Source organism: Phoenix dactylifera, chromosome 3 (assembly GCF_009389715.1).
Source record: "Phoenix dactylifera cultivar Barhee BC4 chromosome 3, palm_55x_up_171113_PBpolish2nd_filt_p, whole genome shotgun sequence".
Lineage (NCBI taxonomy): Eukaryota > Viridiplantae > Streptophyta > Magnoliopsida > Arecales > Arecaceae > Phoenix > Phoenix dactylifera.
The window spans coordinates 11,763,352-11,835,440 of record NC_052394.1 but is presented as its reverse complement, the minus strand read 5'-3'; the positions used below and the strand labels follow the sequence as shown (position 1 = coordinate 11,835,440).

The 72,089-nt window shown below is 40.4% G+C and overlaps 2 protein-coding genes across 2 annotated transcripts; one reads left to right on the top strand and one right to left on the bottom strand.

Annotated features, from left to right (window-relative positions):
• Positions 1 to 14,635: 14,635 nt before the first annotated feature.
• On the top strand, positions 14,636 to 30,887 carry LOC103696577 (transcription factor ILR3-like). Its single transcript, XM_008778250.4, has 5 exons — positions 14,636 to 14,891; positions 25,949 to 26,011; positions 26,122 to 26,199; positions 26,296 to 26,458; positions 30,318 to 30,887. Exons 1-5 carry the CDS (start codon positions 14,752 to 14,754, stop codon positions 30,585 to 30,587), a joined length of 714 nt encoding a protein of 237 aa, XP_008776472.1. The 5' UTR covers positions 14,636 to 14,751; the 3' UTR covers positions 30,588 to 30,887.
• A 1,177-nt stretch (positions 30,888 to 32,064) lies between these two features.
• LOC103696576 (uclacyanin-2-like) lies at positions 32,065 to 34,063 on the bottom strand. The gene is made up of 2 exons (XM_008778249.3): positions 33,787 to 34,063; positions 32,065 to 32,705 (listed from the first exon to the last, which is right to left on the bottom strand). The coding sequence occupies exons 1-2, from the start codon at positions 33,947 to 33,949 to the stop codon at positions 32,296 to 32,298; spliced, it is 573 nt and encodes a 190-aa protein (XP_008776471.1). The 5' UTR covers positions 33,950 to 34,063; the 3' UTR covers positions 32,065 to 32,295.
• Positions 34,064 to 72,089: the final 38,026 nt, after the last annotated feature.

Below are 72,089 nucleotides of genomic sequence, written 5' to 3'. Positions count from 1 at the left end.
GGTTGGGGTGCTGGCTGTGGCTGGACTCGTCATGGCCCTCGGCCTCCTCCGCCGCAGCTGGGATCAAAAAGAGGTTCGTCCATGCCATTCCAACGTCGCCGGCTGCCACCCCATTTTCCCAGACCCCATTCCGGCCAACACCGCCGCCGCCCCCATCCCCACTACCCCCACCAATCCTGGCACCCCAACCACTGCAGCCACCAACCCTCCTGCCGCCGCCGCCACTTCGACTGCGATTCCGCCGTTCCTCAGCCCGCCCAGCCCCACCTCTGCCACCCTTGGCCCGGTCCATGCATAGAGGCCCAACCATCTCTAGCTATATTCCTTAAATCTCTAACCCACGTCACAAACTCATAGCTTAGTTCATCTTTTACTTTATCCATCTTTGCTATTTGTTTCTTCTTTAGTTTGTGTTGGTCTCAACGATTTTTTTTTTTTTTCCAATTTGGGAGCAGATGACATTATCTTTTGTCCCTTCTAATGTGAGAAATATACTTGATTTTGATGGCTAGACTCTTTTTGTGATAATCAGCTGTATAAGAGCGATTGTTGTTGGCTAGCTGGAAGAATTTCTTAGCTAATTGTTGTTTGTACATTAATTGTGTCTGAGATATTGTGCTTCTTTAGGAGCATTTTAGGAATGTTAATGAAGAGCAGCAGTTAAAGTTGTGTTATTTGGACCTGGTGTGATTTGGAAATAATTGGATACACTTTTCCTCCCAGAATTTTGTTCCAGAAATCATACAACTTGGCACATAATCTACTATATAACATGATTATTATGCGTAAGTTATGAATTTGGCTACGTATTGACATGTCATAGATGAATTTTGACAATTTCGCTGATTAACCTGGAGCTGAAGGCGAGTTATATCTGGCATGAACCCTATGAAAGTTTTTGACCCCTCAAAAGTAAGGTTGGTTTGGAATAAGAGTGAAGTTGGAATCAAGTCACCCCTGTTAAGTCAGAGAAAACATTACCCTGGTTCAAATCAGTCCAGTATAGTGGGCCTTCCTAGAAACCTAATTTGTGTCTATGTGATGATATATAGCCTGATTCTAAATATCTTCAAGCTAATGTACATGAAATCATTTGATACGTTCATATGCCCCGCCCAGGCTTATGGATTCAGCCAATGAATGAAAATATTTAAGATTAAAGAACTTGTACCACCAAAAGAAGTATCGGATTATTTTTCTCATGATGCAAACTATGCCAATATTGTGCATGTGATTGGTGTTAAGGCATGCTCGAAGGAATAATGTGGAGCCATCTCAAACTATGAGCAGTTATAGTCCAATCTCTAGGAGCACTACATTTAAATAACAAGTCCATCTAGACCATTTTTCCAATTGTTTCAATCTTAAGCCCGGTACTTCGAACAAGAAATCACCCATGGCATAAAATTAACCAATAACTACATTGATTAGGTGGAGGATTGGATAGTAGATAATACTTGTGAAATTGGTAAGAATCGTGACCTGAATCTAGAGACTCTCAAAGAGTTGCTGACATGTGTCCTTTGTTACGATTGATGCCTAAATCTTGGCTGCAATAGAGGAGACCTGAAGAGCATCAGTCGACTTATACATAAGGAGAAAGAAGAGCAAAGGAGGTCGTCGGAGATGATCTAGCCAAAAGGCCTCCGATGCCTAAGTTAGACAGGGCATTGAGAATAGAAGAAGAAAGAAAAGAGAGTATAGTATAGAATAACCTTTGTCTTGCATCCCTAGTACGCTGGCCCCCTTTTATAAATGTAAAGTCCTTATCCCACTAGGGTTGGACTCTTTAGAGCCTGAGTCGGAGTAAGGAACTATCTCTAAGTTTTCTTTATATAGATCATCTTTAGAATAATAGTACTACCAAAATTGACCTCCTACTAGGCCACGTGTTAGCTCATGATAGGTAGGTTGATTTTAGGTCACATTATATGCCCCTACTTCCGAGTTTGAGCTATTTTTTCTGATTCGGATGAAGAAAGTAGTCAGATTAGTCAATTATAGGTAGGTTTGGGCTTATATTGTCTCGTCCATTTTTTAAAATCACGGATCAGAAGTGCGATTAGGCATACAAACCTCAGATAGTCTGGGCCATGAACTCTTTCTATTTTAGGATCTATTAGGGTCGGCTTTTTGTGTTGAGAGTTGTTAAGGTCAACTTTTCAACCTAAGAGCCGTTAAGGTTAGCTCTTTGATATAGGAGCCGTTAAGGTCGGCTCTTCAACTTGGGAGCTATTCAGGTCGACTCTTCGACCTGTGCAAGGTTAGCTCTTTGACCTATGATGCCAAGACGCGTAGGTTGTAGCTCCGCTGGCCAAGAGTACTTGAAGGTTTGGCTCCCATGACACTAGGACTTGTAAGTCGTAGTTTCATTGGTTAGGATTACTTGGAGGTTTAACTTCCAAGACGCCAAGATTTGCAGGTCATAGCTCTGTTGTCTAGGAGTACCCATAGGTTTAGCTCCCATGATGCCAGAATCTATAGGTCATATCTTCTCATGCCAGAAGTACTCGTAAATTGAGCTCCCATAATGCCTCAGACCCATAGGTCATATCTTCACAAGCTAGAAGTACTCGTAAGTTTAGCTCCCGTGATGCTTGAGATGTGTAGGTTATATTTTAGCAGACATAAAGTACCTGTAGGTTTAGCTCCCATGCGCTAGAGACCTATTGTTTGTATCTTCACAACCTAAAAGTACCCATAGGTTTAGTTTCCATGATGCGAGGTTCTATAGGTCATAGCTCTGCCAGTCGGAAGTACCCGTAGGTTTATCTCCCTAAGCACCAAGATCTATAGGTGGTAGCTCCGTTGGTCCGGAGTACCCATAGGTTTAGCTCCCAAGATGCCAAGATTTGTAGTTCGTAGCTTCGCTGGCCGAAAGTACCCAGAGGGTTGGATCCCAAGATGTCAAGATCTATAGGTTGTAACTCTACTAACCAGGAGCACCCATAGGTTTATCTCCCATGATTCCAGGATTCGTAGATCATAGATTCACAAGCCGTAAGTACCCATAAGTTTAGCTTCCAAGATACCGATGACCTTAGGTTGTATCTTTGCTGGCCGAAAGTACTCATAGGTTTATCTCCCATGATGCCTGAGACCCGTAGGTCGTATCTTCACAGATTAAAAGTACCTATAGGTTTAGCTTCTATGATGCCTAGGACCTATAGATCGTATCTTTGCAAGCTAAAAGTAGCTATAGGTTTAGCTCCCATGATGCTTGAGACCCGTAAGTCGTATCGTTGCAGCCCGAAAGTATCCAAAGGTTTTGTATCTTCATTGGCCAAGATAGATCTAAGGCTTGAATTCTGAAGAGTATGTGAGCTGCGAAAGCTAGATCTTATGCATTTTGAAACTATTCACAAGTGGTTGGATCATAAATATTTAATTCACACATGGCGCATATGCACATACCTATTTGAAGCCTACGAGAAGCTTTGCAACTCGATCATTATCTTGTCGTACCTGCTTAGGTTCCAATATCAGGTCACCAAGCTCAATAGATTTTGCCATTTTGCATGCTAGTGGAGCTGGTTGATATGTTGGATTCATCCAAAATAGTAAAAATTTGCAAAGAGGCATCAATTTTATCCATAATTGAAAGTATGTGATGATGATCCAAATAAATAAATGTAAGAAACCAGTTGTAGAAATAGAATTAGGGCAAAAAGAGACCAAAGACAGAAAGAGCACACCTAAAAATAAGAGAACTCATCTGAAACGGTTCAGAACCAACTCAAAAACTGGGTCAATAGGACGGTCGAAAGAATCTAACCGGTTCAGACCAGTTTGGTCAGTGCAGCTGAGCTACATCGATCTCCATATGTTGACATGGCATCAATGATGACATGTCTGATGACACGTCAAATGATGCGACAATTGATGCTAGTGGATGCTAATGTGGCAGACGATGTGGTTGCTAACCTGGCAACTGAAATGGCAGTTGTCTTGAAAGGATGAAGACATGGTAGCTAATGTGGGTGATGATGTGTCCTTTTTAGAAGATGTGATAGTGGTTGATGTGACGGGGCTCTAGGATCTTCTTGAGTTAATTGGATCTGGGTCAGATCCTTTTCTAGGATCCACTTGGGATAAGTCCAATGCGATTTCCTTCTTCTACCTCGCTAGGGCTCCGGTCTAAGCCCTAATTGTGATGATGACCCTTTGTGGAGAGAGGTAGACAACGACATAGAACCCCTCGGTGGAGAGGACATGGGTAGCTCAGTGCTCCTTAGGGTTCCTGTGATCCGTGCCAACAAGTAGGCTTAGGATAGAGAGGATGGAGTTGAAGGCAACGAGGTTGGGGTAGACATCAAGGTCGTCGACGAGCATCTTAAGATGCTCAATCTTGTCAGGTCATCGTCTGACAAAAAATATGCATTGCCGACTCTTTGTATTGTTTATACTGATTCTTATAAGCGTCGCTAATTTTATTATCAACACTTTATAAAGCGTTGCAAAAGCATCAGCAATATGAGTGTGGAAAAAAAATCTGCCGATGCTTTAGAAAACGTTGCTAACTGCCGACACTTATAAGCGTTAGCTTTTAACGACGCTTTTTAGCGTCACTAATGCATCGCTAAAAGCCAATGTTAATAAGAATTGACAGTTAGTGACGCTTAAAGGCACAGTCTTTTTAACTGTTAATATTTTTTATAACAATACTTTAAAGCGTCGTTATAATTATTTCTTTTAAAAAAATATTTAAAAAGATTTTAAATCTCTATATACATACTGCACATATCCATCAACGAAAGATTTTTTTAACGGTTTCTGGTTTTTCATCAACTTATCTACATGCACATATTGCACATATTCATGAACAGATGAAGTTTTTGTAAATGAGTCAGATAAATTTCTCTCTACCACTCCTAATTATATTGCAAACACTTTGACAACATATGGAACATCTAGCAGTTCTAGTACATGTTAATGGAGACCCTACCGTGTCTCAGACTCATGACTTTGGAACCCTACTAAAGAGAAAAAAATAGCAAAGCAAATGAAATAAATTACCAATTGTCATAGAACAAAATATTGCAAAAAGTTTAAAAGTTAATCCGACTCCATTTAATTACATCCACAATTACCTGCAGGTTAATTCTCCAAGTTGGAGAATATATATGAGGTAATAAAAATCTTCTCTTATTCCGAGAAAACCTTTCACTAGGAGTATTAGAATAAGAGAGAGATCCAAAGAGCCTCCAGAAATGCTAGTTGAAGAGATCTGGATAGCCATGGATGACGAGATTGTGGGCATCATAGCGAGAGAGTGGGATCTCGAAGGCCATGTCGGTGAAGAGGACGTCGTTGTCCATCCACCAAATTCACTCCACTCCGGGTGCGAGAGCATCAGGTGGTGCATCAGCAGGAGCTTGGCCCAGTACCTAATGAGCTCCCAATCCAAGTGGGCCATGTTGTAGACAATCTCGATCTTGTGGAGGCAGCAATACTCGATCTAATTCTTGGTGGATTTGAGGAGGCAGTGGTCGCCGATGGTGTTGTCGCAAAGGTTGGGCAGCGATCCGGTGATGAGTAAGATCTGGAGCTTGCCTTCGGCGACTTGGGATGGGAACCCAGGGTTCTCACTCAGCCACCGGCGTTGCTGCTCGTTCCAGTCAAAGATCTTGGGTGAAGGCCTCTACGACGATGGAGGCTCCAGCAAAAGTCGCCAATGTTGGATCGCCATCAGATGAAAGAAAGGGGGTTGGGATAATGGAAAGAGGGTTAGGTGGGGGGGGGGGGGGGGGGCTCTGACGATGCTTTCTAAAGCGTCATCTTAGGGGGACGATTAGGCCTCCGACGGCTCTTTCTAAAGCATCGCCTTAGTGCACTAAGGCTTTCGACGACGCTTTTGAAAAGCGTCGTGTTAGCTGAGGCTTCTGACGACGCTTATAACTGTTGTCATAGCTCTTTTCCCACTTCCGATATTTTTAAGTGTCGTAATATACCAACACTACTCACTAGCGTCGGCAAAATTTGGCGTCGTGACTAAATTAGCGACACCTTTTTATAGCATCGGCGGATCACTACCTGAAAACTCTCTTTTTTCTATAGTGGGAGATCGACCTAGGGTAGGTGAGCTTCTCCGACTCATCGATGGCAGTGACGACCTGGTAGCAAGTGGCGGAGGGTATCAAATTTGAAGGCCATGGCCGTGGCTATAGTTGGGCTCTCCTGCCCTAGGCCGACATGTCTCTTGAGGAGGCCGAAGCAATGGAAAAACAATGGAGACATTTTCTTATCCCTCAAGATCTCCATGATGATTCTACCATTGAATAGTCGAGCAATAATAAGTGTGCACCGAAACAATACTACCCAAAATATTTTGCTTGTCAGTTCGGTCTTGCTCAGGCAATCATCTTTGTATTTCTTAAATACAACCTTCTATGATCAGCTTTCAATTTCTGATCAAGACCTAATAACCCTAATCGATTATGTCTATCAACAATCATGTTCTACATACTCCTTCATCCCCTTCATGCCTAGCAATCATTAGAGGTGCTCCTTCACAGTTTTTCACCGTTTGATAATAGAAGAGAAACCTATAGATTCAAATAAGAAAGAAGGTGATGTACTCCTAGTTGGAGATAGATTCATCTTGATAGCAAAAGGACTTCATATACGATATATAGTTGGCTGTTTTGCTGAAATTAAGGGCAAAGCCGCCTTTAGGGATATCAACAAGGGTTTTTATTTAAACAACTCATCGGTAGGTCTAACGTTCAAAATGAACCTAATTCTAAAAGGCTAAAACTCGACATGCCAAATTTGAGGTGGAAAGAATTGGTCAAGGAAAACCAAAAGTACAAAGCAGCCAAGACTAAAGGATAGTTGGTAATTAGAGGAGACTTCAAAAAGGAAAGCATATGCATGAGGCCATTAGCTTTCTAGTTTGGCGCCTTTTGTTGCAAGACTTGGTCAAACCAAAGATCCTAAAGGTAGGTCCAAGTTGGCCACGAGCGATGGTAAGCTGGGTTCTAGACTGAAGTATTGAAGTCTAGCCTCTCATATAGAAAGAATTCCTCAAAAGAGTAAGAAAAGAGAGAGGAAAGGGCACTAGGGATCTTGGAATAGAGGACGGGGCCGAGAATAACAAAACTTGAGAGATCATGGATGAGTACTTGTGGGTTCACTCATTTGAGGATACCAAAGAGAGCAAGGTCATCCACTATTGTTGGGTAATAGCTCAGAAGGGATTCATTTTGATTTCAAGATCTTTAGAGAATGGGTTGCATCTGTTTCTATTAGAGACAAATTAAAAAAAGGTGGAAATTCTGATAGGTAGATCTATTTGAAATACCTTCTGGGCATTGGTGTTTTGCATGAAATATGGACATGCTTGGTATATCCTATCATCCTTTCTGACCGAGACCAATCAATTGTTTTGGGGGGGGGGGGGGGGGGAATTGTTTGAGCCACATTTTAGCTAATGATGACATCCAAAAGATAAACATATATTCAGACACACAATAAGGCTAGAATAGGATAATGATGAGAGGGGTCTTGAACCAAGAACCCTTGTACTGATGAATTGAGATGGTAAATTAGAGGCCGAAGCCTTGGTACCCTCGACTCCATTTAGAGGAGCAAATAGAGTAAGCTCGGGAATGGTTCTCCATGAGATCTATAATATCTTATAGGCTAAATAAGAAAAGCATCAGTCGGGACTAGTTAACTATCAAGGATAGATAGAATAAGGTTTGATTGTGCCGATTTAAGGCTGAAATGGCACGGAAATCTATGGGATTCCTTTGTCAGCCTCACAAAAGAATCATGATATAGTACAAGATCTAGCGGTTATCAGAATGTGGAGAGTGAAGGATGGTTAGCACCAGATACTGTTAACTATCAAAGAAGTGAAAAATCGGATATGGACAGGTGTCGACATAAAGAGAAATAGTTACCAAACCAGTCATAATATCATGTATAAATAATGAGATGTAATCTAAAAAAGTGGAGACTTTTGGCCAATCAATCATTTATTGTTATCTTTATCTCTTTACATATAATTTTTTTTTCCATTTATTGTTAATTTTCTTTCTTTAGTTACATATAATGATATTTATCTTTATTCTAGTTTATTTATAGCTATTAATGTGGAATTGTAGCCCCGATTATAATCTACCTCCTCCTCTTTTGAGCGGGCAACATCATAATAGTGAAAGTCCTTGAAGATCAAGGCACTAAGATCCACATTACCGACCCTTCACACTATCTCCTTTCTAGTTATCGATACTTGTGGCATGATTGTCCACTCTCACAAACTTGTCAGGGACGTGCGCTGTTCATCCTTACTAGTGGAGAATCTAGCAGCCAACTAAGGTGTTCGGAGTAGGCATCCTTCATAGCGTAAATGAAAGCTCTTCTCATTCTAGCATTAGCTAACATTTAGATGGTTAATTTCATTTGCGCAAGATATGGTCGGTATGAGTTTCTAAGGTTGGGGGGGGGGGGGTGTCATTGTCTGCACTAGTCCACTTCTTAATCCAAGTACATTAAGGGAGAACCTTCTGGTTTGAGACTCTTTGCCTCATAAGTCTTGCAAGCTTTGCGTATAGCCTCCCAAGCAGCTTTTAAGTTTAGCATGTGGCTAGGGCAGGAAATAGGCCAGCCCACACCTCTACCCAAGCTTAGCCAGAATTTGTTGGGCTTTGGGCCGGGTTAGGTGCAAAAACTTTTGAAAAATCCTGGCTTGAGATTGACTCGAGCCCAAGCCAGGGCCTGACTTGAACCCAATAGGGTCGGCCTAGATAACCCATTTGGGTCAAAAATTGGCTGGCCCGAACCTAATTGAAGCTTAGTTTTTCAGTTTCCGCTATAGAAGACCTACCAGGGAACCACACCCATCCCTACATCGATGTCGACCCCCACTTCGTCTAGGCCTCTAGTCCCTCCATCTCTCACGATTACATCCTCTTCTGAGGCAATTCCGCCACCAATTACCTTGATCCCAGAACCAATATCACCAATGCCAATCTACTCAACTAGATGCTGGAATCCGTGGCGGCAGCCATGGCGAAGCTAGGGTTCGGCAGAGTTTGGCTAGCCATCGCCGAGATCGGGTGGCCCAATGCTGGTGAGTATAGATCACAATGACAAACAATTGGAATATTGCCTAACGGCTCTTGGAGTGACCGGTGGTGGGGATGGCAACATGGTTGGGACCAGTGATGCCGGTGTTCATTTTTGCACTCTACAACAAGAACTAGAAGCTCGAGTTGGGGATGGAGCGACACTAGAGGCTACTATACCTGAATACGATGAACGTTTATAAGGTAGATCTCATTGGTTGGAGGCTAGAGAAGGTGTAAGGCAGCTGCTAGTGCTAGAGAATAACGAGCTGTACAAGGGGAAGGTCTGGTTTGTGTTTGGAGTAGGGGGGAAGAGGGTGAATGCGACAGAAGTGGACCAATGATCGACTACCAGAGGCAGTAGACTGGTGGTGGAGGCATGGAGCCGTGGAGGCAAATATTCAAAGGTCGGAAGATGTTAGAACTCTAGTGATCGAAGATTTTTAAGGGATTGAGATTACTCGAGACTTCGAAGAGCCCAACAAACACAAATTTTTAGGCTATCAGGCCAATCTAATTTTCCACTAGGCCCTGCATCAATGGGTTTGGTATGGTTAGACGACATCACATGTAGACTTTTCAAGCTAGATTTTGGCCAGCTTTGGGCCTAAATCCAAGCTTGAGCCCGCCATATAACCAAGTACCCGAGCCCGACCTGAAAATTATATAGGCTCTGATTTTGAGCTCAAATTTGATTCAAACTCAGTCTGGCCTAGGCCGTAGCCTGACTCGAAGTCGGCCTGGCCTGATGGACTGTAGGCTAGCTCGGGCTCACTTCTAACCCTACATGTGGCACACTAGTTCTAGCCAAGATTTAAAATTCCAAAATTGAAGTTGGAGGTGTTGAAAGAAAAGAAAAGAAGAATATAAACAAGGGAATTGAACGTTATATAGACAAGATATTCTAACTGAGGTGTTGTCTTAAAGATAGTAATTTCTCCACATTATAGGCACAAGTGGGCTATTAGAAATCCTATCTCTATGATACAATGCCCAAATAATAAGCTGACTTGTGCTTTGCATTACTTTATTGGCTTTAGAAAACCTAAGCAGGAAATTGTGAGAGAAGAAAAGAAAGGCATAATATATAAGAACGTTCAGGAGTTTTAGAAGTACCTAAGGGAGAGTGTATGTTGAAGAGAAACAACTATTCAGCAAATAGTAATCTTAATAATATATAGCCAATTAAAAAATAAAAAATTAGAAAGAAGGAAAGGTTTAACAATTGTTAGAAGAGCCAATAATTATAATGTTAAAAGACACCAGTTTTGGGACCAATGTCTGGTTCCAATGTTTTTTTTTTTTTAAAAAAAAATATGAACTTCTGACTGCAAATAAAAAAAAATGAACTTCTGACTGCAAATAATCAAGAGTCCAAAAAACACCAACTGTAAATTAAAAACACTCTAACAATTCTTAACTTATTTTTACCTAAAATAAATATAAAAATAATCAAATATTATTTTTGGCTATATATATAGTAGTGGACTAATCCTTAAATCTATAGTTGAAAATATTCTGATGACACAAATTCACACTACGTAGAGTTTCCGGTCTCGAAAGGAGGCTGCATGTTGAAATGAGACCATGTGTTGATTCTGGTTTAGCAAGTATGTAAATTCTTACACCGATGGCTTGTAAGGCCTTGACTCATTTCAGAATTGTCTAACTCCTCTATCACTTCACACCTGGTGAGATATGAGTTTGTCAAGGAAGAAAATCCATTAAAAAACCACTTTGTTGTAGAAATTAAAATCCACTCTTTGAAGTAAGGTACTATTTTGAAATAGTTAACCTGCTATTGGGCCATCTTTACTATTCCAAAGCTTGGTGTATTGGAAACGTAACTTATTATTTAGCATTTCTCTTGGATGAACTTTGACTAATTTCCTTTGAACTTCATTTATGATATCTGCTATTTTATAGAATAGTAAATTCTAGTGACTAGTGATTGCCAGTTCTTAAGTATGCTTTTAATTAAGGCTATCCCCTTTCAACCCGTAGAAGTCCTATATTCCTTGATGTATCATAAATCTTCTCCCTCGTAATACCTTTGCAAGGGGTCAGCAAGCATTTAATCAGTATCTAGATATTCCAATACTATCTTACCCTTTTTTCCAGGCCATGTAGCATGAACATATTTCATAGCAATATGCCAAGGCTTTTTAGTGTGCTTCTTCTTTTTTGTGATATGAATAACAACCATATTATCACAATATAAAATAAAGAATTTATAGCAGAATCAACAAAAGGAATAAAACACAGATCTCTTTATCCATCTTCATTCTTTGCTAGCTTGAGACATGACAACATATTCAGATTCCATAGTAGACAAAGCAACATAATTTTTTTTCTAAAACACCAGGTGATGACAATACCACGACTAGTAAATAATCAACCACCAGCAGATTTAGAATTATTTCTATAAGATGCCAAATTAGTATCACTATAATAGCCTAAAATAGTAGAATTATAATTAAAAATTATGTGGGGATTGATAACCTACTCTGGTAGGTTATCAATCTATCCATTTTTTTTTAGACAAAAAAATATCCTTACTTTTTATAACTTTTAAGAATATTTTATTTTTTTATAATCCTATATTGACTCACCCTCTCAACTCCCAATTAATACTCTCTTTCTCACAGAATTTTTATCCCTAAAGAGAGAGTGTGTGTACTCTCTCTCTTTCTATTTTGACGCACTCTCTTTCCCTCTAGCTATAAAAATTCTGTGTGTGAGAGAGTATTAATTGGGAGTTGAGAGAGTGAGTTAACATGGGATTATAAAAAGATATAAAATACCCTTTAGAGTTATAAAAAGTAAGAGTATTTTTTTGTCTAAAAAAAAAGGGTAGATTGATAACCCTAACAGAGAGTAGGTTATTAAATCCCTCTATATATATATATATTTATATATGTATGTATATATGCATGTATATATGCATTGATTATGCTGGTATTATTATTGTTGCTGAGAATGTGTTGGAGACGCAGCGGCCTCCCGGCCGGAGGCGCGAGAGGCCCCGCGACCGGAGGCATTGGAAGCTCCACGACCACCTCGCCGTGCTATTACGATCGCTCTGAGATTCGGGCCCTTCCTCTAGCGCCAACTGTTGCTGGTGGTCCAAACCGAGAACGATTGGCACAGCGGTGTGAACGGGGTTCCGTTTGAGTTGCCTTGGTTGGTGTTGATTGCGCTCCACCTTCCACCGGGAAACCTGCAAGCAAGCCTCGCACCACCACTGGGGTAGTGGGGGCCCTCCGACGATCAAGTCAGAGGAGATTGGAGGAGAAGGAGAGATAATAGTAGCAAGTAAGAGAATGCTCTAGAAGTTCTCGCTTACCCCCCCCCTCCTCCTCCCAGCCGCATATATACCAGGCTGGGGGGTCTTTCAGGGGGGTTCGTCATCGTGGGGCACGATGGAGCTGCCACTGACACGGCCGTTACAGGGCGTCGTGGGGCAGCGCTGGGTACGGCCATGACAGGGCGTAGTGGAGCTCCGCCTTGTACGACTGTTACAGGGGATCGTGGAGCAGCGCCAGATACAACCGTTGCAGGGAGTAGTGGAGCAGGAGGCTGCGGCGTGCCTCTGGGGAATAGCCTGTCGTTGTCGAGAGATGTCCGACTCGGGGTCGGGCTGCGGAGACGAAGATGTCCGACTCGGGGTCGGATTGCTGGATCAAGGGGCAGCCGACTCGGGGTCGGGCTGCGGAGCCGAAGATGTCCGACTCGGGGTCGGATTGCTGGATCAAGGGGCTGCCGACTCGGGGTCGGGCTGCGGAGCCGAAGATGTCCGACTCGGGGTCGGATTGCTGGATCAAGGGGCTGCCGACTCGGGGTCGGGCTGCGGAGCCGAAGATGTCCGACTCGGGGTCGGATTGCTAGATCAAGGAGCTGCCGTAGTCTTCCTGGGCGCGCGTGCCGGTCACGTGGGCCATGGTGGCTAAGTTCCCCCGTAACAATTATGTTTGACCACCATTAGAATTTATTGCTTAATATGCATCAAACATCAATGACATTAATATTAATGTACTAGATCATTATTAAAATTTATTGTTCAATATATAGTAAAAATTTTGTTATTAAAATTGTCTATATATTATAGTTTATTAAATTATTATATTGTATTTTAGGAATAGTTGAAAAAAGAGAAAAAACCATATCTTGTACATTTTGTAGGATATCAATGGTGGGAGTTTTTCTATGAAAGCTCCTATGTAGAGTTCTCCATCTACGTATAAATATCGATATTAATGACGAAAATCTTTACTTGACCATCATTAAAGTTTATTTATTAATGTGCAATAAAATTTTTGTTATTAGAGCCTCTTATTTATTATGATTTATTACATTGTTATATTGTATTTTAAAAATAATTAAAAAAAAGAGAAAAAAAGTATTTCATGCATCGCATGCAACCGATATTTAAATGCCTATATTGATGAGTTTTTCAATGGAAGTTTTAGAGTGTTCCACTTATTTTGTGGATTTCAATTTTGACGGTAGACCATCATTAAAATTTGCTGCCTAATATGTAATACAAATTTAGCTATTCAATTTTGTTTATTTATTAAAATGTATTATATTACTATATTTTATGTTAAAAATAGTTAAAAAATAAAAAAAAACGTTATTCCGTCCATTGTGAGACTTATCCTAGTATTAATATCATTTTGGTATCAAAAAAAAAAAAATCTTATAGCCATTAAAAAAATTAGATTGGGGAGATACCTCGAGGGGAGTGAAGGGCAGTTCTGCACGTCGACAGTAGGGCTGTCAACGAGCCGAGCCGAGCCCGAGCCTGGGAGAGCTCGACTCGGCTCGTTTCACAGAAGCTCAGGCTCGGGCTCGGGCTCGGGCTCGGTAACGAGCTCTATTTTGAGCTCGAGCTCGGGCTTGCTTGGCAAAGCAAAGGCTTGGGCTTGAGCTCGTAAAGCTCGTTTCAATTACGAGCTCTAGAACGAGCCCGAGCTCGGGCTCGTAATCGGGCTCGAGCTCAGGCTCGGGCTCGAGCTCAGGCTATTTTTCTCTATGTGATTAGATTTTTATGAATTATGGTGCTGAAATAAAATTTTTCAGTGAAAGACTAGAGCTCGTTTGGGCTCGTGAGCTGCTCGGGCTCGAGTGTAAACGAGCCTCATATTGGGCTCGGGCTTGGGCTCATTTGACTACCGAGCCGAGCCCGAGCCGAGCTTTTACCGAGCCGAGCCCGAGCCGAGCCCGAGCAGCTCGGCTCATTAACAGCCCTAGTCGACAGAGATTAGAGACTCTGCTGGAATCAAAATAGGAATATTTTTATTTTGGGGCCTAACAAACTTGATCACCTCTCCTGCACGAATCTAAACATCCGCCACGTGTGGAAGGAATGCTGGCTGCTGCCTGGTACGAATCTAAACATCCGCCACGTGTGGAAGGAATAGTGGCTGCTTCCTCGTGGGCCTAAACAGCACCCTATCCGAACCAACGAATAACGGGCCCCTGTTAGTTCCTATCCCGCCATGTCAGACGTTTACCTATCTCAAAGTTCGAGCCCCGATTTCCCCAACACCCCCCCCCCCCCCCCCCTTCTCTCAAATTTCCTTCCTTTTGGGTTTTTCCACCCTTCTTTCAAAACCTATTGGTTCACCCCGCCGATTCCCGGCCGTGAATCTAGGTTTCCGGCAAAGGATTCGAGATGGGTTCTCCCGAACACCCTAACTGGTTCCTGGACTGCCCTCTGATCGACGACATGCCGGTCCCCGAAACCGATTTCGCGGCGCCGACCGGCGGGCTCAACTGGAATCCTCAGGGGTTCAATCCTTATCCCGATGTTAGGTATTTCGGATTTTTTTTTTCCGGGATTTTGTGGATCGAACCGATTTATGCTGTTAGGGTTCATTTTTTCTCCTTGTAATTTTATATAGGATGTTTTCGTTTAAGTTTGTTTGACTGATTTCATGTGCGTTATGGGTGTTACAGATGCTCGTGATTAAAGTTCTTGTCGAATTTTATGAGATGATTTGTGAATTTGAGGAACTTATGGCTTGAAGTGATGGTTTGGGAACAAAATTTTCTCTCTTTGATTGTATCGTTCAGTAAATTGATTGTTCTAAACAATTTGCTACACTCTTGCTGATATACTTAGTTGATTGCTATTTGGTTTAATGGTTATGCGATCTGACTGTTTTTTGCGATTATATTCTCACTTTGCGAATTTGAGTGTGTGCATGCTATTCTGTCTTCGTATGAGTTCACTTTTGCTCTTCGCCCAGCAGATTGATCATCTGTTATAAGGTCAATAAACCATATAATAATTCGAGTTACCTTGCTTATTTCTTGGGTCTGTTTCTTCTAACACTTTTATAGTTCTTTGTCTGGCAGCGATAAGTGATGTTAATAATCTAAAGTTATTCTGCGGTTCTTTCTCTGAGTTACATGTCTAGGTTAACCTTGATATAGTTTCTATTATTTCTGGAGTGTTCAATATTGTTGGTTGGTTCAAGTTATAACAGGTACGTTTTTGAGAGCCTAAGCATCTGATGTAGTCCTAGTTGATGGAGGCTACATGTGAATGATTTAGTAGCATATTCCTTGGATCAGATTGGGGCTGATCCAATCAGTAGGATATAAAATGCAGAAGTTGTTTGCAAACCACAAAAGAAACAAATGCAAATGGTGTAGAGAAGAAACTGTAAGGAATTGAAAAAGAATAAAGAGGAGAATGATGAGGATAAAAGGAGGCCTGCAGCCTTGAATTTTCTTCAACTTATTCTATTTTTTATTTTTCTTTAACCTGAATTATCCACACAAAGGGCTTTCTCCTTTATTAAATAGCTTGGACATCTGGATGGCAAATTTTTGGCCCTACGGCTGGGAATCTTTAATAAGGTGATACAATTCAGCCTTATTCAACAACGGAGATCAGCTTATCAAAGCTCATTCTTAATTAGTTGGTTACTCAATTAAAATTTACTAAGTCATTTCTTTTGAGACTTTATAAGCAGTCAGTTATTTGAATATCTGGCAAAGATAAAGACTAGGAAAAATTATAAATGGGATTAATTAGGGCATGCTGTTGCTGTGCATTGACATCTAGGTGGATTATGTTTATATGAGTCATTGCCAAGATCAGGTATCATATTTGCAGCCTTGTATTAGACAGGTATTTGGTTTGAAGTCTATGTTGTGGAATTGAAAACTCATTCCTTGTGTGGAACATTCACCAGTATGTTCTCTCTATCTGTATTTTGTATGTACTCATGCTTCAGGAAGGCATTTGAGGGAGAGAATTTGTGGTGGAATGTGATTATCTAAGGATATGATGTGGGCGAAACTATCCATCTACTAATTGAAGAGGAGAGTAGGAGGATGGTGAACTTTTCAGATTATCAGTTTAGAATTGTTTCTAGAGATTAAATCTGACATTTTGATTAAGTCAGGTTTTGCATGATGCTTGAATTTTTGATTGGTTCTCCCTACTGCCCCAGTCCTCAACATTATTGATGTTGATTTTAAGTCCGAGGCCTTGGTCCCTGATTGAATAAAGCAGATAGATGAGAATTTGGTGTTTTGCTCCAAAGTCTACAAAGACATGTTTTTTTTTTTTTTGCTAAGATGGGTGGATCATACCTGACGAATACGGATACACCCAATAAAGTCAAAAAATAGGATACCTTAGAGTGTCAGGGCAACTCTCCATCTTCAGCCCACAGGATGCTGCCAGAGTGACAGGCTACATAAGCAGATAGATGAGATTTTGGTGTTTTGCTCCAAAGTCTACAAAGACATGTTCTTTTTTTTTTTTTTGCTAAGATGGGTGAATCATACCTGACGAGTACGGATACACCCAATAAAGTCAAAAAATAGGATACCTCGGAGTGCCAGGGCAACTCTCCATCTTCAGCCCACAGGGTACTGCCGGAGTGACAGACTACATAAGCAACCACCTAATCCACAGCCTCATTAGCTTCGCAGTATACATGGTTGGTCTGGAAAGCCCCTCCATCCCTCACCATAGCCCAAATGTCCCGGAGCAATGGGTGGTCACAACCGTTACCCCTTGGATCCTCCCGGATCCAACTGATAACGGTGGCTGAGTTACCCTCTATGATAATGAACCTGCCCTGTAACACACACCGGGCATGGCGAAGGCCCATCCAAACAGCCCTCAGCTCCGCACTCGGAACCGAAGTGTCAAATAACTGACTGCCTCCAGTAGCCACAACTCTGATAGACGAGTTCCGAATAATAAAATCCACACCTCCCCTCGTGCCACCGTCCAGGTCTGATCCATCAAAGTTGACTTTGAGGAAACTCGGAAGTGGGGGCTCTCAGGTGAAAAACACCGTACGGGATGCTGTCGAAGCAGAGTGGAAACCCCAAATATCCCGAGCTGTCAAAGTCTCTCCAACAGGGATGGTGTAACATAGCTCTGCCGCCTGCACACGGGCACTCCACACCACAAGTCTCGGCGACATACGCCGTTCGCCAAAGATTTGAGCATTCCTGGCCAACTAGATCTGATAGGACGTACCATCGCTCGAATTGCCTTCTTACGAAGCACCGGGGACTCCGAGCCCCGACGCATGGCCTGTAAGAACCGGTTCCTACGTCTCCACACCTCCTGCGGGACCCCTGCCAGACGTCAAGTCACTCTAGCTCATGTGCACTGAAACAAGGCATGGTCAACCGTCTCATCCACACCACAAACCCCACAATCCAATAGGATCCTTAGTCCTTGTCCTCCAAGAACAGCTCTCGTGGGGAGATGGTTCCAGACCACCTTTTAGAGGAACAACGCACTCTTGGGTGGAGTCCCAATCGCCAGATCCAGGCACAGTCTGGCCCAGGCTCATACTTCTGCCTAAGAATGCGGAAAAGATTGCCCATCCTAATGCTGGTTCTAGTAGAGGTACTCCACACCCGCACATTTGGTTCGCCACTTCCTGGTAAAGAGAGGGATCGGACCCGCTCCGCCAGATGCTTCCCGAAGAGTTGGGCCAGTTGAGTCTCATCCCAACTGGCCCCTCGGGGGCCATAAGATCACAGACATGTAGGCCCTCCCCAGCCTCGACACTAACCGTAGTCGGCCAAATCCGTAGAGGGAGGGCATCGACCTATAGGTCTTCGACCATATCGATGCTACGCCCGTCGCCTATCAGTCATCGGGTGTGAACCGACGCCGTAGGCAAGTGCCTCGCTATCTCACGCCACAAAAAGGAACATCTCCATCCTCCTCGAGCCCAGTCCTCCAGGCCCACCCCCCATAACGGGTAGCCATGATCCAGCTCCAGAACCCCTGCGGCTCCATAATGAAATGGATAGCATGTCGGGCGAGGAGTAGCTCCCGTCTCTCCAGGGAAGACAGAATCCCTAGACTGCCCTTACTGAAAGGAAGGCAGATACTCTTCCATGGCACCAAGTGCACCCCTCGACCCTCTCCATGCGAGCCCCATAAAAAACTCCGAAGAAGTTGCTCGATCTTCAGTTGTACTGACCTCGGCACTACCGTGTTTACCATAAGATAGATGGGCATGGAGCCTAGTACGCAGGGCCGGCCCGAGCCTTAGACGATCGAGGCGGTCGCCTAAGGCCTCGGGCCAATGGAAGGCCTACGGGAGGCGAGAGCAAAGAGATTGAGAGAGGGAGAGAGAGGAAAGTTTCTGTGTCTGACCGTGACCAAAAGGAAGCAAAGGCCCCATATAAAACGGGAACAGGAGCTGGCTACGAGTCTTCCCCCTTGATGGAAGGGAGGTGGAGAGTTTTCTGGCCTGCAGAGGGGCAATTTGGGAAGTTGGGGACAATAGTTTTGTTTTGGGTGGAGAGAGAGAGAGAGAGAGAGGAGGGATTTGGTTGGCTTGATACACGCCTGAAGCCACTCTTATCTTTCATTCCTTCTCTTTTTTGGTTTTGGTCTTGGTTTTCCTTCCCTCACATTACTCCTGATCCAGCTGGGCCCTCCGGAAGAAAGATAGGGGGATTGAGATGGACTTCTTGGAGGGTGGAGATTCTTTTAGTTTTCTCCTCTCGGTTTCTTCTCCCCTCTTGGGTGGTAGAGAGAGAAAAGGAGGGAGGGGGTTGAATGGCTGCTGTGCTGTGATGTTGCAGTTGCTGCTTGGGTACTCACTTGAAGGGGAGATGGTGGGATGGGACTTTTATTAATTAGATGGAGTGAATTTTCCATAATGACCCTACTTTCTTTTATAGAGAGGTTCCTTTATGGACAAATTCTTTTCTTTACCTTGACCATGAAGTGCCATGGGATGACCTTTTCCTATTCGGCTCTTGCTTGACATGGTAAACAGTATTGCCAAGCATTATCTCAGTTATTTAATTAGTTTCATGACCCTTCATTTAGAGTAATTACTTTTATGTGCTTCCATTCAAGAATTTTATTAAATTGAAAAGGCTTCTTGCAAGGTTCGCCGGACCGACCGTACCGGCGTACCGGTGAGCACCGGCACCGGTACGGTTCTGGTTCGGTACCGACTTGGAACCGGTACCGAACCAGAGCCACGCGCGCGGACATAAAAAAAACAAAACGACGCGTCAAATGCCACAGAGTGGCATTTAATGCCCCCATGCGGGCTGGCAGCCTGCGTGGGCACGGTGCCCCATGCGGGGAACCGCGCTCGGGTGCGATTCCCTGCTGGGGTCTCGCGCGCGGGCACGGGTCTTGCGAGGGGAATTGCGCGGGCGCGCGTTCTCCTATCGCGCGTCCGCGCGCGATTTCCAAAAAAAAGGCGTCCGCACGCGTCTGCGGATGCGCACGGACCCGTCAAATGCCACAGAGTGGCATTAATGCCCCCACGCCCTAGCCCGCGTGGGCACGGTGCCCCGTGCGGGGAACCGCGCTCAGGCGCGATTCCCTGCCGGGGAATCGCGCGTGGGCGCGGTTCCTGCCCACGCGGAACGTCTGCGCTCGCACGTCTGCGCGCGTTTCCCCAAAAAAAAACAAAAAAAAATGCGTCCGCGCGGACGCGTTAAAAGCCGCCCACGCGGGCTCCAGCCGCATGGGCGCTCTTCTCCGCGCGGAGAAAGAGTGTTTTGGACCGGTGCCCGGTTCGCACCGGTACAAGCCGGTCCAATTACGGAACCAATCGATTCCGACCCAGTTTAGGTCGGAACCGTTTTTATACGCTGTACCGTACCGGTGCCCGTCGGCACCGGTTCGGTACAAGCTGAACGGATCGGTACAGGTCGGTTCAGTAGACCATGGTTTCTTGTCTATCTTTGTTAGATTCATGTATCTTTGGTGAAATAGTGTACTTGATAGCTATCTATTTTCATATCATTTTTTTAAGTATTTTATATTTATTAAAAAAATTTATGATTAAAAAAAAGAGGCCTCGTTCATTGGATTTGCGTTAGGCCTCCAAATGTATTGGGCCGCCCCTGCCAGTACGGATAGGAGATTGCGGGTATCTGAGTGTACTGGGTTGGTGCAACGGGTCCAGAACAGGCTAGTGGGTTGGCGGGCAGCGTCTCTATCTATAATGGGTAGAGTAATGCTGATCAGATATGTACAAAGACATGTTTAGGTATCAATAATTTTGGGAGCTTTTGTCCATACTGGAGCTTCTTGAGAACTGTTATTTCCTTTGTAATGCAGAGTTTAGGTGCTGGAGTGGGAAATTGGAAAATACCCTCTGGAATCCTGCAAATATCTCATTGAAGCTGAAAGCTTAGTAGGACCTTAAAGATTGTAATATTGATCTTTAGGGTCCAATTAAAGAACTTAACTCTTGGTTAATTCTCTTGAGTTGGGCTTTTGGTTGTAGCTGTTAAAAGATTCAATGCAGCTGGAAATTCGGCATGTCAAGTGCAATATGCCTGTGGTTTCATCTGTTGGATGATGCTTCAAGATCACTATTCAGGAGAATTTAGGTGGGTGCGGTTTGGGGAGGGGGGTGGGTGCGGTTTGGGGAGGGGGGTGGGTGGAGGATGGAATTGATTGGATGGTGGGTGCTCTGCAAGTCAAGTTCCCACCAACCATACATACAAGGGCTTGCAACTTGACTTGCGACAATGCTGTGACTTGATTACAGCAAATGAGTGCAAGTTGCAACTCCAGATGCTGCAAGTTGGGAACTTGCTGGTAGAGAAGCACTGCAAAAGGCAAGCTTTTAAGTTCCACGTAGAATGCTGATTTGTAGGATAGTCTTTCTTAGGCTACCCATCAAACCTAAAATTCTTGTGGCTATCATGCTTCGGGAGTTCGGTGTTGACAATATTGATGTGGAGTGTGCACTGATAGACAAAACATACCTTGTATCGTTTGGTGCATAAATTAATGAACTTGTGGCTGAGAAGTGCAATAAATTGCACGTGTATTCAACTTTTGGTGCCATATCTATGTTATTTTCCATGGATAGAAGTGTTAGTTGTACTGTTGGTGCCACATCTATGTTACTAGGAGTGTGACTTGAAGTTGGTTTCGGTTAGGATCAAACAAGCCCCTCAAACAAAATATCCTATACTGATGCGACCTAACCCACCAGCTAACTTATATAACTCTCAACTCGATTCCAAATATTTTAACCCAAGTGAAGTTTTGTCAGGTCTTGTTAGTTAGGTTGAGTTATGTTGGTTCAAGAAAGAGTTGGGTTAGGTTGGGAAAATAATCCATGTTCTGTAGAATATAGGCTGTTTAGGTCAGTTCGGGTTAAAAGCTCTACAAATGCATGTTACATTAGTTAGGGAAATGGATCAGGTTGGCTGGGAGCCTTGCCATAGAAATTTAGGTTCGGTTTAAGGTGGGTCAAGTTCAATGGTGGATGCAATGCTCAACTTGATATAAATGTTTTGAATGTCAAATTAGCACATAACTAAGCCAAAGATTGATACAACTAATTAACAATACCACATATTTTACCAAATTAATGAAAGTTAGAAAAATTGATCTGATAACATTCGTAAGGAAAAATGACATGCAACATCCATAACAATAGCATTCTTCCACATCATGATAATAAAATAATGCCTATATTTTCTATTTTATATGATTTAGTTTGGATATAACAAACTTTAGAATTGTTTAGACATTATCTTTTTTAATACTAGCGCTAGTAGCTAATAAAATCTAAAATTTAGAGTCAAAATTAAACGATCATGGCACCTTTAAATCTAACTAAATCTTAGTAAGAAACTGACAAGTTTTCTTGAAAATTTACCTTTAGGCCAAGCTCTGACCAAAATCAGTTTTGGGGCTATGACTTAGAACTAGATTTGACCAGTCACTTCATTGGTTTGGATCATTTTGGCTCTCCTTTCATGTCTTGTTTCGATCCATTACTAAATTTTCATGCAATAACCTTTAAACTAATTTCTGTTGCATCAAATTGGATTCATTTACATCCTATGGGCTCAGGTTCAATTTGATCGGATCTCAATTAAGACTATGTCAAATCCATGCATCTCAATGTAGATTTTGGTCCAAGTCAGGTCAAATATGGGTCATTGCCTTTTTTTGGTTCTGTTTGTATGTTTTCAACTTTTAGTTTTAATTTTTAGATATAAAAATAATTGGCTTTCCCTTTTTAGCTAGCATTTGGAACTTTCATAATTATCATTACTATATTTATTAACTATCTCCATTTTTACTGTTTCTCATATTATATATGACATTGACTTATACTTGTACATTATTTATTTGCTTATGAAATTTTGTTTTTAATTACTAAGAGGATTAGTACTTTTGGTGCTAATATATATTTTCCTTATACTTTTATATGGTAAGACTTTTTTATATTCCCTGCATTGTGGGGGTATTTTCCTTGTAATATTTATGTGGAAGCAATATGAATGTGACACTATGTTAATTGGATGCTTCTTCTTGTTGTGTTCAAATATTTTTCTCAATAAAATTTAAAAGTATATTCTGTTGTCTTAGAAAGTAGGCTTTAACCACTATTTACATACCCCAAAACATGAATCCCTTGCCAGAGTATTGAATGTGACACCATGTTAATTGGATGCTTCTTGATCTTAAGGATTTGCCGTCCATAGATATAAGGGAAAAAGAAGTTGAGGGATGCTTGCACATACATTCATGTATGCATGCACACACACATAGAAAGAGAGAGGAGTTAGTGCACATATAAATATGTAAAAAGAAGCTCTAATACTCAACCAAGCACTGATCCACATTGCTAAAATGGATTTAGAATTAATTACGCAAGCACTTATCTGTTTCATTTTAACTTGGGAAGGAGGATCAATTTGTTATAATGAAATACATGTACCTGGAGAATTCAATTTAACTTTGGAAAGAGGAGTGCCAAGCTATTACACTGAAATGGAATGGATGTAGAAGTGAGCAACCAAATAGCAAAACAAAACAATGACAATGGAAGGGAAAGAAACTGAATCCAAGGTTCTCTTTTCCTTTCTTTGAAAGATCAAGTTGAAGTGAGGCCAATCCTCCTCACTTTCCCTTGTCTCCTATCTGACTTGCTTGTTAGGCTGCTTTGGGCGTGTCTTCAATTTAAATATGTTTATGTCATTAGACAAAATCATTATCAGAATAAATCTAGGAGGGGTTTGCAAGCTGAAATTTGTGTGGCTGCCAGGTTATGTTTATCCAACACATCATGAGATTATGTTACATGGGTTTGGGTATGGGTATTGGGCATTGCTGTGTTTAGAAATCGGAACCATCCTATTCCCAAAATTTAAGAGACTTGGCTTGGCCCAAAATGATCTAAAAGTTGCATAGGGGTATGTGGACATATTGAACTTTTGTCTAGTGCTAATCTAGCTGTTTATCTTGTCTAATCAATCATATAAAACTTTCAACTGGGATCTCTTTGATCTCAATATAATAATATACGAGCATGTAACCCGCATGATGCATGGATATATTTTTTTTTTCTTTTTTGGGATTGTTCTTGAAAAGTAATATAGCAGTGTAATAAATTATATTTTGAACATTATGTAGGTTTGTTGAAATTATCATGGGGCGTTATTATGATATTGTAATAGCTATTACTTGAGCCATGGAGAAAATTACATATGCGTAGCTAGTGCATATATTATACTAGATTTCAAGGCTATAGACATGTTGATTGGCTTGAGTTTGAGTTAAAGATGAATTATGAACATGTAACTATTATATATGATTTTAAAAATATTTTTATAACAAATTTAAAATATATATACTTTGTGTTTTTCTTTTGTTATATATAATTGTTATATTATATTAAATGAAATATGTATATTAGATATATTTATTTCAATTGTTATATAAATTCTTTTGTAATTGTTATAATGTTTATATATCAAATTAAAAACCATTATTCTATAGCTTGCAATTGTTTCAATATCAGCTTTCTTGTCCCGTGGATTTAATTAATCATATGTTTCACCTTATTAATGATAATATTGGAATATGGGGAGGAATTAATACATGGCTTTGATTTATACATTAATTTAATCAATACATGTCTTTCATCTTATTAATTATAATATACAAGTGTTTTATTATATTAAATAAAATATGAATGTTAGATATATTTATTTCAATTTTTATATAATTTTTTTTATAATTATTCTAATGTTTATATATCAAATTAAAAACTATTATTCTATAGCCTGCAATTGTTTCAATATCAACTTGCTTTTCCCATTGATTTAATTAATCATGGCTTTCACCTTATTACTGATAGTAGGGAATGTGGGGAGGAATTAATACCTGGCTTTAGTTAATACATTGATTTAACCAGTACATGGCTTTTACCTTATTAATGATAATATGGAGTGTGAGCAGGATTTAACACCCATCATTAATATTAGTGTCCATGTGGCTAGTGGAGAGCTCAGTACGTGACAGCCTACATTTTATTATATATATTAGATAATGACTACACTCAGGTCAACCAGATCTGAAACAAGATCCGGTTGGGTGAAATAGGAAGACATGGTTTTGAGAATGAAGATCCAAGTCATTGAATGTAATCTACTATCTTTGAACTACGTATAAACCAAAATTCATGTACTTTTGGGACCCCTTGTCTATTGCATCAACTTGTTGCAAATGGACATTTTAAATAACATGATACAGCATCCATTTGTGATCACTTGATGCATAAGCAAGGGGTTGCTAACTCTCTAAAATATATAATTTTTGGTTTGTAGGTAGACTAAAGATAGTAACTCACATTCAATGGCTTAGATCTTCATTCAAAACGCTATCATTTGATTACACCTGATCGGATTTGGCTTCAAATTTGGTCAGCCTAAATGTAGTCTACTCATCATATAATTGTTTATTTCCTCGTTAGCCCTCCTTTTGCAGAGAACTGCATAAATTCCAGTGGACCAATTGTTACTCCTTTTGGGAATAGAAGGGAAGGCCTACATAGTGGACTTACTTTGGTGCAAACACTTGGGGAAACACTGCTCAAGTTTGGAACCTAGAGCTTCCTCCATTTGGAGGAGTGCTTGACCACTAGGCTTATACTTAGTTCACAACTAACTCTGCATTTTAAAATCCATGTTTTGAACAAAAACTGTTAGTTTAGTGTCAGTTTCAGTAAAAATTTGTACTAGCTGTTGATTTTGCTAGTCTTTTCCATGTGTGGTGCACATGGTAGGTGTAATACATGGGGATTCACAGAGCTCTCTCTCTCTCTCTCTCTCTCTCTCTCTCTGTGAGATAGTGCTGGCGTATGAGAGAGTTTTGCTATTTAATAAGGTGCAATTCTTATACAGAGGCTCCGCTATTGTGGAGCTGGGTGTTGCATGGGTAATAGAAATGTTGCTATCAATTGTCAAATTGGAATCATAACTTCTTTAATGTGCTTTTATGTATATTTAGTGTTTCTGTTATTTTTCATTCCTTTTTTTCATCTTTTCATCTTCAGTATTCTTAACATAAATCTTTCTTCTTCCAGTGTGGAAATCAATGGCTCTATTGCAAATTCTGATGGCCACAAGGAACCAGGCTCTCAAAAACGGTTTGACTTGTTCAATTTGAGATTGAAAATTGGAAATTATGATGTTTGTCATTAATCCCTTCACCTTATTTTTTATTATTTTTTAATTATAAAACATCTTTGAGTTACAGTATGAGGTCAGAATCCTGTAGTGGACCTTCCTCCAAAGCTTGTCGAGAGAAAATGAGAAGAGATAGATTGAATGAAAGGCATATCCATCTTCTTATCCATTTATTCTCATGCTTATTCACATTGTTTTCTTATGACTGACAAAATGATGATTTCACCTTTTGATTGACTTCAAGGTTTCTGGATCTGAGCTCCATCCTGGATCCTGGAAAACCACCAAAAATGGACAAAGCAACTATCCTGAATGATGCTGTGCACATGGTGACTCAACTGCGTACCGAAGCACAAAAGCTTAAAGAGTCAAATGAAAGTCTCCAAGACAAAATAAACGAGTTGAAGGTTAGCACTTAGCAGTAATTCTCTTGTCATGATACTCTTTTCTCCACCATATATCTACCATATATCTTTTTGGAAACTAAATGTTATTTTCTGTCCACTCTAATTTAGTGGTATAATTTATTTCTCATCAATTTTCCTAATTCTGTAATTATTAACCTTTTTTTTTTGTCATGATGTCTTCCATTTTGTGTTAATTCATGGATCCAAATGCCTTGTATTGCTTGAAGGTCAAATCACATAGATGAATTTTTAGAATAAGAGTAATAGCTGAGTGCTGCTTTGTCTTTTGGGTGACTTTGAAAGATATCATGGTCTGAAAACTACCCAACAATTGACACAAACTTAATATATCAAGATATTAGGGTAATGCTATAATGGTGAGTGCTTCTGAGAGCAGGGAATTGCATAGAGGGTACATTAGCACTTTGGAGGGATTATCTGTGGTTGCATGAACTTAAATTGGACACCAATATGGTTGGTAAATACCTGTAAGGTTGGTCTCCCTTTCTAGCAACTACGCTTCCAGTTGTCATGGTGAACATGTCTCTTGACCATGTTAGCCTTGGTTAGGAATTTATCACATCAATTTTTCAAAATCTTTTCTGAGTTGGTGGTCCAGAGCTGGAGTTTGTGCCTAGTGTCCTATATTTAGTTTTTCTGTCATCTTTTTTGACCACATCTTCTATATTATCAATTTGTGGGGTGGAAGATGGAAGAACTAGCAGGAATTTTGAGATGGAGGACTGGATGATGGAAGTGAGGGTCATTCCTCCACCAGTTACAAAGAACAATATCTGTAAGATTGCCCCGTACCCACCCGTGTAATCTGCCAGATTCAAACTCTTCCTCAACACTCAGTTGCCCCCGAAGGGCATAGACCTTTTTATTTTCAGTTTTATTAATGTTAATTTCAATCATAAATATTTTAGCACACATGTTACTATTCAATTATTTTAAATGTGTCTGTTACTAGCACTTGTGTCTTTAGTCATAAACGGACACTATATGCTAAGCCCTAATTTAATTGGATTTGGTCCATAAACATTCACCTAACTCTTTTGTTGCAGCTGGTTTGTGGGAAGCATCTCACCGGTACTTTCCTCACTGCCAGGGGTCTTCATGTGAATTGGGAATGTTGTGGATGCATTGGAATAGTGGAGGACCATGACCATGTGTTCATTCATTCACTTCTCTCACAGTTTTGGGGGACTTTCAGCCTCCTTGGGCCTTCCACCCAGCCCTCTTGTTTAAAATGGATGCTGCCTCTGCCAGCACAACTCAGTAACTTTTGATGATTGTGGCCCCTGTGATTGTGGCCCTTGTGATTGTGCAGATGCTAAAGCTTTTTTTGACTGATGCACGACGGGCCAAATTTTGTTGAGTAGTTTGATATATCTCCCTTTAAAACTCCGTTCCTCTTGCCAAGCTTCATAGTGCTTGGGAGGGCATGGTTGTTCTTCTTGGAGGTAATCAGATTTCTTGTGAGATTCTATAGCAGTGACTTCATGAATTATGTTTCTGGGTCTGTCTGGTCTGCATCCTTGCCTGCTAGACATTCATACATGTTCCTTTGAGGCCCACCACATATGTCATGGGACAAACTAATGCAGTTGTTGTCTCACTGGCGAGGGGACGAGTCATAGAATGCTGTCTTTTCTGTGATTTTTCACTTATTCCCATGATCTTGCTTCCGTGATGGCATAAGTTCGAATTTTTGTTAGGATTATGTAGTAGTACTGTTTTGTTACGAAAGAAAAAAGATAATTTACACTCACAGTTTATTTATATTCTATTTTATAAACATCACATACTATACAGTTTATAAGAATTCTATGCTATCTCCTCATGTAATGCATTGTGTTAGATATTTGAGTTTGATTTGATGTAATTTTATTAAATATGCCTTAGAAGGAGAGGACCTAAGGTATTCTAGGAAAGGATATGACAAATTTCAAAATAATGTCAGAGGTGACCCTAAATAGGAATATTCAAAGCAAGCACATGATGAGGAGTCATGTGGGAAATTCATATAGGATAGTGCATGACTTGACGCATTTGGAACTGGACTTGATAGCCTGAGGAAGACGTTTCATTTTGCAAGTTATTTCTCCCTCGATGCTTTCATGAGTTGGTCCTCGCCTTTCAAAGCCGGGAGGAGGGCCTTGCTCGACTGGAAGGATATGATTGGTTTCAAACCGGAGGAAAGAATGATGTTCAGTGGCTCTCCACAGTCGACACGGCCATAGCTAGAACAGGCCCCTGTTCGCCCTCGTAGGGCTCAAGGAAAAAGAGTTAAGGTTCATTTCCCCCTTCCAAGAATCAGTCAGCTGCATCATGTCAATAATGGTTCAGGTGAGGCAGGAAAGAAAGAGAAGCTCATAACTATTGGGAACTTAACGTGTCTTGTCAAAACAAAATTGTGTGTGGTAAAAAATAAGTAATCTATTCCCTTTTTAAAAAAAGATCTTGGAGATTGTGTAATGCTTACTGTCAATCTATTCGTTTATACAGTAGTGATATTCTTTATTTCTCTTTTCATCTTCAAAATTTTATCTATTGATCTATCCATAAATCTGACTGCAAATAACTGGGACAAGGCCAGAATGCTATGGTTGTGCTTATTTCTTTATGCTAAGTATTTAAATCTAGTTACAAGACTGGGAGTTACAAATATCTGAATCTAACTGGAAAAGGTTTAAAATATGATGCCTGGGTCCATCTCTAAGATTTTAATGTTAAAGTGGATCAAGTTATTGGAGTTCATCAGCAACCTAGAGAAAGCCATAATGATAGACATTTGGACATGGGAAAAGTATGACGAAAAGATGCCAATTCTTTTAGGGTACTTTTCGAGTTTTGTAATGTTTAACATGGACTTATTTGCCTTTTAAGATTTGTTTTGAATTTCTTGAACAAATCAAAGCTTCAACTAACACTGATCAGTAACTTAAAAGGGAAAGGCACATTTTCCACAAATATTTTTATTTTGTGAGGAGCATGTAATTTCTGGCTGATTCAAGGGAGGACTGTTCATGGTCAGGACCACCATTAGGTTTTATTCCATACATTGATGTTCTGTACTTTCTTTTATTAGTGCCAATTTTCAAGTATTAGTTGATCTTTTTGAGTTTTCAGCTGAGACTTACATATCTTGAAGTCACAAGAAGAGTTAGTTGGGGTCTTGACCCGGCTAACTCAAGTTGACATTAAAAAAAGGCCTCTTAATAATGCTTGTGCCATTGAGTATAGTAGGGACTCCCAGGATTGGTTTCAAGAATGGTGATACAGGAATGGAGGTGGCTTGACAATTTGGAGGGTTCCACACGTACAATTCTGTATAGTTAATTCTGAGGCAAGGAGTATACTGCAGGGAGCATTTTTTTTAAAAAAATATTTTTGTTCTTTGTTCCCTTTTTATTTATTATCCCACTTGATATATGTAGGAAGTCAAACTGTGAACTGGACATCACCTAGCTGGTTATGGAATTTCATATGATTTGCTTTGATTTTTATGGATATGAAATTGAGCATTACAAATGCTGATTGCTGAGGAGATAGGAGATATTTTCTGTAAAAAATAGTGTGAATACATTGGTTTCACTTTGGTGGCTGGGTTAGTAGTTTGGGTTTTCTTGTTAGTTCTTTTAGGGAAGTGACCGTAGCCTGGCAGAATAGCACTAGATATCAGTCTAAATTTTGCTCTCTGTAACTTGGCTCTTACTGATATTGGTACATTTAACTTCGATTTCTACTGATAAATTCTTTTATCTATCATTAATCTATATTAAGTTTGAGAACTATGACTTGTTTAGCATGTTTATTATCACTATATACTAAACTGCAGTTTATTGTTCTGCAGGCTGAGAAGAGTGAGCTTCGTGATGAGAAGCAGAGGCTCAAGGCCGAGAAAGAGAGTCTGGAGCAACAATTAAAACTTTTGAACCCACAACCAAGCTATGTACCGCCCCCACCTGTAATGCCGGCTGCTTTCTCTGCTCAAGGGCAACCTACAGGACAGAAGCTGATGATGCCTGTCATCAGTTTCCCTGGATTTCCTATGTGGCAATTCATGCCACCTGCTGATGTTGATACATCAAAGGATGCTGAAACATGCCCACCTGTTGCTTAAGCAGCTGGGCCATCAAGCCGAATTCTGCCCAGTTTTAGCTTATGCCAGGAATTCTGATTTTCTTATTAGATTCAGGCAGCACCTTTAATTCTTTGTTTCAGCTGAAATTTGGTTGCCAAGACCATTACTGGATGTTAATACAGATATTTTATCGGGGACCACCTCTTTAACTGTCACTTTAAAATAATCCATCCACCTCTTTCTGTAAATGCCATAATCGTGGGGATAATTCATCCCCATTTTCTAACATAGAAAATGTGAAGATACTCTAAACTGATTTTGTGGTTCTTTTTTTTTTTTTAATTGATTATTTTGTAAGTTGTGATATATCATGGGTTGCTGATGCTTTAGGGATTTACTAACTCAAGGTGAGAATTTCATTATGCAGCAAACTATCTTAATCTATTATCTTGTGCTATTTATCGGAAAAATGTGTTATTACATCAGAATTCTGTGAGTGAAGTTTGTATACTCTGGTCATGTGCTTCAAGGATTGATTTGTTCCAAGTAATCATTGTTTATTGTGTTTGTTTGCAGGTATAACTAATTCTAGTTCACAATTGTAGCATGTTTCCAGCTGTCTAAACAGCAAACGATGTCGTTCGACCCACTAAGATCCAAAGTGAAGCCAATAAAATCATCAAATTCTTTTCTTTTTTTTTTTTGATTTTCCTTGTTACATCTAATCTGGATTCTGACCTATTATCAGATATTTGGTTTTGAATATCTGATAACGGATAGCTGTCAATTAAAATAGATTAATTTAAGACTTAATAGATGCCCTTCAATTTCAAAATCATCATGAGTGGGAACCTATAGTATGTTTCTTTCATCATTTTTGAGGAAAGATCTTCCATTATTGGCACCCACATGCTTCTCCCTTACCGGTCCTCATATCTTAGGGTTTGCTGACCTAATCTCTAAATTTATATTTTCCATGCTAGCTATCAAAAATAATTTTCTTTATGAACTTCTAATATTTACTGGAATGTTACTCAAAGCTTGTTTCTAATTTATAGAACGTGCCACCCACATCCCAATAACCCACTGTTTTTTTTTTCCATGAAGACCAACCTAGTGATCATAATTTCGGCATTGACGAAGACTAACACTACCATTTAGCAACAAGTGCACATAAAGTTTGTTGTTCAGCTTCTCAAGGCGATTAATTTAGGAAGATTTGCTCATATTCATATATAAATTGAGGTCAACTCTTCCAGAAGGTCTACGATTAACCATGTGAAGAGATCCATTAATATCTGCAACCGATCTAGCCTCATTTCTCGGTAAGACGACCTCGGAAGTTGATTTTAATACGTGCCACTCTTCATCGACTCAAGACTTCGTTCATTTTTAAATACTCGTTGCACATGATATAGTTCATGCATCAGTTTGGGGGAAAAGAAGAAAATGATTAGTCCAAACGTACTCCTTCTGGTTGTATTATGGCTTCCAGCATAATAAATTAAAAACCACATGGAAATAAGAACCAACAACTTCATCTTATTTGACACAATGTCCATCAAAATCTACAATCCGATAAGAGCTGGTGGATTGCGAAGAATAAATGAACTTCAAGTACATGAATCAAAAGCCAGAGGTGGTAGGGAAGAACTAAACAATGCCAAGAGAACCACAGCCAAAGAACAGGTGCAAATGATAAGTGACATCTAAATCTCTGGCACTAAAAAGCTCTCACTCATGCTGCTCAGAAGGCCAAAATCATCAGCAAGCCAAACCCGAAAATCATCGCAAACTTGGCCTGCACTGTGTTAAGACTATTAGTTGCCGATTGTTCTGGGGGTGGTGCACTCGCCCCGGGTGGCGTAGGCGGCGCAGGTGATCCTGAAGGGCCCGCAGAACCGGGGGGAGAAAGTGTTGGTGGGGTGCCGGGAGACGTCGTCGGAGGTGAACTGGCGGCGGCCACGCTGATCTCGACCTTCATGCCTGAAGCGCAGTGTCCCGGCGTCCCACAGATGAAGTACCTATTCCCCGTGGAATTCAGTGGGATGACGGTGTTCCCGCCGGTGTGAGTGTCTATTGCATTGCTCGTTGAGCATGAGTCGTAGTTGGCCTTTGTCACCTCCACAACATCGTGGGTCGACGTATATTTGAAGGCTGAAAAGAACAAGAGCTTACAAAATTAGTTACAATAATGTGATATCTCATATGCTGGGGAACTTCATGCTTCGACTCGAAGGAAAAATTGTAAAACTAGAAGTTAATTTGGACTAGACGCATGATTTAAGGTATACTTTCTTGAATATAATCATTTCCCCCTATGTAGGTGGTTTTATGGAAATACTGTCTCCAGGATGCAAAGCCCTTAATTCCTATATTTTTGGGTGCCCATACTTATGTTTTAGAATACACCCCAAGTATAACATACCAATACGTACATTCTTGTGAATTTGTAAGAGTGAAAACATGGTTGTAAGAAAGAAGAGATAGCTTGTAAGAATAAAGAGAAGGATTATCGAAATATGTCGAAGTGCACCGTATTATATAGAAGTGAAAAAATATTACTCTTAATCAAAAAACTTAGCCAGTCAAAATTTCAAACTTTCTCCTGCAAAGGGGAAACAAGTGTTTCTTTTTTTTTTTTTTTGCTAAACAAACAAGTGTTTCTTTGTTAAGGAAAAAAAAAAAAGGTCAAAAATTTCAAAGAAAGAATTAAAAATCACCACTTAAGGATAAGAAAAACCAGAGTTATTATGAAAACAGTAAAACTCTTAACATCATATCCCTTCGTGAAGTTCTAGCTTTATAGGTGTGTTGAAGTCCTGAAAAGTGCTAGCTGGAGCTGAAAAATTCCTTGAAGGTAGAAGTATGTTTAAAATTATATACTTACCGTGGTCATATTTTTCCTCTTAGGAGCCTATATGAAGTTGCTCAAAAATGATTTTAGACTTCTTTTTTCTGAATTTTACAAGTCATTAACTTTAGAGAACTTCCACACATATTCTTTTCTTCCTATTTTGTCAGGAACTTTACAATAATATGGCTTTCACAAACAGATGATGGCTTATTTTTGTGAGAATTATGCTGAACCGGACATTACATGTCAAAAAAAAAAAGAAGAAGAAATAAATTAAGGACAAACGCGGTCTATCTCTATTTCAATTTTCTAGCTAGGCTCATAGATAGTCTATATTTTCCTTGACATAAAAGAGGAATTATGAAAAAAGAAGGGACTTACTTAGGGTGTCACCAGGGACAAATTTGATTGAAGAAGCCCATGTTGCATAGTTGCTTGTTTGATCCCACTGACCAGTTGGTCCGACGTCATAGTTCTTGCCCATTGCTAGCTCTAAGAAGGCAGCTATTGCTGCAACAACAACTAAAGCTTTCAATGGTGCCATCTTTGGCTCGAAAGAGAAGGAAGGGGCAGCAAAGGAGATGTGAAGAAGGGAGAATGGTTAGTTTGATGAATGAGATCGATGCTTGTGGGTATTATATAGAGTTTTGTAAGAGGAGAGAGACTTTTAGATTTGAATGATGGTATTTTCCTCGTTTGAATGGATGCGCGTGAGATATTAAAAACAGAATTAGGACACAAGAGTAGGAACGTGTCATGATAGATAGAGCCAAAATAGTTGTTAGGCATTTGAAATCCAATTCCTTGATAAAACACCGCGTTAGATGGGGGTGTTGACTAAATTGTTTGCATAGAACATCATGAGTGGTCCTGAACAATGATGTTTTTCTAATGCTGAAAAGGTCTAAGTACATGTCTTGTTCGGCACAGTTACTTATGGTAGGCCAAAATGATTAGAGGTTCATCAAGTTTGCTAATGGCTTCTGGATAATGATTATATCAGCAAATTAGTATTTTCACTGTTGTGCAGTCCATAGAGTTTTTTCAGCCATGCCCTACTTAGATATTACTGGACATATTAATAGAACTTTTCAGGTATCGGCAACCACGACGGCATTATTAAGAAGAGAAAAAGAAATTAATATGTATCAAGATTAACCTGTGACTACTTTAAATTAACCAAATTAGTGGCTCTACTTTCCTCTAAAAATTGCACAATGTTACTTGTTTAGAAATCTAGTGTGACATGCAAAACCACAATAAACCAACGCTTTCATGTTCCACATTGTTTTTTAAAGATTAAAAAGGCATGCATTCCATGAGGAGGCTAGCTACATCCAAGTGTTTAGATTGTATATGGTGTTAGGTGACATACTGCACATGAATTGAAAATAAATATTTTAATTTCACCAACTTACATAACTAATATCTACTAGTTGCTTTCTTGAACTGGTCCAAGGTTGTATTTTAGATCCATTTTCTCTAGCTAGTTGAGGTCTTTTTAATTTTACTCTCTGATGAATGAAGCAAAAATCCTTGATAATGAAATGAAAGATAAAATAGCACTTGGACAAAATGAGATCTAAAAAAAGCATAAATCTATGGACATTTTTTTTGAAGTCGTGAATCCAATAAATCGATGTCAGAAAACACTAGTCTTCTATTTTGTAAACCTCTATGCTTTGGGAGTATATACGACATATTATTCCATCGCTGCTTTTTATCTTTTAAATTTTTGTGTAGATTTCATTTGTTAGATATTAAAGACAGTTGGAACAATGGAAACTACCATTATTAGCCTATGATAACTGGAACAGCCACCTTTGGATCATGTTCTATCCAACACCAGCTTCCAACAGTGTTCCTTGGGCCACCCGAGAGCGTTCCAAATGCCGCACTGTCTGTGATGCAGGATACCCACCTTTGTTCCTTCTTTTTGCTGGAAAAAATGGCGACAAAGTCAGAACTGCTTTACTAAAGAGATGAAATGGTCAGGAAGGCCGGCCGAGCCCCTAGCTGAAAGCAAAGAATTGGGAAAGAAGAATCTGCAGAGACGTCGTCAGCCAGGAGTATAGAATTTAAGGCCAAAAATAAAGCACAAATAGACTTAAAGACCCGACCCTCTATCTCACCACCTAACATCCATGAGTGGCTCCGATTCTGAAAACAAAGCAATATTTTAACTTGTCATTGTAGACCGTAGAGATCTCCAGTTAGACCAGACTAATTGTTTTTAGCCTCTCTGGCACAACTAGACTTGGAAACTTGGCTGAAATCTTAGTTTCGTTGGTGATTTTCCTAGCTCTGAGATACATGTTTTCCGTAAAAAATGGATAGATATTATATTAAATTTTCAATTTGAATGTTTAGGTAAAGATTTCTTGATCTAAAACACGGTTTTGTTCATTCTCATTGTGTGTGATGAGGAGATAGTTGTTTGTATATATGTTGACTAGCTGTATGCCCACCAGGGTTCCTAACCTAATCTTTCAGGTGATAGTAATTGAAAGAGTTTCTTTGGTAGATCATTTTACCCTTGTAGAAAATACAAATTATGTTAATACAGGTAAAGGGGTACTGGTGCAAAACTGCTAAAATTTCCTAATTAAACAGTCAATTTTCTACTCTCTTTTTGGGTAAAATTAGTTTTTTGCTTTTATGATCTGCAAGCACGCAGAGAAGAGAAGGTTAATTATCCAATTAAGGTTTTTTCTTCGTTATTTATAATTTATTTTTTTTCCTAAAGAGTGTTACAGGACTACATATATTATTGGCTTAAAAATGTTTTAGTTATAACTGTTGGTGTCCCTGTGAAAACCAACAATATGCATGTGAAATTAACAATCTCCATTTGAGATTTCGCTAGTTCAGCCAACTTCACACACCTGGTCAAAGCTCAATGATCATTGGTGATTGTCACCCCTCATGAATGATGATCAAAGATATAAAATATATATAACAATATGTAGTTGTTAGGGTCCATCTGCTAATAAATAAGTTGACCGAGTTTGCATGTTAGGTGAAGTTATCTAATAACCTTATTATACTCTTCCATTCATTTCGTTGCCCGCGCCTTCATAGTATGGCCAACATTTTCATAGAATGAAAACAACTAAAAGAAGTTTGGAATATGAGGTTGCTGGGTAATTCATCTATTTGAAATAATCATATTGTTATTTAGGTGACTTGTTGCACATATTTTCCCGAACAGTTTGGAGGGTATGATGAAAATATATGAAACCGGTTGGAATAATTCTGGATTTGCCATAAGTTTTCTTCAGGCATCTATTTATTTTTTAAGCATTAATATGGTAGCATATAAATAGTACTAAATATTAACTAGACAAATTGTCAGGCTTGACTTGGCTCCAATTTATCCGAGTCGGCCAATTTGACCTAGTGTGAACTCGCTAGCAGGGGAAGATTTGTTTGCCCAATAGAACACTTAGCTAACAAAGCGGTTCTAATAACGATAGATTGTGACCTCCAGAAAGATCCAAGGTCAGCCACCTTCGCAAAATGGCCGAGAAGGACAGGCGGTAAAGCTCAAAAGCATCATCCTTTCTCCCTTTATTCTCTCCATTTTTTCCCTTGATTTTTCCTCACTACCACCATCCTCATTCAAATCCCTTATTCTTCTTATGTTCCTGAGGGTGAAGCGTAGCTATATCGTCGCTGATTTCATTAAGCGACTAGTGATCAGACCCTCCCTCGTTTCTAGATTTGGATCCCCTTTTAAGGAAGGTAACCCACCGACACTCTCCCTTTTCTTATCCCTCTAGCCTCCTTTCTTTGTTGTCTATATATGCTTGAGGGTGTTGGCATGCTCGTTAGATCCCACTACGTGGTTGGTGGTGGATCCTGATCCCAGTGATGGGCGGCCCTGTTTCGAGATGACCATCCTTGTGTCATGTTGGATTCAAGCTGACCCATCTCTTTCACTTCTTGTGTTGCAATCTGGCTTTCTTATGGTCATCATTGACTTCCAACACTTGGCACCCTCCTCTCTTCTTTCTTACCTATGGAAACCAAGATGTTGGTGTGCTTGCTGGATCCTATTGCGTCGGCAAAAGTTGATCTTGAGCATGGCTTAGCTATCCCATTTTGAGATAAGCTAGGTCCTATTCTGTGGCAGAGTTCCGCTTTGCAGCAGATTTGGATGACCAATGGTTGAAACAATGGCTAGATTTTGATGCTTAGTTGATGGCTAACTCGAGCCATTTTCCCCCGTGGCCATGTCCTTGATTAAAGCCCTATTGTGTGCACCCTATTTTCTTCTTTTCTTCCATTATTGCCATCCCCCTCATCACCATTATGGCCAGTAACCTTTCTTCTCCGTGTCCCTCTAGCGCATGAGAGGCCACGGTAGGTCATTGCATATCTTGTGGACATGCCACATATTGAGAATGAGGGGTCTTCACCACCCTTTGCTCTTCATTCCCTCATCTCTCCCACTCCCCTTCTCTTATGAACTCGATTCTCTCTCTCTAACTACTCTTCTCTCTTATAGATAAAGGGGAGACTATAGATGCACTTGACTTAGAGGACAGATCCCACACCTAAGGTGACTGCAAGCCCTAATCCATTATCGGGTCAAGGGATAGATGGTACCCTAGGGGCAAGATAGGGTTCGGAGGCATGCACCCAGATCTTGGCCACTAGTTCGTAGATCTAGGGTCACAACTCCTAACTTAATTGGATCTTGGGTTTTGGCGAGTTCCACAAACCTGGAGATCGCTAGTATACCCAAGAATTTAAATTAATAACTGAGTTACTTTAGAGCAAACCTAACAATTGATTTGTTATGATTTGTGTAGAGATAAATTATGAAATTGGTTATTCATGTTTTTCAAAAATTATTAAAATATTTTCCAACTTTATACATACCTTTGATTGATAAATTTAAGTTATTTGAAATAAAAGTATAAAAATTATTTAAGGATAATCATATTTGTTCTCAAAATAATTATTATGAATTCTATACATGAAATGAAAATTTTGAATCAAGCATAAAATGCCTACTTGAGCTTGGCAATAGATTATGTTATATCGAAGTTCGTGTTAATCTATTAAGACGTGACTATACTGTATGATATGGTTGATTAATTATTGTTACTAGATTATGGATATTGTATGGATCATTCTCTAGTTTGACTATGATTTGGACCTAGCCAACAAGGATGATTGTTGGCCACATCATGATTTTGGGGTTAATATTTCTCTTGGGTTTAGTCAGGCAGGTTTGATCACTGGCACATGTTATGATGGGCATATTTTTTTGGCCTAGCCAGTTGAGGCTAATCGCTAGCACATGATGATTGAGGATATGTTTTATGTTCAAGAGCTAGTCTCCTTTGGATCTTGTTATAAAGTTGATCATGGCCATAGTCATGTAGACTAAGTGAGAGTGGAGTGATTTTTATTGGATATTTGTTAATTCTTGGAAAAGTATTTTTGAGATTGGAAAATAGTCTCCAAATTGGGGAGGACCATATATAGTTCACCAAGTATAACTGGGGGAGTATATATGCTGAAGAATATTGATGGCAAGATCCATTGTTGATCCACCAATGAGAAATATTTAGAAAAAATATTATCCAACACTTCGGGAAGCATGCGAAAAAAAAGAACAAAATTAAAGGGGCCTTGCCATTTCATTTATCTTTGGCCAATACATTATACAATAAAGTATAGATATAAGTCCAATTTGACTAATGCTCTCAAGATGCTCACTCAACTCTTTTAACATACTGGCTAACAAGTTGGTGATAATTTTTCACCATTGTCTAGATGTCCAGAAAATGCCATGTATCTCTTGGATGATCTGATATTTTTTCCACCATGCTTCTTCATCAACTACAGCGGAAGTAGTAGATGTGGAGATTCTGTGCGGACCTAGTTACCGGTTGAAATAGATAGGGGTTTGAATGAACTCGCCCGAAGAAAGTGAAGGTAAAGAATAAGCCGAGAGCTGGTTGAAAACTTGGCTTGCTGATCAGAGATTTGAGATTGGAGATTTCGGTCATGATGGCATTGTGATTCGGTGAACCAACCAAAAGCCAATTGATCAAAGCAGTTGGATTGTTCCAGCAAATACACAATCTTGCTTGCAATGGTGACTAGGAGAATGGAAGGAGACATGAGTATGATTAGGAGAGTGAAAGATGATCCCTGAAGATAAGCTTATAGGAGCAATTTATTGGGAGGAAGCATGCTTACCAAAGGATGCAGAAGATACCTATCAATGTTGAAGATCCTTTGAGTAGTGTGCAGGCTAGCCAAGAGTACGAGAACATTCAATATAGGGAGACAGGTGGTAGAAAAATATAGCTTAGGGGAATTGGATAGGGCACGAGCAGATTGCCAAAAATAGAAATGATACTTTAGTAAATGGATACCAATTGAACAGTAAAAACCATAATGTAAGGTCTCCACTCTACAAATACTCAGAGATGGTGACATAAACATCCTGTCAGCCTCTTGACTATCAGCCGTTGAGATGAGGTTAAGGAGAGTCAAAATAAATAAAAATCATGTGACCCTTACTAGATTTAATAGGATTTAGCCATAACAATCCAACTAAGTGTGGCAATCCAGTTAGGTATGGAGGCACAGATCGAAGGGATAGGACTCAACCATAATACTAACTATGATAAGTAAGCGAGAAGAGCAGGACTTGGTCATGACCTACCATGATGCATTGAGACCCAGGCTGAGAGATGTTGATTTTATTTGGATCTTTATTTGATTCACGATTATGCCATACATGGAATCATGGGGGCGAACTTTCGTCCATCCAGTTTATCTTCAATTGCCTTTACTGTATATTGCTCGTAGTTTACTAATAGGACTTTGCTTTACCCTTAGGAGTACTAATAACATTAGATTACTTCAAGCATAGCCCTAGCTATCTATCTTCCTTCAGATGTTCCATGTGATAGTAATGAAAGTTCTTGAAGGTCAAGGCACGTGGATCCATACTATTTTGACTATCTTCCTTCGATTATACTCTTTTTTGGTTTATCAAATGCTGATGGCATGCCTGTGCATCTGTTTTCTATCCATGAAACTTAACGCAAGCTTTCTAGCATGCCTGTCTCCAGGTGGCAAGGAAAGCCCTACGAACATCTGTAACACCCCATCCACATATGCACAAGCTTTCTACTATGCCTATCTCCAAGTAGAGAAAACCTTTTTCCTTTAAGTACTATATAAACAATTAATCTCCAAGGAGATAACCAACTTAATATATGCATAACCTCATCGTTATCATCTACATGTAATTAATCCCCTTACACTAACATTATTCTACCTTGATAATGGCTACTTTTCTAACAATGCATGTGACATAATGGTATCTTATATGGATTTGACATTACACACCCAAGTAGCACTGCCAAATGGATTACAATATAGTCAAGTGTGGCTAAGGGCACAAGGAGTCCTATAAGATTGATGCTTGTTGCACAACAATAGGAATAGGGGATCAATCTTCTCACATATCGATAAAAGGTTTCTGTGTGTATGTGTGTGTGTATTAATTAGATGTGCTAATGTTAATCTAATAACATAATTATTAGGGTGTCATCAAATCACAGAACTTGATGTAGAACTATGGGAAGGATTGGACACGGTATAGGAGTGAGATTTACCATATTGGAAAGCTGAATCATATACCAAACCTGTCTATATGATATTCGATTAAGATACTCTTTTCTTAAAATTAGGTAACCTTCTGAGCTCCATGACATAGTATACCAAACGATTAAGGTCAAATTCCACCATTTGTTCTCTAAAATGGTTTGATCAAAGAAAAAGTTTTCTTTTTGAGAAATATTTTGACCAGGCATATCTCACAATCTGAGAAGAATTAGGTAGAGTGATTGAAAACAAAGTCAATCTAGAAGTTGAGATCTTTTTTTTATAGGATTTTAGCTCTTTCATGGTTATTTCCATTAGTCCTATCTATTTTGGAATGGTTGTCTCTTTTAACTATAAGAGGAATTCTACTTGTATTGTACAAAGATGGAAGTCATTAGTATAAGTAGAGGCTATGTGACCAGTATATAATTCATTATTGTATGAAAAGAGGACCTAAATCCTACTTTCACCAATTTTATTATTTTTCTAATTTTTCTTAAGAGATTCGAGTTGAGTTGGTTATGAAAATTACTTTCTCCTGTTTGGATCACCTCATTATGATCGTTTCATTCTACATATCCTCAAGAAATGCGATGTTGTCTCATCTGTGTGCACGCAAAGCTTGCTAATTAGTAAAATATGAAATATCATTACAACAAAAGTGGGAATCTCCAACACTAATTCAGTAGCATTTTTAAAAAAGTTCTAATTTAGCCTGCATTTAAAACAAATTTCTAGAAATATTCTTGACTTGATGGCATCAATGATATTATTTTCTAACATTTTTCAAAAATAACGAGGAACGGGGCTTTGCCACACATTTTTCTAGAAATATTCTAGACTTGATGGAATCAACAATATTATTTTCTAACATTTTTCAAAAATAACGAGGAATGGGACTTTTCCACACATTTTTGGTAAAATGTTGGGTATAGAAATATGTTAATATTATATGATTAGCCGATATAAGCTGAAAATATTGGTTAACAATGTATTTTTTCTAGCTTCAGAAAAGCAACTGATTTAAAACTTAAATTAAACCCTTATTAAAAACTAAATCCCATGGCCAATTTCTCCCCATGAAACATCACTAGAACAGAAGTAGGAATCACCAACATTATTTTGGTGGCATTTTTGAAAAAATGCTAGAAGTGCTAAGTTACCTTGCATTTAAAACAAATTGCCAGGTATATTCTAAGATCAATGATATTATTTTCTGGCATTTTTCAATAATACCATGGAGCAAGACCACATATTTTTGGTAAAATTCTGGGTATAGAAATATGTTTTGTTACATGATTAGCTGATATAAGCTGAAAATGATGGGTAATAATGTATTTTTTCCAGCTTTAAAAAAGCAACTAATTTAAAACTTAAACAAAATGCCAATTTAAAACTAATGCCATGCCTAATTTGTCCCCCTCCTACCCACCATCCTCCGCATGACTTCTTCAACTGTTCGAATCGCCATGATTAGCCTCCTCTTCCCACAATGACTTGTCATCACGATTAGCCACTACATACCACTATCTCTAATATTTCTATTTTCTTTTTGCTATAACGGATGACTTATACATTTTTATAGTAAATACATTCAAAAAAGTCAAAATGCAACAAGTCTCGGAGTGCTCTAGGCAGCTCTCTTTCACCAATCTATAAAACTCTCTCAGAGTGGTTTGCCACATATAAGGCCACCCAATCCGCAGCTCTATTGGCCTCCTTATAGACATGTTTGACTATGAAGACAACGTCTTTACCGACCATGGCCTAAATATTCCAAAGCGGTGGGTGGCAGCCAACGATGACTAGTGCATTCCTAGATCCAACCGATCACCATAATCGAGTTACCCTCGAGCAGGACTGTGTTGGCCCATAGAACGCACCAAGCTTGACACAGACCAGCCCAAGCTGCTCTTAGCTCTGTTAAAGATTGGCACTTACCAGCTACAACCACCATAGAGTTCGGGCCTCTGATCATAAATTTCGCACAACCCTCCTGTCACCATCTAGCATACATCCATTGAAGTTGACCTTGAGAAAACTCGAAGGTGGGGGCTCCCAGGTGATAAACACCAACAATGGCACTTCAAGAGCAAATGTAGAGCCTCACATGCCCTGAGCCGTCAAAAGCCTATCCAATGGACTTGCATGGATGATCTCTGCTGCCTACACCCACTCTACAATGAACCTAGGTGTAGGACTGCTCTCTCTAAATGTCCAAACATTCTTGGCCAGCCAAATGTGGTAAGTAATATAAGTCTCCCTAATGGCCGCATACCAGGTCTGAGAAGTGGCAGCCCACCGTCTGGGCGCTTAGGTGAAGGGGCCCGACAGGCACTAAGCATCCGGTGGGATATCGATAAGCCTCCAAACTTTTCTAGCTCAATCGTACTGAAATAGAATGTGGTCCACGGTCTCCTCCACCTGACTCCTAGGGTAGCCTAGTCTATGCCTGCTCAGCATAGATTTTATCGATAGCCAGTCCCAAACCACATTTCAGAGGTATAGGGCAACCCTCAGGTGAAGACCGAATCTCTAAATCTAAGATTGTGTGCAATCCCACCTCGAATGCTGCTCACACCAAAGAAGGTTGTAGATGTCGCTCACTTTATTCCTGAGGCTACAGGATATTCTCTAAACCCTCACATTCAGACTAGCACTCTTCGAGATCGCCAACGACTGGACTCTCTTCGTTAGGTGCTCACCAAACAGATGGTCAATTTGGCTGGTACCCACCCCGACCCTATCAGGGCGGAGGAGATCGCAAACCCACAAACCGTCCACGATCTCAACATTGACCATAATCGATAAGAGTCTCACTGAAAGAGTATCTACCCAAGAGTCCTCCATAATATTCACGTTGCACCTATCACCAATCGGTCACTTAGTGTTAGTCAAGGCAGTGGGCACGTACTTACAGAATGTGATCTACAATCTCCTCCACCTGGCACCCAAGGTAGTATGGTTGGATACCCAGTCTATGCTTGCTCGACATAGATTTCATCGATAGTCAGCCCCAAACCACTTTCTAGAGGAACAGGACAACCCTCGGGTGAAGACCAAACCTCTAAATCTATGATTGCGTGCAATCCTACCTCGGATCCCGCTTGTGGAGTGATTGATTAAAACCCCATTTGATTTTGATGAGCTCAAAGCATTTGAGTATATCTTGTGATTACTAATGAATTCAATTGAGTATTTCAGTGAAAATCCTGTCCAAGTGTCTCTAGATTTGGTTCATAGTATTTTGGATAAGGTAAGAAGTCTGCTGAACCAAAGTCTGAGACTCGAGTCGACTCCCGAGTATCACGAGTCGACTCCAAGCGTATCAAGTTCACTGGCACGAGCTCGAGTCGACTCCAGATCAGTACGAGTCGACTCCGACTGAGAACAGACAGAAGGACAGAAAGCTTCAACTCAGAAACTGTCAACGAGTCGACTCCCGAAGTGTGCGAGTCGACTCCAATGTTCAACGAGTCGACTCCAGGGTAGTAAGAGTCGACTCCAAGAGAAACACAAAGAAAAGTCAGAGAGCAGTTTTCGGGTCTGAGATTCGAGTCGACTCCAGTGGAACGCGAGTCGACTCCGATGGTTGGCAGGTCGACTCCAAAGAAGGTAAGAGTCGACTCTCAGAGGAACACAAGGAAAAAGTCAGAGAACGATTTTCGGACTCTGAGATTCGAGTCGACTCCCGCAGTACGCGAGTCGACTCCGAGACTGAGCGACCATCAACAGACAGAAGACCATGTTACTGCCTCTGAGATTCGAGTCGACTCACAGACAGCTCGAGTCGACTCCGAGACAAGCTTCACGTCAAAAGGCAGAAGACCAACTTTCGGAAACTGAGAGCCGAGTCGACTCCAAGGAAGTTCGAGTCGACTCCAAGACTGGATGAGCCAAAAGACAGAGAATCGGGAGTTCGGGCTCTGAGATTCGAGTCGACTCCCAGGACAGTCGAGTCGACTCGAGTGGACAAAATTCAAAATTGGATCCACGGACTTCAGTGGATGAGCCGACTCCAGAATTGCCAGGTCAGCTCCAGAAGTTGGCGAGTCGACTCCAGGTCAAGACGAGTCGACTCCCAGTCAAGACGGCAACTTTAATTCAAATTTGGAACAGTTGCCGAGTCGACTCCGGAAAAGCGTGAGTCGACTCCTGCTACAGCCGAGTCGACTCCTGATCGCGCGAGTCGACTCCAACCCACCAACGGTCATATTGTCAGGCTGCGCAGAGTGTGCAGAACGGCCAGAAAAAGCAGAGTAACGGCTAGTTTCCGTGGGGGTTGGCTTAAATAGCCACAGAGGACTGTAGCAAGGTAGAGAACAGATATTCCACTCCAAGCATTCAAGTTTTCAAGCTCTCCAAGTGCTCTTAAACGAAAAAGGAAAGATCTGCATTTACTGCTCCAACAACTTCTTCCCAACAATCAAAGCTTCCTCCTCCTGCATTCAAGTCGACCACTCTTTCAAGAGGAGACCGGAGTTCCAGAAGCCATACCTCTTCACCAGCTTAAAAGCGTTTGAGGGCTTCTAACTCCTTTACGATTATATTGTTTTAAATCTGCTTTTTGAGAAGCTATTTTCTGTTTTCTTCTATCTCTTGTATTTACTTGATTCAATCGGGGGATTGAATCAAGGGGTTTAAGGTTGGTTGGTGAGCCAAGTTAAAACCAACGTGTGTAAGGGTTTGATTGTGAGCCCGGGAAAACAATCGGGGTTGGTTTTAGTCGGTGAGCCTGGAAAAACCGACCGAGTTCGTTGTGAGCTCGTAAAACAACAAGTTTGGTTGTGAGCTTGCAAAACAACCGGCTGTAATCCAAGGGGGTTATAGTGAAATTCCCAAGTGAGACTTGGGGAGTGGACGTAGGAGCAAGGGTTAGCTCCGAACCACTATAAAACTTTGTGTTTGTAGTGCATTGTCTCTCATCTTCTTCCCCGCACATTACTCACAGCACTAGGCTTTAATTAAATAACTTGCTATAGTTTTTAATTAATCATCCACAAAGTTTTAATTAGCCAAATTATTTTAAAAACCCAATTCACCCCCCCCTCTTGGGTTGTCTATCTGGGCAACAAGTGGTATCAGAGCCAAAAACTCTTCCACTCAAGAGTTAAAAGATCAAAATGACAACCCCATTTGGATCTTCTCACATTGAGGGTCAGTCCACCCAAAGACCCCCTTTCTTCAATGGATCTGACTACTCATACTGGAAGGCTAGGATGAGAATATTCATCCAAGCCCAAGACTATGAGATGTGGTCCATTGTAGTAAATGGGCCATACATCCCATCCATTTACGTAGATGGTGTTAAGGTACCTAAACTAGAAATGGACTGGGATGAACATGACATGAGGAAGGCACAATTAAACTCTAAAGCAATGAATGTCTTCTATTGTGCCTTAGACCGTGATGAATTCAATAGGATTTCAACTTGTAATTCAGCAAAAGAAATTTGGGACAGACTTGAAGTGACCCATGAGGGCACGAATCAAGTCAAGGAATCCAAAATAAACATCTTGGTTCATAAATATGAACTATTTAAAATGGATTCAAATGAAACAATCACATCCATGTTCACTAGGTTTACTGATATTGTCAATGGTCTAAAAAGCCTTGGCAAGAACTATACTAACAGTGAGCTTGTCAGGAAAATCCTTCGGTGTCTACCGAGGTCGTGGGAAGCTAAAGTGACAGCAATCCAAGAAGCCAAGGACTTGAACAAGCTACCACTTGAGGAGCTTCTTGGATCCCTCATGACGCACGAGCTCACCATGAAACAACACAACGAGGAAGAGTCCTCCCATAAGAAAAAGGTAATAGCCCTTAAATCTACTTCTTCTAACAAGGACTTGTCTTGCAGCAGCAGCAGTGAAGAAGAAGAAGATGAGGAAGATGGTGGTGAGGCTCTTCTTGTGCGCAAGTTCAAGAAATTCATCAACCACAAGAAGTCCTATCATCAAAGGAGAGGCCCCTCAAATTCCTACCGCAAAGACAAAGGTAAGAAAAGGGAAAATGAGGGGATTGGTTGTTACGAGTGCAAGAAGCCGGGTCACATAAGAGCGGAGTGCCCCTTACTGAAGAAGGGGAGTAAGTACAAGAAGAAAAAGGCACTTGTCACTACCCTATCGGACTCCGACTCATCATCCTCCTCATCAGATGATGAACAAGAAGAGAAGGCCAATTTCTGTTTCATGGCCGACGAAAACGAGGTAACTTCCGACACGCATCCTGATTTTTCTTTTGATAAACTTTATGATGCATTTAATGAATTAATGGTAGAATATAAGGCTATAAATCTTAAGAATAAAGAACTGAAAATAACTAATCAATCATACCTACATAAATACGATAAATTAGTTAAGGATAAGGATTTAATCACCAAAGAAAATATAGAACTTAAAACAAGCAACCAACTTTTAACTCAAAAGACCAACACCTTAACTAAAGAAAATGAAAAACTAACTAAGGAATTTTCAGAACTTAAAAAATATAAACAAACCTTAGATAAGGATCTTACTAAAGAACTTAATGATCTAAAAGCCGAAAATCAGACACTAACTAAAGAACTTAACAAATACAAGCCCTTAGTTGAAAGATTTACCTATAGTTCTGAAAAATTAAACATGATACTAAATAGTCAACGTGCAGTGTTTAATAAAGCCGGTTTAGGATATAAACCAAGGAATAAGCAAAAACTTCTTAGTAACTTCTTTGTTAAAGCTGGGGAAACAAAAACTAAGAAAATAACCTGCTTTTGTTATGGTACAGTAGGCCATAAAGCAAATGTATGTAATTTTAGGAAAAGTAAAACTAAAAGAAAAATTAAAAGGGTATGGGTTCCAAAAGGAACCAACTTGACTAACCATGAAGGACCCAAGAAAACTTGGGTACCTAAGATGACATGATTTGCTTGTGTAGGAGTGTCTTGCAGCCAAGGTCAATAAAAATTGCTGGTATTTGGATAGTGGCTGCTCAAGGCACATGACGGGTGATAAAGACCAATTTTTCACCCTTGAAGCTAAGAAGGGAGGTGCTGTGACGTTTGGAGACAACAACCAAGGTCACATCATTGGTATTGGTAAAGTTCAAATCACCCCTTCTACTTTTATAGATAATGTTAGATATGTTGATGGTCTTAAGCATAACTTGTTAAGCATCAGTCAATTATGTGATAAAGGATATGATGTTATGTTTAAACCATCACTATGTATTATAACAAATCCTAATGATAATAGCTTAGTTTTTAAAGGGATTAGACGTGGAAATGTATATGTTGTAGACCTAGAAGATCTTGCAAAACATAACCAATGTCTAGTTGTAAATGAAACTAAAGATAATGATGCTAGTTGGTTATGGCACCGTAAGTTAGGTCATGCAAGCATGGACACAATAACTAAATTAGTTAAAAGAGACTCCGTGATAGGTTTGCCAAAATTAAAATTTGAAAAGAACAAAATATGTGAAGCATGTCAATTTGGCAAACAATCTAGGAACTCTTTTAAATCCATAAAATGTGTCTCTACCTCTAGGCCTCTAGAATTATTACACATGGACCTATTTGGTCCAACTAGAACATCAAGCCTAGGTGGAAATAAATATGGTCTAGTCATAGTAGATGATTACTCTAGGTACACATGGGTCATGTTTCTAGCACATAAGGACCAAGCATTTTCAATGTTTAAAAAGTTCCATAAGGAAGTAACAAATGCTAGAGAGTCTTCAGTCATAGCCATTAGAAGTGACCATGGTACCGAATTCGAAAATCAATTATTTGATGAATTTTGTAGTAAAAAGGGGATAACCCATAATTTTTCTGCACCTAGGACACCACAACAAAATGGAGTTGTGGAAAGGAAGAATAGAACTCTAGAGAAAATGGCTTGAACGATGTTATGTGAAAGTAACCTCCCTAAGTACTTTTGGGGAGAAGCCATTAATACTTCTTGCCATATATTAAATAGAGTTTTATTAAGACCCATTATAAAGAAAACACCTTATGAACTGTGGAAAAACAGAAAACCAAAAGTTAACTATTTTCATGTTTTTGGATGTAGGTGTTTTGTACATAATAATGGGAAAGATAATCTAGGGAAATTTGATCCTAAATCTGATGAAGGAATATTCCTAGGTTATTCTACAACTAGTAAAGCCTATAGAATCTTTAATAAAAGAACCCTAGTTATAGAAGAATCTATACATGTTGTTTTTGATGACTCTAGTGACATCTCATCTAGTAAGAAGGTTAATTTTGATGATGATATTGAAATACTTGAAGAAAAGATAGATGAGATGGGATTACAAGATGATAATCAAAAGTTGATTGAAGGAGAATCGTCAAACCAAGAGCCTATAGTGGATCATGGGCTAGCTAAAGCTTAGAGGTATGCTCACAGGCATCCTAAGGAACTAATTCTAGATGATCCATCACAACCGGTTAGGACTAGAGCATCCCTTAGGAATTTGAATAATCATCTAGCTTTTGTTTCACACTTTGAGCCCAAACATATAGAAGAAGCCGAAAATGATGTAAATTGGATAAATGCAATGCAAGAAGAACTAAATCAATTTACTAGAAACAAGGTTTGGGATCTAGTGGAGAGACCTTCTGAATATCCAATTATAGGTACTAAATGGATATATAAAAATAAGCTAGATGAAAATGGAATTGTTATAAGGAATAAGGCTAGACTAGTAGCAAAGGATTATAATCAAGAAGAAGGCATAGATTTTGATGAAACCTTTGCTCCTGTAGCTAGACTTGAGGCAATTAGACTTCTATTAGCATATGCATGCTCTAAGGACTTCAAACTATATCAAATGGATGTAAAGAGTGCTTTTCTAAATGGGTTTATTAATGAGGAGGTGTATGTAGAACAACCTCCTGGTTTTGAAAATCATCAATACCCTAATCATGTGTATAAACTGAACAAAGCACTTTATGGACTAAAACAAGCACCTAGAGCATGGTATGAGAGACTTAGTAAATTCCTATTAGAACATGAATTCTCTAGGGGAAATGTAGATACAACATTATTTCTGAAAAAGAAAAATAAGGATATGTTATTAGTACAGATTTATGTTGATGATATCATTTTCGGTGCTACTAACAATCGCCTCTGCGAGAAATTTGCTGATTTGATGCAGAGTGAGTTTGAGATGAGCATGATAGGAGAGCTGAACTACTTCCTCGGGCTTCAAATCAAACAATCTGAAGGAGGCATCTTCATCAATCAAGCAAAATATATCAAGGAGATGCTCAAGAAGTTTGATATGGAGGGAAACAAGTCAATCAGCACCCCCATGAGCTCATCATGTAAGTTAGACCAAGATGAATCAGGTAAATCTGTAAATCAAAAACTTTATAGAGGTATGATAGGTTCTTTACTGTATCTTACTGCAAGTAGGCCTGATATTATGTTTAGTGTGTGCATGTGTGCTAGATATCAGGCTAATCCTAAAGAATCACACCTAGCTGCAGTTAAGAGAATCTTTAAATACTTAATTGGAACTAAGAACATAGGGCTGTGGTACTCTAAAGAATCTAGCCTAAACTTAATAGGGTACACAGATTCAGACTTCGCTGGATGTAAGCTTGATAGAAAAAGTACCAGCGGGTCCTGTCAATTTTTAGGAGAAAACCTAATCTCATGGTTTAGCAAGAAACAAAACTCGGTTGCATTATCCACTGCAGAAGCTGAATATGTTGCAGCCGGGAGTTGTTGTGCTCAAATCTTATGGATTAAACAACAATTAGAAGATTATGGCATTAAACAAGATAAAATCCCCATTAATTGTGATAACACAAGTGCCATAAATCTCACTAAAAATCCAATTCAACACTCAAGAACTAAACACATTGAGATAAGACATCACTTCATAAGAGATCATGTATTGAATGGTGATGTGTCACTCCAATTTGTGTGTACTGATAATCAATTAGCAGACATTTTTACAAAACCCCTAAGTGAAGAGAGGTTTAGTGTGCTTAGAAGGGGATTAGGAGTGATTGATCCATCCTAGTGGGGTTTTTCACTAGATTAATTGATTTTGATGATTAGAATGAGGTTAAAATAGAGTTTCTATGCAGTGATCATCAAATCAGTCCTTAATTAGGTGATTTTCCCTCTTTTGGCACGATTATGGCATGGTTTTTAGGTGCGTGCCAAGGTTAGAGACGACTCGAGTAAGTTTCAGAGCCGGCTCCTAAGGGGGAGTCGACTCGCGCATATTCTGGAGTCGACTCGAGGTCGAGTCGACTCGCGACTCAGGGGAGTCGACTCGCAGTCGGGATCCGACTTTTTAACCCTAGGTTTGTCGTTTCGCAAACACTTTTCCTCAAGCCGCCACTGTTCACAAAGCCCTAGAGCCGACTCCTAGGTCATCCCCGATCGTCTCCAAGCCCTTTTCCCGTCGATTTTTCGCCAGACATTGAGTTTCCATCCGTTCCTAGGTCATTTCCGGTCCGTCCCGAGCTTCCTCTGTCGGTCCTTCACCGTCCTCTAGGTATTTTTCTTCCCGTTTAGGTCAAGATGCCTCGTAAGACCATCGTTAGGAAGAGGTCCCGTCCCGAGGCCGGTCCCGAGCGGCGCTCCAAGGCGCGGCACGATCCCGCGAGGCAACCACCTCCGGATCGTTCCCCGCCTAGGGTGGTTCTCGTTAAGCCGTTGGCCGGGAAGGCCGTCACCTCCGGGAGGTTTGTCGATTTCGACTATCTCTCCCGGGAGGGGTTCACCATAGGCGATAGGCTTAGAGCCCAGGGCCTAGAGTACTTCCTCACCTTGGACCTTCCCACCTATCCTGGCCTAGTTCAAGAGTTTTACAGTACCGTCCATCGGGGAGATGGAGGTATCGAGGGCACGGTAGTAGGTGTCCCGTTGCGTGTCATAGAGGACCTCATTGCCCATATCCTTCACCTTCCATTAGTAGGGGTGGCTCCCGCACACCCTGAGGATAGAGTTGCGGCCCTTACGGTCGTCTTAGGGCATCCACCTCAGTCCCTCCTAGATGAGGTATCTGCTAGCTCACTTCCTATTGAAGTGAGAATCCTTTTGAGCATTCTGTCCAGGTCCATCTTCTCTAAGACAGGGAGATTTGATTTTGTGAATGAGAGGGACTTAGCTATTATGTCTTATATCCTTCAGGACACCCCGATCAACTTCCCAAAGCTCATTTATAGGTATATGTGTGAGCCCTTAGATAGACCTAGGCTCTCACTCCCATACGGGATGTTATTCACTCTTCTTTTTAGGCAGTACGAGATTCCCATTCCTGAGAGGAAACCCTCTCGTGCCTTGCGATGGACTGATCGCTTATGTACGGGGACTATGCACAGGATGGGGTTTCGGAAGAGAGAAGGGATCTGGGTTAGGAAGTCCACTCTCACTGCTCAGACCACCAGACCATCACCCAGTCCTGAGCCAGATTCAGACTACCCAGACCTTCCAGACCATCCAGACCTCCCATCCACTCCTCCTGCTCCTACCACCTCTGCCGGACCTTCCTCCTCAGTTCCACCATCTATGGAGGTCCGTATTGATACAGAGCAGCTCCGGGAGCTGCGGCAGGAGATCGTCCGAGATCTGAGGGATGAGCTGCTTCGGGAGCTCCGAGGTGCGGTGCCTGCCCCCACTCCTGCACCCGTATCTTCTCAGTTGGTCCCTTCCTTGACAGCCGTGACTGACATGACGGCTCATGTACGGGAAGAGATCTACAATGTCCGGAGTTTGGTCCAGGCCCAGTTCCACAGCATGAGTGAGGTCACGAGCTCCACTCGACAGATGCGAGAGGAGATAGGTCGTGACATGCACACCACCACCGAGGGGGCCGAGCGCTTGGCGAATGTACTCATCGACAAGCTGGACGCACTTCAGACATCGGTGACTGGGCTTCAGGCGTCGGTGACAGAGCTCTCCACTACACATAGCAGAGCCACCACGTCTATTATCACGCAGCTCGGACATGTGACAGATGCAGTCACCCTCCTCATGGAGCAGAGCCGATTGAGAGGAGGAGCACCATCCTCGAGAGGAGGTGCCACATCCTCCAGAGGAGGAGATGCATCCTTGAGAGGGGGAGCTTCATCCTCGAGGAGGACATAGATGTGTTTGAGTTGTGTTTTGTCTTGCTTTGCTTTACTTATTGTATTCTCACATGTATTCACATTCATATCAATACAATGAGTAGACATTTTATCTTCAATTATGTGCTTTGCTTTATGATTGATTGTGTGTGATTATCTCCTTTTTGGTATGATGACAAAAAGGGGGAGAAATATGTATAAAATGTGTAAAAGGGGAGAAATATGAAAAAATATGTAAAAGAAATCAATGGAAATAAATAAAAAGATAAACTCTTAAAAACACACTCAAATTTGTTCTAAGTGGATTCGGTACCTCGAGGCTCATTATCTCTCTTTTGGGGCTCCTAATGGAGTAATCTCCAGAATCTATTCAAGGGATATTCGGAGATTAGCTGAATCCTACTCAAGAACAAATTGACAGATTTTCCCTCTAAAAAGATAAAATTCAGTTCAAAAACTTCAAAGCATTAAAAAAAAATTCAGAGAATCAAAACATAGTTGAATGCATATGTTGAGGGGGAGAATCTGAATTTTAATCAAGCTAAATCATTAATGACATATAAGCCAAACAATTGATTGCATAATATGAAGGCTTATATAATTCCAAATGAAAGGGGGAGCTTTAACTCCGAAATTTAATGTTTCACTCCTTTCAAACTTGGATAAATTAAATTATCAGACATTTGAATTCATTTATGGATTTTACTTCATTGTTTTATGAGCAATTCATTTTACATATACTCAAAGTTTTGTCATCATCAAAAAGGGGGAGATTGTGGAGTGATTGATTAAAACCCCATTTGATTTTGATGAGCTCAAAGCATTTGAGTATATCTTGTGATTACTAATAAATTCAATTGAGTGTTTCAGTGAAAATCCTGTCCAAGTGTCTCTAGATTTGGTTCATAGTATTTTGGATAAGGTAAGAAGTCTGCTGAACCAAAGTCTGAGACTCGAGTCGACTCCCGAGTATCACGAGTCGACTTCAAGCGTATCAAGTTCACTGGCACGAGCTCGAGTCGACTCCAGATCAGTACGAGTCGACTCCGACTGAGAACAGACAGAAGGACAGAAAGCTTCAACTCAGAAACTGTCAACGAGTCGACTCCCGAAGTGCGCGAGTCGACTCCAATGTTCAACGAGTCGACTCCAGGGTAGTAAGAGTCGACTCCAAGAGAAACACAAAGAAAAGTCAGAGAGCAGTTTTCGGGTCTGAGATTCGAGTCGACTCCAGTGGAACGCGAGTCGACTCCGATGGTTGGCAGGTCGACTCCAAAGAAGGTAAGAGTCGACTCTCAGAGGAACACAAGGAAAAAGTCAGAGAACGATTTTCGGACTCTGAGATTCGAGTCGACTCCCGCAGTACGCAAGTCGACTCCGAGACTGAGCGACCATCAACAGACAGAAGACCAACTTTCGGAAACTGAGAGCCGAGTCGACTCCAAGGAAGTTCGAGTCGACTCCAAGACTGGATGAGCCAAAAGACAGAGAATCGGGAGTTCGGGCTCTGAGATTTGAGTCGACTCCCAGGACAGTCGAGTCGACTCGAGTGGACAAAATTCAAAATTGGATCCACGGACTTCAGTGGATGAGCCGACTCCAGAATTGCCAGGTCAGCTCCAGAAGTTGGCGAGTCGACTCCAGGTCAAGACGAGTCGACTCCCAGTCAAGACGGCAACTTTAATTCAAATTTGGAACAGTTGCCGAGTCGACTCCGGAAAAGCGTGAGTCGACTCCTGCTACAGCCGAGTCGACTCCTGATCGCGCGAGTCGACTCCAACCCACCAACGGTCATATTGTCAGGCTGCGCAGAGTGTGCAGAACGGCCAGAAAAAGCAGAGTAACGGCTAGTTTCCGTGGGGGTTGGCTTAAATAGCCACAGAGGACTGTAGCAAGGTAGAGAACAGATATTCCACTCCAAGCATTCAAGTTTTCAAGCTCTCCAAGTGCTCTTAAACGAAAAAGGGAAGATCTGCATTTACTGCTCCAACAACTTCTTCCCAACAATCAAAGCTTCCTCCTCCTGCATTCAAGTCGACCACTCTTTCAAGAGGAGACCGGAGTTCCAGAAGCCATACCTCTTCACCAGCTTAAAAGCGTTTGAGGGCTTCTAACTCCTTTACGATTATATTGTTTTAAATCTGCTTTTTGAGAAGCTATTTTCTGTTTTCTTCTATCTCTTGTATTTACTTGATTCAATCGGAGGATTGAATCAAGGGGTTTAAGGTTGGTTGGTGAGCCAAGTTAAAACCAACGTGTGTAAGGGTTTGATTGTGAGCCCGGGAAAACAATCGGGGTTGGTTCTAGTCGGTGAGCCTGGGAAAACCGACCGAGTTCGTTGTGAGCTCGTAAAACAACAAGTTTGGTTGTGAGCTTGCAAAACAACCGGCTGTAATCCAAAGGGGTTATAGTGAAATTCCCAAGTGAGACTTGGGGAGTGGACGTAGGAGCAAGGGTTAGCTCCGAACCACTATAAAACTTTGTGTTTGTAGTGCATTGTCTCTCATCTTCTTCCCCGCACATTACTCACAGCACTAGGCTTTAATTAAATAACTTGCTATAGTTTTTAATTAATCATCCACAAAGTTTTAATTAGCCAAATTATTTTAAAAACCCAATTCACCCCCCCCCTCTTGGGTTGTCTATCTGGGCAACACCGCTCACATTGAAGAAGGCTATAGATGTCTCTCACTTTAATCCCGAGGCTGCAGGATGTGCTTCAAATCCTCACATCTGGACCAACACTCCCCAAAATTGCCAGTGACTGGACTCTCTCCGTGACGTTCTCACCAAATAGATGCCTGATTTGGTTGGTATCGCACCTGACCCTATTAGGACGGATGAGATCGCAAACCAGCAGACCGTCCACGACTTCAATATTGATCATGATCAGTAAGAGCCTCACCGAAAGAGTATCCACCCAAGATTTCTCCACAACATTCACGCTGCACCCATTACCAATCATTCATCTAGTGTTAGCCAAGGCATTGGGCATGTACTTACAGATATTCCACTAGATGAAGGAGAACCTCCGACCACCTTGAGCTACCTTGTCCACCATAATTGGTCCATAACGGGCAGTTATCACCTGACTCCAAAGCACTGTGGCTCAAGAACTAGTTTCACCGCATGTCAAGCAATCAACACCTCTCTCCTCATGAGAAGAGACTGTACACGCAGCCTTTCTTCATAATCAGCTGGTAGACCATCTCCCATGCTAGCAAGTGAACCTCGTATTTGCCGGCTGGCACATAGGCGTCCATTACTCGCTCCTGACATGCAGCCTGCTGGGCATGAGATAACACATCAGTGCAGATAATGAACAGGTAAGAGCACTACAAGAATAATGGTCATTAGCGACGCATTTTTTGGCCTTTAACGACGCTTTTAAGCGTCGCTAAAAACCATCCCGACGCTTTCCTAAGCGTCGGCAAAGCGTCGCCTATGCTACAGTGGAGAAAATATTTTCCGACGCGTCGAAAAGCGTCGAACATTAGCAATGCTTTACCGACGCTTTTTAGCGTCGGCAATTGCAAACTTAGCGATGCTTTAAAGCGTCGCTAATTGCAATTTAACGACGCTTTAAAGCGTTGGTAAATGTTCAATTTACCAACGCTTTAAAGCGTCGTTAATTCAACCTTACCGACACTTTAAAGCGTCGCTAATTGAATTCTGGTCGAAATTTTAATGACGCTTTAAAGCGTCGTTAGAATATTAATTTTTTTTAAAAAAAATTAAAAATTTTTTAAATCCTGTTTACAAAATCAAAGCCACACACACTAAGCGAGATATACACAAAATCAAACATATTTATCTAAACATTCATATTGTCAAATTACATTCATACTATTAATTTACGTTTACAATGTACTTCAAAAAGCATAAAAAATACATATAAACTCCAAAATAAATGCTTCAGGGGTCGCTAGCATCACCATCTCTACGTGTAGATGAAGTATCAGGAACCTGTAATAAAAAAACTTAAGCAGTTAAGAATACAAAAATTATTAAGCTCTTTAAGAAAAATATGATACTTATGCAAAATGTTCAAGTAGATGTAGTAATTTATCTGAGGAGGGACAAACTGATGCAACAAAGATGTAATCTGATTAATCTGAGCCCTCAAAGATTGCATCTCTGTCTGGTGGCTCTGCTTCAACTATTTTATCTCTGCCTTCAGATCATTAACCTCTGCAGTGCTACTACTCTATCTAACATCTTGAGTATATCTACCCACTGCAGACAACTGAGTGGGGGTAACTCCAACGCCATAACCCCTCACTCGACCATAACGCTCCGAGCCCATCAATTCGGTAAACACCTGAGCTTCGACACCTCTGGTGTTGCCGATTGAAGATGACTCTCCGATACGCTCTGAAATAAGGGATGTAGCTCTGTCCTATATCTCTCAAAAATAATCAAATTAATTTTTGAAAAATTAAAATATATAAAAAATTATTGCAGAAATTATTAATAAATACATACAACTATATCTCTCGACTCCTCTCGGACAAAGCTGCCATCTCGGTGGGTGTGAGTCATCTTATAGAACTCCACCTCACCAGGTTTCCTTCCATGGTCTTCCATCTACAACAAAAAGTATATTGGAAGAGTTTTATCTTATAGAACTATATCATGATACATGCTATATGATACAAGAGTTTCAAAAAATTTCAAAAAAACTTATGAATTCAGCTCTGAGCCTTGCATAACTCTTCGAGCCTGAAGTGTGAGGAATTGTCTGAGATGCTCGTGCGGCTCGACCAATGTCAAAATATGTCTACCACAAAAAAAGTAAACATTGTAATATATTAAATATATTAAACATTATATAAGGTATTGAGAGAGAATACACAACCTGTCCTCTCTCGGAAAACCAATAGTGAACAAGCTCCCTCCACTGATGATGGTATACATCAGGAGGACAAACACGAGCAACCTCCTCCTCTGTCATACCCTCGCGCTTCCAGTCGGCCTTCAACTTCGACTTATATTCTTTCCATTTGCTGTTGAGGGACTTTAGCACCCAATCATGGCTCTCTGGAGGGAGCACAAACTTTTTCTACACCAAAATAAAGAATGTTATAATAATATTAAATCAAAAAATTAAATTTATAATAGTAAGCAAATTAACATACAGTAGCTATCAAATTAACAATATTAAATTCAATTCTTTACCTGTACAAATTTAAGAAGCTCAACTTTATAAGAAGGAAGCATATCATTCCACTTATGATAGTTAAGCGGACACAACTGACCCCTACGCACAACTGATCCTAAGAAACTTGATAAAAGGCTTCCAGCCCTCTTGATGGGCTGCCCTAGTTCGTTGCATTCGACGACCATCTTCTCATCCTTACGAAGCTGCCACACATCCCGTGCTCGAGAGGAACCCCGTGTCAACCTCACTCTCCCTTGTTCATCTATAAAAAATAATAATTAAAACATTGGAGGCAAATTAATTAAAATAATTAGATTGTAAATGAACTTAATATATGCACTTTAAATCAAATTACCCTGGATATGCAAGTCATCCATAACCTCCTGGCCTGGATGTTGCTGAGACTGGAACTCATGCTGAGACTCGGACTCGTGCTGCTGGGGCTGCTGGGATCGCATGGATGATAGTCAACTTTAAAGACCACGCAATAGCACGTATCTAGTAGAATAGTGATTACGGGTATCGATCCACAGGGATTGGGGTACAGTTGTTTTTCTTAAAAATATTTAAAAAAAGAAAAGTTAAACTAACAAATTTAATAAAAATGCAATTGATAATGATATCAGTTGAGAGAATCTAGGGCAAGGAATTCACCACTAACATCGGAACAAGGGTTATTTATAATTTATTTCGTTCTTGGATTAACATGCAAATTGGCTACAAGCCTAATAAGCATTCGAATAGAAATTCACAAAAGTAATTTAGGCATAATCCATCTTCAGTTGGCATGAAATGTCTACCCTAATCTAAGGTGGCAGCACATCGCATCTTCCCTAAGCATGGACTATCTTATATTTACTTAGTGATCATGAAGAATAGTTGCATAAACTTCACATTTAAAATCACAGAAATTAAACATGAAATAAAAGAAGATATTCATTAAAAACAATAAGTTCATACAACTCCAAGAACATAAAATAAAATATAAAACCCGTGTCCCTTTGTTAGGGCTGCATCCGGCCCCAGAGAGAAGATCAGCCCTGCATGGAGTTGGAGACGGCAGCAGCAGCACAGCAGCGGGCTCCCATCTCTTCCTTCATGATTTCTTTCTTTGAAATATTCCCAAAATAGCCAAACCTCTCTCCCTCCTCTGCTTTTTTTATTTCTTGTGGGAACTCCCTGAGAAGAGCCAAGCTCTTCTTCTCCCGGTGGGGAACTTGGCCTCCGAGGAGAGATGATCCGAAGAAGAGAAGACTCCTCCTTTTATAGCTTCACCTGAATGGGAGGATAAGGTTGATTGAGCTGATCCTCCATTGGGAAGATAAGCTCATGGAAGCTTGATCTTCGGATGCGGCTGGGACGCGGAGCAAAGATTTGAACTGATCCTAAGCAGGGGAGCAGCTTGAACGTGGTGGATAGGCTGGGATTTGGCTGGCCACAGGATAAGAATGGATCACGAACGGCATGAAGGGGAGATGAACTCGATCGTAGGTGATTCGGAAGATTTACTGGCGTGATCCGGAGAGGAGGTTGAGAGGATAAACTTGGGAAAATGGTTGAGATCTGTTCGTGGACGTGATCTGGAGGAGGCAGGCTTGCTTCAGTTGGGAAGGAGTGGTTGTGGATGACGGAATGGCTGGGATTCTGGTGGAAGAAGATGGGATCCGAACGGGAGAAAATCTGGGAAAGATCCGGGTGAAGATGAGGATCCGTGATCCGGAGGAGGTTGATCCGGAATAGGGGATACGGAAGAAACTGAGGGAGACTATGAACGGCTGGGAGTTTGGTGATGGAGCTAATCCGTGAGGGAAATCTGGGAAGATGATTTCGTGATGAAGATACGATGGGGAGGCATTGGAACGTGGAGGATGTTCTGTTTTGAAGAAGAGGAAGGTGATAATGCCGTTGGGATGAAGCTTGGGAACGGTGGGTATGGCTGTTAGATGGTTTGGTTCGGAAGAGGGAAGACACGCGGATGGGAGGAATCCGGAAGGGAAGGGACACGAAAGTATGGGATCATGGGAGGATAAGATTAAGATGCCGTTGGGAAAGATATGAGTTAGTTCACGGAAGGAAATGGTTGGGATTCATTCGGGATAAAGTTGTAGCTGGGACAGAGGAGTTGGAACGGTGGATACGGGATAAAGGCTATGGAAGTTTATCATGGAATCAGTTCGGAAAATGGTCGGGATGTGAGCGTGAACTGAGAGGGTCTCGGCTGAGAGATGGAATTCAATCCATGAACCGAGAGGATCTCGGCTGATTGAGGGATGGTTGGGAGATTCGGAAAGATGCAAATGGGATACTCGTAACAGGGGAGCTGCTGGCAGTGGTTGGAATCGGATTCATGGATGGATGCTGCTGGTTTGGATTTAGTTTAACAGAGAGATATCTGGGGCCGTGTTTGGATGTTGTGGAAACAGGGGAGTTGGATTGTGACGGTTGCGGCTCTAACAAGGAAAGCAGAAAATGAACTCGGGCGTGAGGGAGGGCGTGTGAATTGGAGGACATAGGTTGAGCTTTGGGATCCGTGCGACGATAGATGGTATGCTTTGAGATCTATGAGACAAATGATCGAAGGGATTATATTATTTTTAATGTTAAACAGGAGAATTGGAATGAGTGGGAAGAAATTTAGGTGAATGTGTGAAGAGTCAGGAATTAATGGGAAGCACTGGATTTTGGAGAAGAGTTCTTGGAGTTGACTCTGAAGGTTGTGAAATGATGCAGTGTCAGTTTAGGCTTTACCTAATTGAGCTCGACTCGACCTGCATGCATTAAGCTTAATCAATAAATAATCAAATAAAATTCGAATTACCTTGGATAATTTATTAAAATGCAATTATGAAGGTAATACAATTTTTAGTTAAATTTACAAAATATGTGAATTAAAATAATGATAAGTGCTATGAATAAGATGTTAGTTTATGCATTATTTAGCACTTATCAATGGACTGAGCAGAAGAAGATCCCACCTGAGACTGCTGGAACTCCACATCTCTAAATCGTTTTCCTCGGTGCATTTTGTTACCTAAGCAAGTACTTAAGCAATTGAAATCTGTTTAAAAATGCAAGAGTAACTAATGTATAAATCATAAAATATTAAAAATTCATGGGGTACTCCACAGAAGGAAAGGCCCTGATCGCTAATGTATAGTAACTAGTAATGCAATTGCAAGAGTAAATAATTACAGTCCAAATCTTCCATTGGATAATGAATCAACCAAACTCAGAATCATTTGATTCAGTTCTCACGAAATAATTTATGGTTCGATTATGTCACAGTTGTCTACTTCTGATGGGTGGACTCCCTGTCTCAGGAGCTATTATTCATCTTATCTGAATGGAAAACTGGTTTCGGTCCTGAGATACAATCAATGTTGAACACTCCGAGTCCAGTCATGCACCTTCAATCGTCTGTCAGAGTCTGGAATTCTGATTATGTACTCTGTCATCCAAATTGCACACAATATATTGCAAAACCTTGAGAATGACATATCAAGTGTTAAAAAAATACTGAAGTGAGAAAATTTCAAGCATCTAATTGCAAACAGTGGATGAAGCACAAACCTTTCCTCCAACTAGACATTGAGGTGTAGAAGAATGAAGTTTCAACAACTACTAATAAGTTACCCATGTATGAGATTTGCAAGCTGCATTAAGCTCCCGACCTCCTCTCTTCTCTTTTTGCATGCAGAGTATGAAGTTCCTTATCATCTATAATCACTGAAGGCTTTTCAATGTTTAAATCTCAAAACTAGTCACCCGAAATTTAAGATATGCTCATATAGTATTTGTTATGCTCTAGTATATGATATTGTTCTGACACCACTTCTCTTAGTTGGTTAAGCTTTATTTGTTGAAATGTTCTTTTTTTAGTGCAGGAAAAAAGTTTTCTGGCTCTATTCAACTAACATCCCTAGCATTATGGGTTGGCTGAAAAAAATTTTTAAAGGCTCCAGTCATAAAATTTTTAAAGGCTCCACCAAGTGTGAAGGTGTTATGTCTACCACTGCATGTTTCGGAAATGTTTCATTCAGCAAATAGTGGTAGTATTGCTTTAGAATGAGTCCTAGTGTTTAGTGTGTCTTAGTGTTATTTTATATGGGGATCCATGGGAATCTAAATTCTATGACCATATAGTCTTGTGACATAATGAAATCCTAATCACCGATGACAAACAAGAAAACTTCAGAATTATGTGCTTTGCAGCCAACTACACTTAAAGCAAATTCTGCATAGAGAGTAAAGAGCTCTTCTAAATGATTGGTGTTCACTATTTGTGTCCACAGTCTGATAGGCAGAACTTGTACAATAAGAGCCGGTGCCTCCACCAAAATAATTCCAAGATCAAAGATCATTCATTACACATGACAACATAATATTCTTGTAATTATGAAAGGAGAGAATCCAAAATAACATACTGCAAAGCTAAGGGAATGATGATTACAATTAGTTTCTTCTTGCTCCACGAGATGCATGAGATGTTGCTTAATAGACTATTCCTAAGCCCCCTGATAGCACTGAAGTATATTCCAAATATTTTACATTATTGGTTAAACAATTTGCAGTACCAAAAGTAGCAATAAAACAAATTCATACGCTACTAGTAGAAAAGTCAGTATCGGTAACATAGAAACAGACTAGAAAATTTTTCTTACCATTACGAAACTATACTCTTTCATTGTCCATCAGTCGGCATAATATTAAAAGGCATACACTGAGTATAAGTCTCATTATCCTCCTCTTCCAACTCTTTTCCTATATCATACAAGTCCCTAGGTTTAGTCTTAATGACAACAGACCAATCTTTATCTTTTGAGTCTTGTACAAAAAACACTTGTCGAGCTTGAGATGAAAAAATGAATGGGTCATCTTTCAATAGCACACCGGTATGTATCAACTTTGAAAAATTTACAAGTGTGAAACCATTTATGTCTTGTCTCAAACCTCTAGATGAGTTTATATCCACCCAATCACATCGAAATAGTACTACCTTAAAGTTTCCATAATAATCCAGCTCATAAATATCCTTCAGTGCACCGTAATAAGTTTTTCCCTCCGCATCAACCATAACCCCACTGTTTTGGGTTTTTCTAAATTTCTCACATTCTTTAGTATGAAATTTGAAACCATTTATAATTAACCCATCATATCTGTTGATAATATTATTCGGACCTCGAGCAATGACTATTAATTCATCGGAACAATTTTCCTCCATCATCGTGGGCACCTAAAAAATTATAGAAGCAATGATTAATTATTCAATGACAATGTATTAAAAAATTGTGAAAATACCTAATGTATTAAATGTCTAACCTATTTGAATAGCCATTCAGGAAATAACTCAACCAACCATCTTTGCTCAATCCTTGGGGTAGGACGAATGTTATTGTTGATGCTTCGCTGAGTTACTAAAAATTCTCACTGTGAAGTAACACATAGCGATGTGCTTGTGCTAATGATTTTTGGTCAAGAACAACACTTTTAACTGTCCCCAAAACTCTTCCCGCAGATGAGAACTTGTAAATTTTTGCATTCTCTACAATATCAAAATTTCTTGAAGGTCGATTGAGAGCAGTTTCAACACCTTCGAGATATCTCGAGCAAAATGTCAAACACTCCTCAGCAATATATCCTTCAGCAATCGAGCCCTCGGGATAGGCTCGATTGCGTACATAATCCTTTAAGCGCATCAGAAACCTTCAACGAGAAATTTTTAAGATCAATATCAACACCGATATGATTTATAAATATAGACATTAGAGTTTAGCAAAATCACCTCTCAATAGGATACATCCATCGGTATTGAACCGGTCCACCAAGTTTAGCTTCCGCCGCTAAGTGAATGAGTAGATGAACCATAATAGTAAAAAATCTAGGAGGAAAGATCTTTTCCATATGGCATAATGTAAGGGCAACATTAGACTCCAATTGATCAAGCACCCTAGGATCAAGAACTTTTGAACACAATGCTTTAAAAAATGATGACAACTGAGAAACAATTACAAGAACTTGTTTCGGCGTTGACGATCTTAAAGCCAATGGAAGTATATCTTGCATCAAAATATGACAATCGTGACTTTTAAGATTTGAAAGTCTTCGCTCTTTAAGATTTACGCACCGTGAAATATTCGATGCATACCCATCAGAAACCTTCATATTTTTCAGAACCATTAGAAAAAGATCCTTATTTTGAGTAGACATTGTGTAACATGCAGGAGGTATAAAAAATTTATCATTAGCAAGCTCTTTCGGATGAAGCTCTTGTCGTATGCCCATATCTTTTAAATCAAGACGCGCTTTCAAGTTGTCTTTGGTCTTTCCATCAAGATTTAACAATGTTCCAATCAAGTTATCACAAACATTCTTTTCTATGTGCATGACATCAAGATTATGTCGAAGAAGATTGTACTCCCAATAAGGTAAATCAAAAAAAATACTCCTTTTTTCCATAACTGTTTCTGTGTGGAAGCAACCAATGTGTCATCATCATTTTCCTGTCCATATGCATTGTCATCATTCTCAAAAAAGTTAGCATCCTCTAAAATCTCTGACATTAACCCTTCATTTAATGAGCTACCAACATCCTCCCTTCCCCTCTTCTTTAAACATTTGGAGACCTTACCAGGTATGTAATTTGTGCCATGCATTTGTCTAAGAACTTCGGTACCAGTTGGTGGAATAGGGGCAGAACGCAACTCTGTGGTACTATCAAACAGATCATTCTGAAATCGAAATGGATGGTTTAGTTCTAACCATCGACGATGGCCCATATGACAGAACTTTCCTCCATTTTTTAACCAATATGAATGGGTTGAATCTCCACAAGAAGGACATGCAATACGCCCCTTAGTGCTCCAACCGGATAAATTAGCATATGCAGGAAAATTATTAATTGTCCATATAAGAGCTGCACGCAATTTGAATGTTTGACCAGTAAAAGCATCAAATGCATCAATACCCTCCCATAACTGTTTCAATTCCTCTATTAAAGGCTGCAAAAAAACATCAATATTATTACCTGGGCCCTTATCACCTGGAATAACCATTGACAAAATGAGTGAAGACTGTTTCATACACATCCATGGTGGTAAATTATATGGAACCAAAACAACCGGCCAAGTGCTGTATGTAGAACTCATAGTTCGAAAGGGATTAAACCCATCAGTAGCCAAACCCAGTCTGACACTGCGAGTATCAGAAGCAAATTCGTGATGCCTATCATCAAATGCTTTCCATGCTAAACTATCTGCTGGGTGTCGTAACATTCCATCTTTTGTACGGCCTTCGTCATGCCATCTCATAGAGGAAGCCGTCTTTGATGATGCATACATTCTTTTCAATCTAGGTATGAGAGAAAAATATCTCAACACTTTAGCCGGTCTTTTCTTAGTCTGTGCAGCATCCACTTCATTCAAAAAATCATGCTCATCTTTAGATTTCTCCCATCGTGAAGATCCACATATTTGGCACGACTCTTCGTTAATATTTCCACCACGGAATAAAATACAGTCATTCGGACAACTGTGTATCTTCTCGTATCCAAGATCCAATTCTTTTACTAATTTTTTGGCTTCATAAGAAGATGATGTGGCAAAGTAACGCCTTCCGAAAATGCATCATTTAATAATTGGAGAAGCATAGAAAAAGACTTGCTAGACCACCCATTCAAATACTTCAAATGGAATAAATGCACAAGAAAAAAAATCTTTGTAAAATTCTTACAACCCGGATATAGTTCTTCATCACAAGATTTCAGCAAGTTATGATACCGAGCTGTGTCATCATCAGAGTGTATATGTTCTTCAACATGCATGAAATCAGTTGCTGTACGCTCATCACCTATTTCAGTTGCTTCTTGTCCTCCACTAATATCTGTTAAATTTCTAATACTATGTCCAAGAGCATCTCTGAGTAAGCCCCTTATATCATCTTCTCCTATAGGTTTTTTTTCTATATTACTGGATGCAAAACTAGAGGTGTCTTCTATATACGACGGTTGGTTACATGGAGATGACAATATCAACTCTCCATGAAATACCCATTTAGTATAACCTCTTGTAAAACCATTCCACACTAAATATTCTTCAACAGTTTTTGGAGCAAGAGAAGAAGCATTTACACATTTTTGACATGGACATAAAATCTTTCCATTCATATTAGATTTCTGAAAAGCAAATTTAATGAAATTCTGAACTCCATTCAAATATTCGTCACTGTATCTCGGCTTATTCATCCAACTTTTGTCCATTCTAAGAAAAAACAACGTAAATGATACAGTCAAAAATATGCATGCGTACACTGACTTAAGCAAAATTAAGTTAAACAAATAGCACTTAATCAATTAATTCAATGATTGCATAGCCTACATTTAATAGCTATATATATGTATTACAATATGTCATCCGTATTAGATACCGGTATTGAATCGGTATGGTACGGTACGCTCCATACTGTCTAGTTTGAGCCGGTACGATGTACCATAGGATTGATAGTTTATCTATCAATTATCAATATTCGAGTTATTCTTCATATTCATAGATACATATATATATTAGTCAATAGTATACATGCACTAGTGAATGGTACGTGTTGCTAGTAATCATTAGTATGGAATTTCAATTGAGAGATTCCACCATATGGAATCAACCATCTGGTTACCAAAAAAATTTGCTTATCTTCTATCTTATCTTTTTCTTTTAATTTGTTGGATTTCTTATTATGTTTAATAAAGAGTGAGGCTATGTGCAAATTAGAATTCAATTAAAGAAATGCATTCTTTAAAAAAAATTAACATGCTACCTCTGTTCTTTTGTTTTCTTTTTTTGAAATAGCATTAAGTGATTAGACTTGTGAGTCGTACCTTAAGCACCTTTGAAAATTTTTAAGACAATTTCTAAATTATAACCGGAGCATGAATAGTATTTTGGTAGTATAGAATGCACAAAGAAAAATAGCATGGTCCTAATCTTTGGGTTGGATAAAAGTTTGAGTCCATATAAAGTTTTACTGCTTTTCATGTAAAATACAACTTCCAATGAGTTTCACCAATTGAGCAAGGACAGCTGCAAACCAAGATAAATAAGAATTAAGTGGTCTGATTTGGTAAAAATATGAGGATGAACCCTTCTTTTCTTGTTTTCAAATGAGGCCTTCATGTTTAAACTTATGACAGTCTACAAGTTCAATCTTTATTAATGAAAAAAACATAGCCACATTCATCGACGAGACCTAAGTTGCTCATCCTTGAATGATGATGATGCTGACGGTGATGTTAAGTTCCCAAAATCTCTACCTATTGCAATGCTATAAATTAGTTCCCAAAATTTTGAAGATAGCTAATATAAATAATTAATTTGAAAGTTCCTAAGAAGATCAGGAAAAGAGCAATGCGCATAGCACATCGAGCTCATAACAAAATATCGATCTACGAGGGATTTGAACTTTATGACCTTCGATTCGAATAGCATATTAGCTAACTACAATTCTGTAACTAATATTTATCAAGCCTTAACATGAAGTGCGAGAGAGAAACATTCCATCTCATGATTCTTTTTAATGATTGTTGCTAGTCGTATCTTCTTGCTATGTTCGCATTGCCCGTGTGACAAGATGAGAGAGCAAAATTAACAAGCAGTATGCATAAAATAGTGCCTAATAAAAGTTAATAAATAGTTACAAAATAGCAAAACAAATGTATAATCTAATCGGACGAACTCAGTGAAATAAAAGTAAGAGAGCAAACGAAACCATATATTTCCAAGACTACCACCTCAAAACTTAGAAAATAAGCTAACAAAGCAAAGGAAACGCCAGAATCTGTACATTTACAGAGAATTCTAAAGCATAAACCGGAGATTAAAAAAGAGAAAAAGGGAAACGAGTTCTCAAGTACCTGATAAGAGAGCTAGTCTTCCTTTGATAACTTTCCCAAATTTCTAAGCCAACGAAGAGATCTGAAGAGCAGTAGATCTAGATCGCATGCAATCGCTCCAATCCACTGAAATGAAAAATATTAATACAGTAATGAATGAACATTCCTAAAATAAGGAGACAGGAAGAGAAAGATATGTAAATATCTTCAGGCAGAGCTCTCTCCTTCTGAAAGAGAAGAAGATAATCCTATGATCCTATGATCGAAGCAAGAGAAGAAGATAATCCTTGCTGGCTCCAAACTTCAAACGCCGTGTGAGTGCTCTGCGGCGGAGGAGGAGGAAGTCGTCCACGAAGAGGAGGCCAACGGAGAGGGGAGGAGGGGAAGGAGATGCGGCGGAGATCGGTGAAAAGGGCTGAGGACGGAAGGGGTCGGTCGCCGGAAGGGGACGGAAGGGCTGAGGATTTAGGGCTGTGGCCTGTGGGGGGAGGGGATCGATTAGGTCTTGTGGTGGGAGGAGTGAAGTCCGACGACGCTTATAAGCGTCATCGTATTTTTCCTATGCCGACGCTTATAAGCGTCGGTAATGGTTTTTTTCCGACCCTCTTTACAAGCGTTGGCGGTTACTGTTGGAAAAAAAAAATGCCGACGCTTTTATTTAGCGTCGGCAATATAGAGTCGCGACAGCCCTTTATTGTTGTAGTGGAGGATAAGGGGCAACCTTGACATAGCCCGATGGTGGAGAAGGACGACCTCTGCACACAGCCAAGAATCCAGCTGATTCAGATCTTGTGAAACCCAAAACTCCCGCATAAACCTGAGAAAGTTTCACCAGACACTATCGTAGGCTCTCTCCATATCCAAGTGCATTGCCATATAGCGCTACTACCTTTGGACACATTGTAGATCCCACATCACCTCCTAGAGAATCAGGACGTCGGTAATGCTACGAGTCCTCACCAACCACCCCTACTTTTGGCTAATGAGTTTAGGTAGCAACGACTTCATCCTGCCCATCAAAATTTTTGCCAGTACCTTGTAAAGAGTAGTGCAAAGACTAATCGATCTAAAATGGATAGGCTCTATTGCATCTTGGTGCTTTGAAATAAGAGTGACGTAGGTTGCCTTCCAGACATCTGCCATCGATGTTGTACTAAAGAATATTTGGACTGCCTCCACTACCGCCCTTCGGATGATGCTACAACACCTCCTAAAAAAGATTGGGGGTGTCAGGATCAAGCGCTACCATTACACCAAAACCGACCGGTGTTAGTGAAGGCGCAACTCTATTTCCTTAAACCCCACCAAAGGCAGCGCCACGAGTCGACTCCGACCAGGCCTCGCCCACCCCGGACTCCGACCTGGCCTCGCCATGGGTTCAGGGACCCTCGGGTATAACCCACCTACTAACCAAGCCATCGCCGTTGGCAGGCGGCAGGACATGCTGACAGTGACCCTCCCTGTGCTGCTCAGGGACCCCGCAAGGTATGGCCCGCACAGCGGCAGAATATGTCCAACATTTCCCCCCCCCAATGCGATGCCTGGGTTTCGAACTCGAGACCTCTGGCTCTGATACCAGTTGTCAGGATCAAGCGCTACCATTACACCAAAACCGACCGGTGTTAGTGAAGGCGCAACTCTATTTCCTTAAACCCCACCAAAGGCAGCGCCACGAGTCGACTCCGACCAGGCCTCGCCCACCCCGGACTCCGACCTGGCCTCGCCATGGGTTCAGGGACCCTCGGGTATAACCCACCTACTAACCAAGCCATCGCCGTTGGCAGGCGGCAGGACATGCTGACAGTGACCCTCCCTGTGCTGCTCAGGGACCCCGCAAGGTATGGCCCGCACAGCGGCAGAATATGTCCAACAGGGGGGAAGACGTCAGGCCCCAGGGCTTTGTCATCCGCCAAGTCCTAAAGAACTACTCGCACCTCACTCTTAGAAACCGGTAGAATCAGGCCCGTATTTTCCACCGTCCTAACTCCGAAGTCCAACGGTGGAAAGCAGGCGGCCACCCCTAAGTTGCTATCCTTCATCCACCTAGACCTGAAGAAGTCAATCAAAATCTATTTTAACCTGCTCTCCTCCTCCACTCTTTGCCTAGCCACATCTCTCATGAATCAGATCATATGTCTTTGCCTCATGATGATGGTCAATCGGTGGAAGAAGCAAGTGTTCCTATTTCTTTTCTGTTCCACTAGACTTTGGACTTCTGCCTTCAAAAGATCTTCTGATGCCACAAGAGAGAGTGATTAATAGCTTGCTTCTAATGAAGAACATGCCATCCTCTGATAGCTCACCACTACTATCCTTCCTTCCTTGAATATCAGCAATGGAAGCCTCCACCTCATCCAAGCGTTTGAAGATGCAACTACCACCTCTCGGTTCCATCTGCGCAGCCTTCACTTAGTGAGCTCCAATTTGTAAAAGACCCTCTCCATGGTATTTCCTCGCACCGGAGTCTCCCAAGATCCTCAAATAATATCCCAGGACCTGGGGTAGACAACCACACCTTCTCGAGTCTAAAGAGTCTGCAATGGCAGGAGTTGGAAATAGTAGTGATCAATAGAGGACAATGATCTGAAGCAATCTGGAAAATAAAGCGAACTTGATAGGTGGAAAAGTGCTAGATCCAACAGGCTGACACAATGACCCTGTCAATCCTCTCCCACACCCTGGCACGACCTGAGCGGTTGTTGCATCAATTGAATCTCGGCACGGAGAACCAAAATCCACCATGTTGCCCAAGGTGACAAGCCAAGAGGGGGGGGGGGTGAATTAGTTTCTTTTAAATTTAAACTATCTTACTCAAGTCAAATGGATGGTTAGTAAGCTAAAGCAAATCACAACACAAACAACACAAAGTATAGTGGTTCGGTGCTCTCCTTAGCACCTACGTCCACTCCCCAAGCGACCCCTTGGGAATTCACTATAATCTCGCGGATTACAGTTGGCTTGTTTTTCGGGCTCACAATCCAAAAACCTTTGTTGGTTTTACGGGCTCACCAACGAACCTTTACACTTTGGTTTTCCGGGTTCACCAAAAATCTTTGTTGGTTTTACGGACTCACCAACGAACCTTTACAATTGGTTTTTCGGGTTCACCAATCAACCTACTCCGTTGGTTTTCCGGGCTCACCAACCAACCTTTACAAGTTGTTTAACAAATAAAGAAAGAAGATTTAAACTCCTAAATGAGCAAATGAAATAATATAAACTACAAAGAAGAGTATAGAAAATATTTATCGCTTTGAAGTGGCTTCTCTCTTCTTTGTCAAGGATGCTTCACTCTACAAGGGAGGATGGAGCTCTTGATGACTCTTTGAATCTGCTCAACCCCTTTCTTTGATTCTTGAATGAAGCACTTGGATGAAGAAGATTAGGGCACTTTTGTTTTCTTGTGTACTCCTTGATATTGCTTTCAAAAGGTTGTTCTATCTGATGAATAGTGCCACTTTAAATAGTCTCCTACATCCATTGAACAAGCCCCAATGGTTAGAATTCAAAAACTAGCCGTTACTGACTTTGGAAAGGACAAAAAGTACATCTGCAGAACTAGCCGTTATGCTTCAGCCCGTGTTTGGGTCGGCTCAACCTGTCCTTGGGTCGACCCAACTTTCACTTGGGTCGACTCAAACATTCCTTGGGTCGACTCTCTCAGAAAACACAGAAACTTGAAATTCAGCCTTCCTTCCCTTGGGTCGACCCAACCATTCTTTGGGTCGACTCAAAGTTCACTTGGGTCGACTCAACTTCTTCTTGGGTCGACCCTCTTAGTAATTCCAGAAAACCATTTTCTGTCTTCTTTTCTGTCTTGCCTTTGGGTCGACCCTCTCAGGATTTGGGTCGACTCAAGCTTGGGTCGACTCAACTACTTCTTGGGTCGACCCTCTCAGTGAATCCAGAGAACCATTGTTCTGTCT

Excerpts from the sequence above, each read along its gene's own strand:
- LOC103696577 (XM_008778250.4), top strand. The coding sequence starts at position 14,752 with ATGGGTTCTCCCGAACACCCTAACTGGTTCCTGGACTGCCCTCTGATC. Across the intron at positions 26,012-26,121 it reads GAACCAGGCTCTCAAAAACG|TATGAGGTCAGAATCCTGTA; the intron begins GTTTGACTTGTT and ends TTTGAGTTACAG. Across the intron at positions 26,459-30,317 it reads ACAAAATAAACGAGTTGAAG|GCTGAGAAGAGTGAGCTTCG; the intron begins GTTAGCACTTAG and ends ATTGTTCTGCAG.
- LOC103696576 (XM_008778249.3), bottom strand. The coding sequence starts at position 33,949 with ATGGCACCATTGAAAGCTTTAGTTGTTGTTGCAGCAATAGCTGCCTTC. Across the intron at positions 32,706-33,786 it reads TGTCCCTGGTGACACCCTAA|CCTTCAAATATACGTCGACC; the intron begins GTAAGTCCCTTC and ends TGTTCTTTTCAG.